This window comes from Papaver somniferum, unplaced genomic scaffold (assembly GCF_003573695.1).
Source record: "Papaver somniferum cultivar HN1 unplaced genomic scaffold, ASM357369v1 unplaced-scaffold_22, whole genome shotgun sequence".
Classification (NCBI taxonomy): Eukaryota; Viridiplantae; Streptophyta; class Magnoliopsida; order Ranunculales; family Papaveraceae; genus Papaver; species Papaver somniferum.
In genome coordinates this window covers 1,701,187-1,773,275 of record NW_020632152.1, presented here as the reverse complement: position 1 = coordinate 1,773,275, position 72,089 = coordinate 1,701,187, and the positions used below count along the sequence as shown (strand labels likewise).

General features: G+C 36.8%; 3 protein-coding genes and 1 long non-coding RNA gene across 6 annotated transcripts; 2 read left to right on the top strand and 2 right to left on the bottom strand.

Annotated features, from left to right (window-relative positions):
- Positions 1-29,964: 29,964 nt before the first annotated feature.
- LOC113340632 (protein DETOXIFICATION 21-like) lies at positions 29,965-33,048 on the top strand. The gene is made up of 8 exons (XM_026585756.1): positions 29,965-30,474; positions 30,949-31,490; positions 31,614-31,700; positions 31,785-31,841; positions 31,936-32,174; positions 32,270-32,388; positions 32,491-32,577; positions 32,676-33,048. Exons 1-8 carry the CDS (start codon positions 30,211-30,213, stop codon positions 32,760-32,762), a joined length of 1,482 nt encoding a protein of 493 aa, XP_026441541.1. The 5' UTR covers positions 29,965-30,210; the 3' UTR covers positions 32,763-33,048.
- A 14,073-nt stretch (positions 33,049-47,121) lies between these two features.
- LOC113340583 (transcription initiation factor TFIID subunit 15b-like) lies at positions 47,122-51,328 on the top strand. Of its 3 annotated transcripts, XR_003355567.1 has the most exons (8): positions 47,122-47,420; positions 47,546-47,705; positions 47,821-48,526; positions 48,999-49,149; positions 49,233-49,314; positions 50,467-50,682; positions 50,810-50,863; positions 51,004-51,328. XR_003355567.1 is itself a non-coding variant. In XM_026585707.1 (6 exons), the coding sequence occupies exons 1-6, from the start codon at positions 47,240-47,242 to the stop codon at positions 50,582-50,584; spliced, it is 1,398 nt and encodes a 465-aa protein (XP_026441492.1). In that variant the 5' UTR covers positions 47,122-47,239; the 3' UTR covers positions 50,585-50,964. The 3 variants fall into 3 exon arrangements, 1 of the variants encoding a protein (XP_026441492.1); XR_003355566.1 differs by having other exon boundaries at positions 50,467-50,863; XM_026585707.1 differs by lacking the exon at positions 51,004-51,328 and having other exon boundaries at positions 50,467-50,964.
- Positions 51,329-51,981: 653 nt separating this feature from the next.
- Positions 51,982-52,989, bottom strand: LOC113340673. The gene is made up of 2 exons (XR_003355598.1): positions 52,516-52,989; positions 51,982-52,209 (listed from the first exon to the last, which is right to left on the bottom strand). It is a non-coding gene; the product is annotated as an uncharacterized LOC113340673 (long non-coding RNA).
- Positions 52,990-54,015: 1,026 nt separating this feature from the next.
- Positions 54,016-55,777, bottom strand: LOC113340543 (protein FLC EXPRESSOR-like; the record flags this gene model as incomplete). The annotated part of the gene is made up of 4 exons (XM_026585676.1): positions 54,016-54,391; positions 54,799-54,890; positions 55,046-55,230; positions 55,380-55,777. Coding segments are annotated over 4 exons (756 nt in total), but the record flags the coding sequence as incomplete, so codon positions are not given.
- Between the last annotated feature and the right edge of the window lie 16,312 nt (positions 55,778-72,089).

The window sequence follows — 72,089 nt, the reverse complement described above, 5'->3', positions numbered from 1 at the left end:
TTGTTAGATATGCCCAAATGACTTAGGGGATTTACTGTAAAGATGAAAACCCTAATTATACATCATCTTGCAAATCTGACCGAGTCACCGCCTACCACCATTTGCACAACTATTATGACGCTACGATCACGAACCAATGCAAATTGTGGGTTAAGGATTAAGAACTGAAGGATTATATTATATGATTGGCGTTCATCGAAGTCTATGAGCCTAAATCACCGTAAAAACTGGCTTGTAAGGTTAGGGTGTCCTAATAAAGTGTATTAACTCGGGATCTTAAACTTTCTAAACCATGTGGGCATTTAATCGGGTGGCGTGGAGCAGAGGTGTGGTCAAATGACTGGTACAGATTGTCTGCTCTGATAACAGAAGTCCATGAGCCTAACTCAATTCGAAACCGTTTTGCAAGGTTAAGACTGTCCAAGACTTATTTACTGCATGAGCTAGCTTAAACTTTCCCATACTACGTGAAAATAATCTCAATATAAGAAAGTGTTTGAAGGGTTTTTTTTCGGTTGACATTGAGATTCCACTGATTATCATACAAATGAGGTAAAGTAGTAGGTAAGTGCACCCCATGTTCTTCAAATTTAGAGGAAATATAGAAGAAGAAGAATAGATTAAAGAGAGATATTGGTAGAGAAAGAAGTTCAAGCTAAAATCACAGTCCTGATAAAACAAAGAGAACTAAAATCACAGTCTACTATCTTTGGGTTGGTGCCTGATACTTGATGACCAGGAAAAAAAACACAAAATTGGTTAAAACGACCAAAATCAACAATTCCTGGGTGAAATGGACAGTTAGATTTTGATACTGTTTAAATGAACAAAAATGTAAAAATAGGCAGGATGTAACCAGTTTCATCGTGCCCATTTTCAAATATTTTTTCTTATTTTTAATTTACATAGGATGTATCCAGTTTCATCCTTGCTATTTTTTAAATTTAAGCTAGGATGAAACCAATTTCATCCTTACTATTTTTTTGGCCATTTCACCAAAACCAATTTTTACTCGTCCATTTGAACCATGATTTAAAAATATTTGGACAAATGACCCATTTTCCGGAAAAAAACGAAAATCACAGTCTTAATAAAACAAAGAGAACCGAAGCTTTCCTTCACGACACTTTTGCTTCTTTCGTTTCCCAAGTTTCTTTTCATGCTCTGAGTTTGGAATGATAAACGATTACCTTAACCAAGACTGAGATGCACACTAGAAGAGAAAAAAAATGTTACCATCCAAGATAAAAAACAACATAGTAAAGAAATAAGAGCATTTGAAGGGAATTTTTTTTCCTATTTCTTTCTATACCCACATTTGGAAGAAAGAGAGTGCAAAAACACCATATTTTGATTTTTATATCTTTATCTTCATTTCGTGTTTGCTTTATAGTTATTATTATATGCAATTGATTCTCATGATAACTATCTTGTTAGAGCAACCACAGTCACGACCAAATTAGGGGACTATACCCAAATTTGGTCCGAAAGTGAAGCACAATGGGATGGACTATAGTTATATTTGGTATGAATTTCAAGGGTTTGAGACTAAAAGTGGTCGTCAACCCAGACCAAACCCAAATATAGCGGGGCGTACGTATAGTGAACGTGTGAAGGTAGGCGTGGGTATAGTGAGCGTATAGATTTAGGCGTGAGTATAGTGAGCGTATAGATTTAGGCGTGAGTATAGTGAGCGTCAGAGTGTGGAGCGTTAATGAAAACAACGTATGAGTGGGGTGCTATTATAAACTCCGCAAGATAAAACAGTAATTATACCTGCGCATCGCACCAGGCGTTGATATAGTTTGCGCACAAATGGAGAGCTATTATATTAGTATATGTACACCAGAGGAGACGTACATTATACGTCTGCCTGCTGTTTGGGCATTACTTTTAAGCACGTCTCACATTAGACGAGCATTATAAGTGTGTTCCGCATCGAGCGTAGACAATACATGCGCCTATGTGTACACTATATCTGCTCTTTATCAGACGTTGTTATATTATTCGCCAGACTAAATTTTAGTCTTCCACCACTGCGCTTCAGCTAAAAAAAAAACTAATTTTTTTTTAGCTTTTGGTATAGTTTTTAGTATGTAGTCCCGTCTATGATTGTGGTTGCTCTTAATCTTTAAAAATGACTATATAAGATAATTTTGTTGACAATTAGTAATTTATTTCCAATCAAATAAATATTTAGTCATATTTAATACTAAACCAGAATTATATTCTAATTTTTGGTAGTTAGTCATTAGCCAATATGACAGTATGGATTTGGAAAGGATTGCTAACTATTTTTGGAAGCTAGGGAATGGCTTTAACATTGATATTTGGAGAGATTTTTGGATCCCAGACATCAAACCCCCTTATATTAAACCTGTCATCTAAACTGAAAAGTTTGTTAAAATAAGTGATCTACTTACGAAAACAAAACTGTGGGATGTAGACAAACTAAATAAATGTTTCGATAATCACATTATTGAAAAGATCAAAGAAATTAGAATCCCAAATGTGGACAGAGAGATACTCCACATTGGAATCTAAACATCACATGTATCTTCTTTGTGAAATCCCTTTATATTCATATCAACTCTTCAAGTAATCCAAACTAGAATTGGAACAATATTTGGAGAATGAATACTACTCCTTCAGTTAAACATTTCATTTGGAAAATAACTTTCGATACTGCCTAACAGTATGAGAGTTGCAGTTATTATCCCAAGCATAAATACTACTTGCAAGCTGTGTACGAACGACCAAGAAACTCTAACCCATTTATTTCTTGAGTGTAACTTTGCTGTCCAACTGTGGGTGTACTTCAATTTCGACATGCAGTTCATTTGGAATGACACAAATACTTTCATAAATGGCTGAGTAATTGCTTTGAAAATCCATACATGGGAGGATATGGAATACATTGGTTGGTTCTATGTAGTGTTGTTGTTTGGTATATTTGGAAAGTGAGATGGAACATCACTTTTAAGGAAAAAAAGGTCAAAATAGTGTCATCATAGCTAACAACATTGTAAAATACATAAACAGCTACATGACAGTGAATAATTCAGGGCACAACATAATGAAATCTCTATATTATAACCTGGTGGTTTTTAGTTTATGACGAAAACTGTAAAAGTCTCTACCTGACCTGGCATCAGAAGTAGTTGACCTTGATATGTCTATATTCCGCAAGGAATTTGAAGAATATATCAAAATATGATGAGTTCCTATGCCGTTCCTCATATTGTATTGAAACTCAAGCTCCTAGGTGAATTGTTCACTCGTATAAAATGAAAAGGCGAGGGTACCCAAATATACCTCAAGCTAAAACTTTTCCTACCTATAAGTCCTTTCTCTGAAAGTGATTGTTTATGGACTGAGTCGAGACGATGCAAATAATCGGTTCACAATTCGCGTGATTGTCTATGGATACGAGATCGGGACAATACACCAACTAAGTATGTTTACTTGAGAAAAAGGTTCGGACTTAACCAAACACAATAGGATTGCTTATCAAGTAAATATGAATTAACGTTTGTGTAATTTGCTTTAATTATAATAAAACAATTATAATGCGGAAAAAAAAAGTAATTGACACAGCAAGATTTTGTTAACGAGGAAACCACAAATGCAGAAAAAACCCCGGGATCTTGTCCGGAATTGAATTCTCTCACGATTAAGCCGCTACACAAAATTAAACCAACTTCGTATAGTTGATACCAAGCAACTAAACCTATAGTTTACCTAGCTACGTCTGTATTCCCACGCCTTCAACTTATGAATAAGTCACGTACTTGGAACAATTCCTTTGGTTCGTATTCCAAACAATAAAGGAACAACATATTTGTTTGGTAGCAACTCTTCAACCAAGTGATATGAGTTCGACAAAGGCTCTTCTGTTTATCTCAATAAACTCCTTCCTCAGGTTCTTAGATCTATCTTATGTTCAACTACCAAAGGTAAGTGTTAAGATTTTGCAATCAATACTTTTAATCACAAAGAATTGTATTTATGCCGATCAACACAACTAATTAATCCAATCTACCACAAGGATAAACCGATTATAGTTGGATCCTCTTATACCGAAACAAGTATTGTACACACCAAAGATTATGAACCCCAAATCAGAAATCTTCAATATCTTATTTGTCTTCAAATCTTCTTAGATCTTCAATAAACACCTGCACACAACAACTTGAATCTCTTGTGATCAATCACGCACAAAACTCTGTTAACAATGGATTATCACAAGATCGTCCTTAGAACTAAAAACAGTCTAAAGATCCTTGTCGAAACTTCGATCTAGTTTGAGTGAATCTTATATCAGAAGAGAAGATTCTCAAGCATAAACAAACTAGGTGCAATCAAAGTTCAACCACCGTTAGTCAATCAAATCAATGGAAAACACAAGATAAACTGCAATTATCTAGTTTCCCACCAACGGTACTAATAGAGCTTCTCAATCCCAAAAAAGACTTTAAACTGAGCGGTCGTAAGAGATTTAGCCTAATAAGGTTACTCTCCTCTCCGAATACGCGGCTACACCAGTAACAACACAACCGAGGAAGTTTGATGTTACGGAGGATTAGTTTGCTAGAAATCCAAACTTCAAGTATTTATAGACAAGGAAGTTTGGACACCAAGGAATTTCCAAAATCGAAAATATTCTCAAGATATGCAATATATTCCAAATTCGGTTTCCATAATTCCTGGAAATGCTCTGTCCAAAATAATGACCGAAAATCTCTTTGGAAAATCTTTAACTAGTAAATGCACATTACTAATTCTTATTTTCCTAAAATAAAATTAAAAACCTTAAACAAAATATTCTTAACTTATTTATATTCGATCCTGGGATTTTTCTTCCTTTAGATATTAAGGAATAACTTTGAATAATAAATATAAACATTACATCACATGTTCAAAGTATGCCGACATCCTTACTTTGTAAGTCCTCTTTTATACTTACAACCTTGAAACCGATTTTCCACAGTTCCAAACAAGTTTAGAATTGGTTCAACTGACTTTCAAGAACTATGTGATTGATCAAGAACACTCAATCACAAATCATGGGTTTAACGGTTCTACCAAAACAAGTTTCGGTTCTACCTCCATGTGAGTATTGTGCATAGTCACACAAGCTTTCCAAAATTCGGTTCACTAGGTACTAGTATCGGTTCCCCACATATATATGGTATCTAACTTATATGTGTTGCACATTTCCAAAGGATCGGTTCCCCTTTGCCTAAAAACGTGTTGCACATGTCCATAGGATCGGTTCCCTGTTCTACTAAAAACTTGTTGCACCTCATACAAGGATTGATTCCCTGTTGTGATGTGTTGCACCTCTTACTCGGATCGGTTCCCCTTTACCCAGAGTCGATCATACACAAATCACAAACTCGATCATACCATCTCAGGTGATTACTTAAGATCGGTTTCACTAATAAAAGTCATACCAATACATAAGTCAGGCCTTTGTGAATAGTTTTACCAAGAACACAAACAAGTCATGAGCGGTTATACTAAATCACACATACTGGTTGTTCATAAGATATGCAATGAATAACAATACCAATAACGGCTAGCGATTTCCTTTTCGATTCATAAACAAGTTTATGAATTTACTTCCTTAAAACACATGTAAAACATTATTTCCTAGGATGAAATCCTCAGCTCATACCCATACATAATCACAATAGCATTTAAACGATCATGTCGTTGTCTTATCTACAAAGTTTAATGGTTAAGCAATAAACCTCGTATTGTATTCCTTGATACCATGTCTATCTAGAGTGTTCATGCTTCACAGTTTTGTTTTCAATATGCACGAATTGAAAGATACGTTAGGGAATGAAACAGTTCAAGTCAAATATCACTAACCTCAAGTGGAAGGATGATGTTGTAGTTGTAGCTTCTTACTTCTTCAAGTCTTCGCAATACTTGCAATGTCTCATATCCTAATACTTTCAAGCTAACCTATACGAAGTTGACTCTAGTACATAATCAAGCGACTTTTAAAATTATTTTTGATTCACTAAAATATGACAACCAAACTTGACATACCAACGCTTGGTGGGTTCAACCGAGCTATGCTCTAACATAGAGCCTAATGAGTACTTAAGATCCTAGTTGCATTATTCACTAATGAAATGAAGTCATTTAAAAGTGATGAGAGCTTATGCTACTTTACTTACATATGTATTGAGCAATTCAGTATACTCATATATGAAATTTATCCAGAATAGTATTGGTGCATGTAGCAACAATCCCAAATATTCTGTAAATTTTATTAACATCTCACCTGCATTATTTACTAATGCATGGCTTGACGAGTATTTATTCTATGTTATGTTCCATAGCTGAACTCTTGATATTGAGATGACATGACAATTAATGTTCGCTCACAGGGAATAGCATAAATTTCCCGAAGTGTCAGAATTAAGATGTGCATGGAAGTACTCAATCAGAGGCACTCAAGTTATGCTGCCCTCTGACATAAACTTAGTGATTTTTGCATCAATGCGCAAAATTCACCAAAATTGATTGATTTTGTGACATCTCGCAAAATTCAATTTTCAAACTTAATTTTATTAAATATGCAAACATTAGATTTTTACGGCCTGCGCAATATCTCGAACCATGTTGGTCGAAACCAAACCTATGCAAACTAGAAAGTTGATACACCATGGAACTAGTAGGAGCAAATCCTACCAAAAGTTGAAAAACAAGAAACAAAAGGGAAACAACGACAAGTGAGGACATCATCTAAAGGGTCGCGGCCCCGCCACTTGGCCGGCCGGTTGCCCTAGTTTGCGCTGCTTATCACCAACCGTCCATGCCCCATGTTGTTGGCCGCCCGTCCCTCTATCCCATCGATCAATCAAATTGCTCCAAAACCGCAACATGCACTTTAATTAAAGATGGTTGTCTGTCGGCCCCTCTTTCCCATCAGACAATCAAATCGCTCCAAAGACGCAACCTACACTTTTAATTAAAGGTGGACTGCAACCCGTCTTTGGCTTTGACCAATCATATCTCTTCAACTTGGTCGGACGATATCCAAAAGGTCACCAAAGATTGGACGAACAGCGGGAGAATTTGGTGAACAATTTGAGTATGAGATACATTCCAAAAGTTTCGTATAAATGTCTAGTATAACATACTAAAATATCACATCAATCGGATTAATGAGCTAAAAGATACAACTTAAAAGGCGAGCTAGGTTATGGATGAAAACTGACAGAATTCCTTCTGAATTCTTCCTGAGTTTTTACCGTCGGGTTGTTTTCACCTCCTAAACGAGCGCAAAACCCAAATAATCCTGCGTAAAAGAGATAGGAAATTCTTTTCTGATAAGAATGGAAGGGAGGATCATCAAAATCCGAATTTTTATGAAAATTCTACGGCAGTTTTAGTGAGGGTCTCACATCTAAATTTGCACAACTAGAATCATAATGTAATGGTTCATAGAACCTCAAATTATGAACATTATGGTCCCTTTTTACTAATACTACGAGGGAAACCTCTTTTATTATAAAAAAGAAGTAAAAGAATAACTCATCATCATCAAAAGTTAGAATCTTAGACATAAGAGCCGCAATTTTATTTTTATTTTTATTTCATTTTATTTTATATCTTTTCTTCTTTTTTTTTTTGCTAAGAGTTGCAAGTTTGGGCCAGGGGACTGCTTCCAAGCCTAGTTAGTATAATTCGCGAATCCGTTCGTATCGACCGAATACGTACGTATCAGCTGTATTATTTAAATCCCGACTTAGATTCGCGAATTTCCATCTCAAAACGAATTATACGCGTATTTATGAATTACCGAATCATACAACCCGTATAATACTTTGCCACATCATCACTAAATTATCATTTTTTATTATGTTTTTGACTTTTAAAATTTTACATATACCAATCTGATTCCAATACCACCAACATATATGTTATTTGCTAATTGTAATTCATATATCATATATATTTTTTATGTCAACTATTAAATTACGTATGTATGTCGTTCCGTATTATTGTCGAATTACGAACCGTTGACCGGATTTTTGACCGAATTTCATTTTTACAAATCCGTATAATACTCGTACGTATTCCATTCCGAATGTTTCCCGCACCCCGAATTGCTAACTAGGCTTCCAAGTTCCAATACAACTACCATGATGGGTTGAATTGTTGATGGCATAAGTTCACAATGCCCCCAATGCTCAGAGTTGGGAAGAAAAAAAGGGATTCTCACCTCAACCGTGATATTTATGCCCCTCTATTTTTTCCTCTTCTGCATTCCGTCTCCCCTTTCCTTTTCCGTGTGTGTTTCTTTTCCCAGCTTTCTCGACAGACATACGTTGCCCTAGACGGAAAAAATGAAAAACCCGACACCCTGGTCTTTCTAAGGTACAAACATTTTTACTTACTGGTTAGTTACATAGTACATATTGATTATAGATTTTTGATGGGTTGTAGTAAATAGGATTCGTTTCAGACTTGTGAAGGAAATGGAATTTTTAGATTTAATAAAAATATATATACAAAAATATTAACAATGGGTGAGAGGTACTGGGACTAAGGATTTGGCTGAATTCACTACACAAGGTTCATTCATATATTCTTTGACAATTAAAACTCAATAAAATTAACATAGACTCTGATTTTGCCAAGATAGATTCTTAAAACATTGATTGTAAGTCCTAAGCATGATGTATCAAAACAACTAAGCTAAGCATACATCATCAAATTAAATAACAACCAATTAATTCAAATCATATTTCAATTTTAGATTAATGCAAAAGTCATAAAAAAAAATAAAATAAATTACCTCAAGGATGAAATTAAGCCTCCTCCGTCGTCCCAGTGTTGGGTTTTAGCTCCTCATGATGAAAACACGCTCAAAATATATTTTTATATCTCAAATGGTGTTTACAATGGAGAGAAAAGGAGAAAATGGTGTAAAATTGTAATCTGCAACGCACAAAAAGCGTCACAGAATGAACGATAAAACACAAGTGCTGCTGCTGTTTAGACTGCACTACGACCCACGGCTGTGAGTCTTAGACACTCTTGATAAACGACTGTCCTTGTGAGTCTGTTCTTCGTGTTCTTGGTGTTCTTCATCAGCAGCAGCAGCAGAAACAGAGTTTCATCAACTCTTGATTTCTGCTTCTCTGGACCTCCTCTCGACCCCTCTTCTAGGACACCCAGGGAACCTATTTATACCCAACAGTGACAAGAAATCACGCTCATTAACTCTCCATGATCCTCCATTACTCGGTGTTAAAAGAAAATATTTTCCGAATATTTTCTTCCCTGAAATGATTCTCCACGCGTAAACAGATTCTGATACTCCCTTATTTAGATTCTACACGCATCTTCAATGACTAAGTGTCATCCAAACACGAGCAACACACATCAAACTTGCTGAAAATCCGTGAATATCATTTTCAAACCCGTGTTGCTCTGATTTCTTCCACGTGATTATCTAGCCAAATTCAGTCGAAACAATCACCCATACCAGCTCTGTTATGATATATTACATCTTTCCACAAAGTTTCAGCGATTGAATCGCACAAAATCACGTCCAAATGCAATCGAGAAAATCTTCCAGTGAAGAGCAAATATTTTCCCGCGAAAATATTTTTTTGAATTTGTGAAGAAGGTCACCCCTTATCCAGTGGTCGCCCTCTTATCCGTTGCCGTAGTCCGAATAACACATATCCCTTGGGGTGCCTTTAGTAATTTTCCTGGGGTGTTTCCAACACTTTTTCTGGGTTCCTCCGGTGCATTTCTGGGGTGTCTTTAGTAATCTATCCTAGGGTGTAAAACACCACTTTTCGAGCCAATTTCGCTGCAAGAGCTTATTTTTCCAAAAAAATCTACAAAAACATAAAATAACACAATAAGTATTTAATCGAGTCTAACAATAAAGAACATTGAGAACAAAATAGACACATAAATGCGTCTATCAAATACCCCCAAACTTATTATTTGCTAGTCCTCGAGCAAAAATAATAAAAATAAAATCCTAACTCACTAGGTGTCCCTAGTGACCGAGTTAATCTCGGGAGGGTTTACCAGAGGTGTACCCACAAAACCAATACTCCAGACCCTAGCTATCTACGCAGAACCTTGGAAGTCACTAAAGAATCTCCTTGGTTGGCATACAATCATTGACAATAGGAGGAAGTACCCTGATGCGAAATTCCAATTGTTGTACACGAGTTTGCACTCAAGCATACTAAAATTCATATAAAGTGACAGAGCACTACTCAGATAGTTTCTGGACATCATAAACCGGAGTCAACCAATCACATGGATAGATTAAGAAGATGGATGTAGAGAAAAACGTAGATGATGTTAACTAAGGTGAACCTATCCTAATGGACTGAGATATTGGTCTGGACTAATATCAACACACTGGCATATACAAGGGAGCCAGTAGTCGATAATCCTAATTCTATGTCAACACAACTGGCATATACAAGGGTTCCAGTGGTTGACTTTATTGAATTTATTCCGGTTGGTATGATGGTCTGGTCTCAATTTTTTTTTTTGTGTATCTCAGTCACTCTATTTCACCCTAGTAATGGTAAAAAGGCAAAAAGAAAAAGAAGTGATCGGGATTCTTTCGATGTTTCCATCACGAGATATGGCGAAACTACCATGTTTTTTTAATTCTAACACCTGAGCTCTGTGCTTTTATGAATAGACTCTTTAGATGTTTCCATCTAATCAGATTGGTTCCTCAACTCCTATAACCAAGATGTTCCCATCCACTTAGATTGGTTAGTGAAAACCTTAATAGGCATAAATTTCTAGGCTCTAGAGTTTAATAATTGCAACTAAAAAGTTTCTCCCATACCCCCAAACTTAAATCTAACATTGTCCTCAATGTTCTAAAGATAATATTAAAAACATGAACAAGGAGAAACGGTTACCATTTGAAGCAAAAGAGTTAAGGAAAGATATTACCGTGTTGCATGAGCATGGGATACCTCCCAAGAAGTGCTAAGTTTAATGTCTTCAGCCAGACTTAGGAAAGGATCAGTCAACTGAACCGTATAACAGTAGCCGGAATAACTGTGGGTCTTCAAAACCAAATAGAGCTGACCAAAGGAAATTGCAGTAAACCAAGAAAATGAACAAGACTAGCATGCCCTTACCTAGTTTCCTGATAACTATCGCTAATTGTGGTTCAGGTTCAGGTTCTATGAAAGGGTCTAAATAAAATACTTTCCTCGGATGCATTTCCTCATAGGTGGGATCCAAATTATTAGGTCCTAGAGTCTGGAACAAATAAAAACTTAGAAGCACACAATAATAACCTAAATAATTGTGGATCCTCTAAGTCAATCAGATTTGACTTACATAACTGACCACAATGAGATTAGTGGTCATTCTTAAGAAAATGTGTAGATTCTATTAACGTAAAGTACTTAGGCTTAGTCTCACAACTTAATAAGTGACACATTTGAAATTTATACGTTCCCACAATTGGAAGAAAATTATTTGGTGGGAAAACAAATTCAATCTTGGTATTATTGCCTGGGCAAACCACATCAGCCAGAGGATGGGTTTCTAATGACTGAACTCCTTGACATCATTAGGTTCGGGAAAACGAGTATGAAGGTAATCTTGTAAAATGGTCGAGGAGAAGATATCAAGTCCTAAGTGAGGGGACTTTCTGAGACTTAAAGGTAAGGCACTAGGAAGGTGATAATCACCCCCAAACTTAGATTTTTCAGTGTGTCTAGATAGACTAGTCACAATTTCCCTAATTTCTAGATCATCAGGTTCTTGAAAATGGTCAATTGATTCTTCTAAGTTATTATCAGGTAGTGCATCTTTACTCATATCTACGGGTCTATGTTCTTCGTCTAATACTATTGTTTCTAAGTCGCTAGACTCTAAAACAGCATTTTCGGAATAAACCCATTCCTCTAAAGCACTATTGGCTTCGTAATCAAAAGGAAAAACTACATCGTCTAAAACGGTGGTATCCCTAATCAAATCCTCGTCCTTTTGAATAAGTGAATAATCATAAAAATTATTTGGATTTGAACTAGAAATAATATAATCATTATAAAGCTCAATTGGATTAATAGATTCATGATCACTATGCCTACATATTTCAGATTCTTCATTACTACTATCCTCATCATCATAATAGTACGGAGATGATTGAACCTTATCTAAATAAGTAGTGTTACCAATTTTAACCTCGTTATCTTGATTATGTGAAAAACTATATTCATTCTCAAGGGTATTATTGAATACACTATATTGGCAATTCAAGTTATTTCGAGCAATACTTTCGTTCGTCTCTAACTCAAGTCTACGTGTAGACTTAGCTATCCTCTCAAGGGTCTCTTCCAAAGAAAGTTTCCTTAGTGTTGGATCTAAGTTTTGAGTTAATCTATTGAGGATATCTTCTAAAGATTCAGTTGTTGTTGCAGTCCTTTCTTCCATAACTACGTTATCCACCTCAGCTAACTTATATGTCGATTCAGCTAACTTTCGTGTCGACTCAGCTAAATCCTTGAGGGATTCTTCTAAAGAAGGAATAGGAACAGAAGGATCATAAAAAGGACTACTTTTTAAAATTTTCATTGTATCCTCTAAAGACGAAGAACTAGTATTATAATCTTCTTGCTCGTATGACCGATGCGCGTGTGGATAGTAATTAGGCTCACCGTGGTATGACCCATATCCTTCAAAAGGATGGCGTTCCCAAACACTATTCACACTATGGTCATAATAAGAGCGATGTCCATATTGTTCAGTTGGATACTCATTGTATTGGCTTCTATCATACCAGTTCGACATTTTTAATTGCAAGGGAATTCTACACAATCACAAACAATGCTGACTCGACCAAATCAAACCTATAAAATCTAGCAAACAATAAGCATGATGGCTCCACTTAGATTGTTTCTAGACCAGCTTCTATTTCTTCGAAAGAGAATTCGTTACAATTTGAGCAAACCCCTCAGGAATCAATCTGAGCTAATGTAAGTGAAACAGAGGCGAGGGAAACTCAATGGAGCTTTGATACCCAAGGTCTCACCGGCATTACAAGGCGGCACGTTTCAACTTACATCAACCATCATGAACTTTAAAGTATTCTTAAAAGAGTAACCAATATCTTTCGAAATATTTTCCTACCAAGCTCGTTACCCTATCGGTCTCGTTCTAATCAAATTTTAAGCTTGGGTTCGCGTTAGGTTTCGTTTTTCTAAGGCGGGCAACAAGGGAACGGTGATGAAATTCGAACCCTTATCTTGTATTGGTCAGGCCTTTCCCTTTACTGGGAATTTAAAGCAGCCGGTTCAGTCCTCAACAAATAATCACCTTAAGGCATACAGTAAACCCGCTTGCAGGAGATTCGCGGGTGTTTTGAAAGACTTACCTCCCGTACCAGACGGGCGATGAACCGCTGTAGTCGACTCGGGCCACTGACTCTGGTGTCAGTGTGCGAACCCGAGGGGCCGAGAAGATATCGTAATCGTCGTCCTTCCCTGCATACAGTTTATAAAAAAAAAATTATATAACCCTTCCGTAGGTTTTAACATTAAAATAATTGTCCCGATTGTTCAAAGAAATAAAAATACAATAAAATAATAATAATTACAAAAAATAAAATAAAATGGAAAGTCTCTTTAAAAAAATAATTCTCTCTCTCTTTTTTTTTTTTTTGCTTTGTCTTTTTTCCTTCTCTTTTAGCTTTAAGCTTTGATTCCAAGGTCTTTAGTATCCAACTTCAAACCTGTAATACAAAGACACACCCAAAGATACGTAAAAAGAACAAATTGAATAATAAAAAAAATAATAAAAACCTAAAAATTACAGATTTTTGATGGGGTTGTATAAATAGGATTCGTTTCAGACTTGTGAAGGAAATGGAATTCTTAGATTTAATAAAAATATATATACAAAAATATTAACAATGGGTGAGAGGTACTGGGACTAAGGATTTGGCTGAATTCATTACACAAGGTTCATTCATATATTCTTTGACAATTAAAACTCAATAAAATTAACATAGACTCTGATTTTTCCAAGATAGATTCTTAAAACATTTATTGAAAGTCCTAAGCATGATGTACCAAAACAACTAAGCTAAGCATACATCATCAAATTAATAACAACCAATTAATTCAAATCATATTTCAATTTTAGATTAATGCAAAAGTCATAAAAAAGGAATAAAATAAATTACCCCAAGGATGAAATTCAGCCTCCTCCGTCGTCCCAGTGTTGGGTTTTAGCTCCCCATGATGAAAACACACTCAAAATATATTTTTATAGCTCAAATGGTGTTTACAATGGAAAAAAAATGAGAAAATGGTGTAAAACTTTAATCTGCGACGCACAAAAAGCGTCACAAAATGAACGATAAAACAAAAATGCTGCTGTTTAGACTGCACTGCGACCCACGGATGTGCGTCTTAGACACTGTTGATAAACGAATGTCCTTGCGAGCCTGTTCTTTGGGTTCTTGGTGTTCTTCATCATCAGCAGCAGCAGAAACAGAGTTTCATCAACTCTTGATTTCTGCTTCTCTGGACCTCCTCTCGACCCCCCTTCTAGGACACCCAGGGAACATATTTATACCCAACAGCGACAAGAAATCACGCTCATTAACTCTCCATGATCCTCCATTACTCGGTGTTAAAAGAAAATATTCGGAATATTTTCTTCCCTGAAATGATTCTCCACGCGTAAACAGCTTCTGATACTCCCTTATTTAGCTTCTACACGCATCTTCAATGACTAAGTGTCATCCAAACACGAGCAGCACAAATCAAACTTGCTGAAAATCGGTGAATATCATTTTCAAACCCGTGTTACCCTGATTTCTTCCACGTGATTATCTAGCCAAATTCAGTCGAAACAATCACCCATACCAGCTCTGTTATGATATATTACATCTTTCCACAAAGTTTCAGCGATTGAATCGCACAAAATCACGTCCAAATGCAATCGAGAAAATCTTCCAGTGAAGAGCAAATATTTTCCCGCCAAAATATTTTTTTGAATTTGTGAAGAAGGTCACCCCTTATCCAGTGGTCGCCCCCTTATTCGTTGCTGGAGTCGGAATAACACATTCCCTTGGGGTGCCTTTAGTAATTTTTATGGGGTGTTTCCAACACTTTTTCTGGGTTCCTCCGGTGCATTTCTGGGGTGTCTTTAGTACTCTATCCTAGGGTGTAAAACACCACTTTTCGAGCCAATTTCGCCGCAAGAGCTTATTTTTCCAAAAACATCTACAAAAACATAAAATAACACAATAAGTATTTAATGGAGTCTAACAATACAGAACATTGAGAACAAAATAGACACATAAATGCGTCTATCACATATTAATTTAGTATTTGATTTTTTGATTTTTTTTTTCTTCGTGCCTATATAATGTCAATAATCAGCAATACATTGTGATTCTCAATTGTATTCCGTTCATAATTTTCAATTTGATTTTTGGTGAACCATACATTCTACTAGTTTGTTTGAACTTTTGAGGTTTCTGGAGTACTAATCAAAAGTTGGAGTGGAATGTATATTTAACATAATGTTGATGTTGCCTGCGGGATATGTCTATCCTTTCATAAGCCCCAGCAATCGTCCTATTGATGTGTGACGCGAGGGTTGCAAAATTTTATGAATTGACTGCACTATGGTGAGGAACTTGCTCGCAATATGATGCGTTCGGGTTTCCAAGTTGGCGCAGGCCTTCCACCTGTTTCGACAATTTAGCAGTAGAATTTTTGATGTACGTACATTTATTGCAGTGGGTTGAGGGGAAACGGCTGCCGTTGAACCTATTGCAGTGGGGCTCATTGTCCGTAGATAGGCATCTCGTGAGAAGTTTTAGAGCCGTGCATTCGGCTGTTTTCAGGTCAGGTGACACGACGTATACAAGCTTTTACTGCTAATTAGGCTAAGTCCTATGGTGTACTAATCTAGCAGCTAGGTTACCCGTCCAGGTCAGTTAAGACTACCTCCTAAGTCTTGTGGGAAAAATATCGTTTGGTCCTTTTATAGGAGGTCCCAAGACTATTTGATCCAGTGGGAAAACACGCTTCCTATTTGGTCTATAATTATTTAAAAATATTAAATGGACCAACATACCCTCCGTGTTAATTAATTACTTACTTTTTGTAGCAATTCATTCTTTGTGATGAACTATCGGGCTTTTTTTTCTCTAGATTTGAGTTTATTCCGTCTCATGAAAACTATACACTTCATTATATTCTATGAACTTCATTACACTTCACTAAATTCTACAAAATTTTCGTTATTAAGAAGAAAAAAAATCAGAGTTCATGTTTTCAAATGAACGCACAACAAAAACTCCACTATTATGAATAAAAACAAGAGTTCATTCTTTCAAATGAACTCTTAATAAAACCTATATGAAAATCGAGTTCATTCTTTCAAATGAACTCCTAATAAAACCTATATGAAATCCGAGTTCATTCTTGCAAATGGACTCCTAACAAAACCTATATGAAAACCGAGTGCATCATATGGACTCTTAATAAACCTATATGAAAATGGACTTCATTCTTTCAAATGAACTCCTAATAAAACCTGAATGAAATCCGAGTTCATTCTTGCAAATGAACTACTAACAAAACCTATATCAAAACCGAGTTCATTCTTTCAAATGAACTCCTAATAAAACCCGTATGAAAACCGAGTTCATTCTTTCAAATGAACTCCTAAAGAAAACAAAGTTCATTTTTCAAAATGAACAGACAACAAAAAATCGTAAAAAATAGAGTTCATTCGTAAAAATGAACTACAACAACAACATCTTCATCTTCTTCGTCGTCTTCAACAGAAGCAGAACTTCATCTTTAACACGAGCAACAAACATCAAAAATCAAGATCTTCAACACGATGAAGATGACAAAAAAAATCAAGAATAGATTTCCGAGATGAAGATTGAAGATTATATTAGTTTTCTTCATCGCGGCAGCAACAATAATAGTGACGAAGAAACACAAAAATCTTCGTCGTCTTCATCATCTTCATCGTCATATTCAACAGCATCAATATCAACATAAAAAAAAAAGTTATCGTCGTTCTTCATCGTTTTCATGAGCTGCAACAGAAAAAAAAAAATAGAGAGGAGAGAAAATAGATCTGAAAACAAGAGGAGAGAGAAATTAAATTTGAAAATAAGATATTTAGAGATTTTTTCTATATATATATGGTCCCAAAAGGGTATTTCTGCTACTACTTAGCAACAATTACATCATCCATGACATCACCCTAGGACCAAACCATAATTTCTAGAACCAAACAATAACATATATTCTAAAAAAGGACCAAACAAAGAGTTCACTAGGTCAACTGGACCAAACTCACTCTAATATATTATTTCTAGGACTAAATGGCATTTCTAGCAGCTAGATTAGCAATCCACGTCAGCTAGGACTACCGTCCAGTGCCGTTTGGTTCAGCGCAACCAATCCCAACCGTCAGATCAAACATAAATCAATATGCGCTGAACCATTCAGCGAAAGGTAATTTTTGTAGCGTTGAACCATTCAGCGGTACTATCTCATTGCTAGTTCAACTGCGAGCAAATGCTAGGGGAGAGGACTAGTGTTAACAAATAAACAACACTTTTTTTTTGAGATGCAACACTTTTTGTCTAATCTAGCAGCTCAATCTAGCCCGTAGGACTTAGCCTTAATACCATTTGCTGTATATTTTTTAATGACTAAAACATCCTCGAAGATGTCACAAGAACAATAAGAGTTTAATCTAGCCGAAATTTGTCTAGGTTTTATTTATTTCAATAAAGTGAGACATGTATTAACTAGAAAATAAGACAAATTACCAAAAAAAAATTAAAAAAAGCTCATCAGAGACAATCGGTTGAGCGTCAAAATATATCATCAGAGATAATCGTTTTTTTTTTATTATTTTGATAAGAAGAAAGATTTATTTAAGAAAAATGAGGTTCAACCAGTGAATGCCTGGACATTACAGACTCAATCCAAGGATAGTAGTCCTTGTACTCCTCTACTACAAGTTTATCAAGTCTTACTTTTTTGGAAATGAAATCTGCTAGGGGATTTCCATCTCTTTTGACACGAGTTATTTTAAAATAACTAAAAACTGATAATAAAGATTTAATCTCTTGCAAGATTTTGTTATTTTCCTATCTGACATGAACACAGTCAGTGGAGATTTATCTAACTACTACTTCAGCATCAACAATTAGGTGAAAGTCGTTTATCTTTAAGCTTTTAATCCATTTAACCGTTTCAAGAATTGCCGTGCATCCACCTTCCTCAGCATCTATGATAATCGGTTGAGCGTCAAAATTCAACAACAATAGGCTATTGGCTAGACCATTAGAGCAGTTCCTATGAACTCAACAAACTTGTAGTTTGTTCATTTTTCTCCCCCTATGGACTCAAAAAACATGAAAAACGGATGGGAAAACCAACGAATTTGATGGTTTGTTGAGTGGGCAGAAGATTTCACATGCGCTTGATGTAGAACCGGGCGGATGAAGCGAAAACACTGGCGTGTGATCCAGAAATGCTGGCGTTTGGCCCTAAACCGCTAGTTTTTCCTTCACACGCCAACGTCTGAAATGAATCCTCTAGCGTGTGACACAAAACCGCCAACGACTAAATCTGGATGGCTGAAAAATCTTATCATCCATCGGCTAGAATTTTCAGAGAAATCTTTTGATGGGGGCATGGGGAAAAATAAGATGTTGACATGTGTATTTCCAATTAATTGCTTCTAACAAATTTTGTTTCCAAAAATATAAAAGAAATGTATATTTGGAGAAAATATTGTTTATCATAATTGTTTATATTTTATGTTTGGTATTTTTGAAAAACAAGATTTGTGAAAACAATTAATACGTAGGACGCATGTCAACATCTTATTTGTCCCCCATTCCCTCATCCAAAAACGCCTCCATCAAATTTTTTTTTTGAATTTTGAGTTCTATAAATACTCCTCATTTCAACTCCAAATTTCCACATTCTACACCTCTAGTCTTCTTTACTTTTCTTCTCCGAGCTTAAAAAAATTCTTCAATTCTTCAATTTTAACAAATTTGTTGAAAGAAGATGTCTCATCCCTTATTAGTTCGGCGAGCTCCATATACTGAAGAAGAAGATGAATCTATTTGTAGAAACTATGCTTTTTTATTTACTCAGCTTGCTTCAGCAAACTATCCATGGGTGAACTTCTGGGCGGTTATTCACGACGGGTTCTACAGTGACACCCGTTATCCGAGTCGTCGTACTATATGCGAAATAGAAAATCATTTTCGTACAATTAAGAAAGAAGTAAGTGTGTTTGTCGTTTTAACTCTGCAAGCCAATCGATATAGATTGAGAGGTGAAACTGATGTTGAGATGGTAACAAGATCTTTGGATGAATGGTGAAGTTGGAAAAATATGGGTTTTCGTTTCCGAAAATATTTCGAAATCCTTAAGGTGTTGAACAATTTCAACCCCTTCCTTGTAGTTGTTGTTCCACCTAGTACTTCTCACCAGTGAAGCTAATGTAAAACGCTTAATTTTAAACATATGTGATTAAGTGAAGCTAATGTAAAACGCTTAATTTTAAACATATATAATTTCATTTAAACAAACCTTCGTACTTTTAAGTGATTAAAACTAGAATTACAAATGTAGCAGAATTAAAAATTACACTCTCTCTAACGTCGCTCATCGTTGTCTTCGGGGCCTGGAGTCAGCCATTCTCCAACGCCTGTGATATCCCCACATGTCAACATATTTTCTTAATTTTCATAAGGGAAAAAAACTGTTTGAAGAACACTAAGTGATTGGAAAGTACTCGGTCCTCCAAAAATATAAGACGTTTGTTGTTGTGGTAGTGGTGTAACAGTGTAGCAAGCATCATTTGGGTTGTATGGCGAGAATGATGCTGAAATGCGCCTAGGATATGACTGAATTGCTTGAGGTTGAGATACAGGCACAGTTTATGGTGAAGTACTATGTCGTACTTGTGGTGAAGTATTCTGTCGTACTTTTATTTCTCCACTATTGTATCACTCTCGTGCCATGATCTTTTGTTCCTGTTAGAATCGGACTGTGAATCAGCATATACAGTTGGACTCTATGTAGTCAATTTCGGCCATCTCGGCCGAAATTCCGCCGAATTTTTCCTTTTCGGCTCATAGCATAGTGAAACAACGAATTTCGGCAAGACGGAAAGTTACCGAAATTCCACCGAAATTCTGCAGAGGTTACATGAATTTCCATCCAATTTCCATCTTGAATTGTACTAGCACAGTACATGACCGTTGTGAATTGCCAGCGACATTGCAGCTTGAAGGTGCTAAATTCACCCAATGTTCTGTTTTCACTTTGTTCCATCATTTACTAATTATAGATATGTCCCTCCTAAATATAGTGCTAGCTGATACAAAACGTGAGGATTTCCTCCAAAAATTGCTCCATCATTCAATAAAGCGGGGCATTACTTTCGTCTCTCGTACCTATTGATTTGTCTAAATTTAAAGATGGTTCAACCTAAATCAGAGTGTCAGACCTAGTAAGGCTGGACAGTTAATTCTCTGCCTCCATCTTGAAATCCAATGAAGATGAACTCGATGCCTTTGTTTTTTCTTAATGAATATTTGTTTCGTTTGGATATTATTTCATTATATCTTAACATATCTAGAAAGTATATATATAAAAGTTGGAACCGAAATTACACCGAAATTTGAAAACGGAATTTCCCCGAGACAACGTTGTACCAGTGTCTCGTTCGGGACCGAGATGAACCGGAATCCGAAATTAACTACCTTGGTTGGACTCAATCCAAACATTGTGTATGTTTTCCATTTTCGACACACACCCAAGTGTATAGCCTCCATTTGTCGATTCAGCCAATACATATCGTTAACTTGTCTCTTCAACTCTTCGTTACAATAATGGATATTCCAAACTCTAGTAATCCTTCTCAAAAATAAGAATAAATTCTCATAAAAAGTTTCCTAGGCATCAAGGCAAACTCGTAATGCACATACAAGATGATTTGTCCTCAGAGGGCAGAATCAATCTTTTTCGCCCGGATTTATACCAAAAATAGCTACCAAAGGCTTTTAAAAATATTTTCTTAACAAAGAGGAACATACAAAGTCATTAACGACCATGCACTACAGTTCACATAAGATGATTGTGAACATTCAAGAATCCCAAGTAATGCATACTACTGCCAGTTCTTGAACTTCCTTCTTTGTGATTCACCAACAACATTCTTGTAAAAGCTACAATGATCTTAGAAGAGTAGTACTCCAAGAATATAATTTCCCAAGTCCAAGAGAAGTGGAACAAGTGCAACGAAATGGAGCAAAACACTCAAAAACAAGAGACAGGACAAATACCAATCTTAACTCATCCAAATTCAGAAATTCTCATCTCCATTTTGAATAGAAATCAAAGAGGAAGAGAATGCAAAAATAATGAGTTCATTCCGAGTTCAGACGAACAAATTACTTCCAAAACAAGTTTACTGAATATCGACGTCTACAGGAAAGTATGGATACGGGTTTGCAAACAAATTTTCATGATTTGAAGCAGTTTGCAAACTGGGTATGCGAACTTAAACCCCTGGATTTTGATTTTGAATGATGGTATGCACACTTGGTATGTGTACCATGAAGTCCAAACATCCCGAACTACTATTTTCAAACCAAAACACAAAGGAACCTTAAACACATATCAAGTTAGGTAGAAATGAACGATAAGAGGTACATGGATCATTATAAGTACTCTAAGAAAATAAAAATATAAATATTGCTCAAGTTTATAGACATACCTTTCTAGAAGAATCCAATCAAATTCTGCAGCCTTACCGAACATAGTATGTGCGCAACAATTCTCGTGCTTCCCTCACCGTATACATAGCAGGGGATTCATTGGTGAGGATGCACTTACAACACAATCAAGTTGTGTTGAGGTGAACAATATCTTTCTCACCACAAGTGACTTTTGGATTATCATGAAAGACACCGCTTTTAGAACCTTTCACATCCAAATCCATCTTTCCAAAGAACTTGTTAAGTTCCAACATCATGGATACTGCCTTATCTCCATAGTCATGGAATTTTCTGGGAGATCATTCCTTTTCACACTCAAAACATCATTGACTTTCTTTGTTATCCACTTCTGAGTGCGTTTAGGAACAACCGGAACCTTCTTCCCGTTACTCTCTTCTAGAACTCGGAAGAGAATTGGATTGACTATTCTTTTGCAAGTTAGACTTTCTCCAATTGGGAGCATCAGATCTTTTGTTCGTCTTTACGAAGTTATCCTTTTGATAACCATTGCGATTGTGAAAATGATTCGTATGACATTTATAGGAAAATCTAGGTTTATCACAGCACTGATTCCTTTGCCTAAAGGTTGGACAATTACAACCTGTAACGTTAAGGGGATTAGTCTTAACATATGATCTTGGTTTCACAACTTCTTGTGATGCCCAAACAAGAACATCATGAAGTTTCTCATTCCTTATACGGAAATGACATCTCCTTTCCAGGTGACCTTTATTTCCGCAATAGTGACAAACATAAGGAGTGTTCTTACCTCGATTCGTGTGTGCCGACTTTGGAGGTTGATATACTTTTCTCTTTCGAACCTTAACTGCCGGTGAAGGTATTTCACTTTTTCCATCAGTGGAAACCTTTTGTTGAGAAACATCACTATCCTTGACAAAATTTACCTCTTTGCTAGTACTTTGAGCATCTATTCCCTTATAACCCAATCCTCGTGTATCACGATGATTTTTACTTGCTCCTAGCATAGTGGTTAATTTGCTTGAAATAGAATTGAACCTTTTGAAGTCATCTACCAACATCTTGATTTTATCAAGAGCAGCAGTTAAATCAGCCTCAAGGCGTTTTTCTCGAGCGAGACAAGCACTTTCTCTGTCACCAAAACTAATTTGTTGAGAGTTAAACCTTGCTTCAGATTCTGCAAGTTTCTCTTCCAACAAAAAGTACTTTTGACAAAGATTATCACATTCAAGTGACTTCATACGTAGGTTTTCCTCAGAATCCCTGAGGATCAATTCGTTAGAACAATTCGAAAAATAAACACCTGCGTAACATCTTCTCAATTTCTTGTTTTCTCGACAGAGAAGAGTCAAAAGAGGTGAGACATGAGAAGTTGTAATCTTCTTCATATTCCACGAATCCAAAAACTTAACATACTCTGAGACTTCCTCATCAACATCTCTATCAATATCTGAATCACCTTCATCAGAAAGTTCATCCGACTATTCTTCTAGGAGAGTTTCCCAATCAAGAGTTTTTACATCAAGAGAATGTTTAAATATTGACTTAGATGTGACAGTTCCCTCAGGTGAATCCAAGCTTTTAGAATCATCTGGTGATTTCTGAACTGGTACGTTATTAGAGATAGACTCGTCCATAATCAGATCGCTAAAAACACATACTTATAAGGTCTTTAACGTGTTTGCCTGCTCTGATACCAATTGAAAAAGCGGGGGTCTAACAATACCACCAAATATTTCTCTTAGAAATCTGTATGGACAAACTCGAGTATACTTTTAAGAGAATCAACAAGACTCAATCAACTAAAAGTATATCAACGAGTTTATATCTCTCTCTTGATTTGATCTACTCAAGAAGGAACTGCAAGTTCTAATCAAATACAAGGAATAACTCGGATGGTACCAAAGACCAATATCTGAGGATAAATCAATGACAATCAACAACCGAAGGTTGGGTTACTCTAATTGATGATCTAACGCACAACCTGTACTATTTCAATTATAAAGATAAAACAATATAATGCGGAAATTGAAATAACACAGACACCAGAAATTTTGTTAACGAGGAAACCACAAATGCAAAAAAAAAACCGGGACCTAGTCCAGATTGAACACACACTGTATTAAGCCGCTACAGACACTAGCCTACTCCAATCTAACTTCGGACTGGACTGTAGTTGAACCCCAATCAGTCTCCCACTGATCCAAGGTACAGTTGTACTCCCTACGCCTCTGATCCCAGCAGGATACTGCGCACTTGATTCCCTTAGCTGATCTCACCCACAACTAAGAGTTGCTACGACCCAAAGTCGAAGACTTGATGATAAACAAATATTTCTCACACAGACAAGTTTATCGAAGGATTAATCTGTCTCCCACATATAAACCCTAAAATATTTTGTTCCGTCTTTTGATAGTAATCAAGGTGAACAGGAACCAATTGATAATGCGGTCTTATATTCCCGAAGAACAACCTAAAGTTATCAATCACCTCACAACAATCTTAATTGTATGGTAGCGAAACAAGATGTTGCGGAATCACAAACAACGAGACGAAGATGTTTGTGATTACTTTTAATATCTTTCCTATCGGAGATATCAATCTCAAGCCAATCAATATGATTGTACTCGTACGATAGAAGATGCAAGATCAGATCACACAACTACGATAAAAGTAGTATCGGTCTGGCTTCACAATCCCAATGAAGTCTTCAAGTCGTTTAGCCTGGTTTTAGAAGAAGAAAGCCAAAGGTTAAAGGAGAAACGACTCTAGCACGCAAACTAGTAGCACACGTAAGGTGTGGGGATTAGTTTTGCAGAGTTGCTAGATGTCCCCTTATATAGTCTTTCAAATCAGGGTTTTTCCTTGGTAACAAAGCAATCAATATCCACCGTTAGATGAAAACTTTATTTAGATTCAAGCTAATATTTCTCAACCGTTAGAACGAAAACTTAGATTGTTATACACAAATGAAATGCACGCTTCTAGGTTTGTTAACCGTACCCAAACGTGTACATTGTTGGTTCAATAATAGTCAACCAAAAGGTTATCCATATGAGCATTTCATATCAACCATGTTCTTCTTCACCATAACTAGTTCAAATGACTCAATTGAACTAGTTAGAGAGTTGTTCAATTGCAAGAAAATCTTATGTAACTACACAAGACACAATTGAAGCAAAGATGATTCGATTCACTTGAATCGGTTCATGAACTTTTATATCCACGGTTTGCAAATAGCATTCCTTAGTCTTTTTAAGTTTAAGTTCAGAAATCATCTTCAGATATATAACCTTCTCAAGTTCGCACACTAGGTTCGCGGACTTAAGCACCCGGGCAGAGTTTACAAACTCCAGCAGAAAATCTCGGCAAAGCCTTTCCGCCGGTTCGCGGACTGGGTTCGCGGAATGGTACTCACGCAACTAGTTTTTCAACTCCAGCAGAATTTCTCGGTATGAGAATTTCGGGAGTTCGCGGACTTGGCAACAAGCCATTCTTCCGGTTTCTCTTGATCAACCAAGTTCGCAAACTTTGGTTCAAGGAATAGGACTTACACATAAATGTGTTTCCACAACAATGTCTATGTACACCATTGGTTATGTAATCTAAACTCTCATTCCAATCATTGAAACATTCTTAGAGGACGTTATATAGTTGTTACACTATTTCTCGTCAAAGCAATTTTCAAAGTGATTAAAACATATCATGACTTTCGTCACTAGGTAAAGATAAACTTGGTCGAAGCGAAAAGCTTACCAACACATATTTCGAGATATAGATAGGCGAGGTATACTCGACTCGATATACCAAATGTGTATAATCATAGTCTATATATATAGCATACAACTTTTTGTCTCAAAGAGTAGGAGATAGAATAAATAGACTTTTGAGTGACAGATAAGTTCAAGTCTCCATATACCTTTTTGTCGAGAAGTTCCACCGGTTCCTTGAGTAGATCTTCGTCTTGTATGAAGAATCGCCATGGAGCCCTTGAGCTCAACTACACTTATTATCCTAGTCCGAGACTTAGCTATAGTAGACTAGAAATCAAGACTTATAGTTTTGATCACTAACATTGACAAACATACTTGAGATAGCAACGCATGCGAGTTCGACCGAGCAATGCTCTAACGGATGGAGCAGCAACGACACTCGGCGAAGAAAACTCTGCTTCCCGATTTTGAGTAAAATCTACATTTGTGGAAGGCTGCGATACCGGTTCATGTCTTCGATCTATTTTTTGCTTTATAGTATTGAACGCTTTTCTTATGAAGTTGCTCATATTATATCAAGAAAATTTTGGTTTGAAGAGTTTTAGAAGGAGGAATTTTACAAGAAGAGATGGTAGTGGTGTGAGTGAAAGTGAATTCAGTTGAAAGAATTTACAGGTTTTGAAAATTATAGCCGTTGGGAATGTGGACATTGGATATTTGACCGTTGGCGTTTTTGCGTCTCACGCCCGCGTTTGGGAATCAAACGTCGAGTCTAACCTTCACACGCCGAGTTTAACCTACACATATGGACATATGTTCTTAGTCCTGGCGCTTGAAGATCAACCGCCCACTTCTTTTCCCATAGTGGAGAAACCTATTTGGCCATCCACCTGGCTCAATAAAAAATTTGATTTGTACGTTCCCATAGGAATTGCCCTTACAATTTTACTAGTCATAAACCTAGCCTACTGTGGATAGTATTTTTCAATAACCAAGAAAGGATTCATAACCGATAAAGTTTTGATCATAAAACTAGTTGCTTTTAATTAAAATTTTAATACGAGAGTAACAAAATCGGCTTTGCCACAAATAAACTCCCCCTGTTGAATTGATAAACAAAATGCGCATAATAAAAGGTAGTTCAGACAATTCGAAGGGAAATTTAATTTTGGATGGTTATGGCCACATTTTTTTCTTTATCACCCCTAATTATCCTATTTAACACTCGTAAAAATTTTCATATCCCCTAGATACCCAACAACTAACTTAAATAACTCGAAGTTCCAAAATCAAAAATAATTCTTCTTCTTCTCCATCAGCCGACCACCACCTCCTCTACTTCGTCTCCACCAACCCGCCACCACCTTCAACCACCATTTTTTTTATTCCTATTTCTTGATCTTGTTTAAATGGATGTAGCATGTGTTTATAAGAGAAAAGACATACCAACTGGATTTAGTTTATTTTTTTTGAAGCATAACTCGATTTAGTTGATAACTGTTTGTAGATTATGTCGTTTGTTAATTTTCTTTAATCCGATAATTAGAAACATTAAAGGAGTCAGATTTCTGAAAAATTGAAGGGTATTTTTTTTTAAATACTGGATGATGTATGGAACGAGGATTCCAGGGATTGGGGAGAACTGATGAAGTACCTTGTCTTTACTGGTGTCAAGAACATCAAAATATCAGTTACGACATTAATCATTACGTGCAGTGTAAAAGTTGTGTATGTTGTTAGGGTTAAGATTTATCATCTACCAAGATTAACAAACGATGTGTGTTCGTCGATTAGGGAGAATATCATCCATTTTGAGAAGACCATGTACTTACTGACTCAAGAAACAATATGGGAAAAGATTCGTTGGATATGATCTAAAGGACAACAATTTCACTGTGACATGTACAATTATATGTTAGCACTTCAATGTTGTTTTTGTTTCTTGTTTGATTTTTCACGTCTAGATAATGTGATTTTTTTTATATAGAAAAACTTAGGCCGAAGGCTTAAAAAGAGAACACAGTGGAGTTGGTGGTCAAAGTGCCACCACCACTCCTGTATATCGAGTTTTTACAATGCATAGCTGGCTGAAAAGAGCTTAAATTATGATGTATGTGGATATAAGTAAGGCCTACTAAAACAAAAGAAATAAGCTGTTGTTGAATATCTATTTCAGCATTTAGTTGATTTCTAATTAATAGTTTTATGGTAATTAATTTAGATGATATCTTCCTTGGACAACATTGTGATATAGCATCTTGAAGCGATCTAGAGTTTCTCTGGATTCAGCTTGAATTTCTACATTGATGTATTGCATTCCTCTGACCCAGTTAAAAGCTATATCAACTCCTCTTGTTGCTCCCAATTCTCTATTGTATCCTGGATATCTTCCAGTCCCAATGGTGTTTCCTGCAAAATCTTTAGTTGTGAGTTCAGTGAAGTAATATAAATTTTTAGGATCTTGCAAAGTACAAATTTGTATTTGGATTCCATAATCTCCCCTTTGATCAGTATCAAGGGAGTAGTTTGTATCATCTGATATAATAGTGCTACTATTACTTGAATGTTGACTCTGACTGAGAATATGATGTGTCAGATGGTGCACTTTATTATAGGTGCATAAGTGTTGTTGGATGCTGATAGTAGTATTTATGGCATTAGGTTTAATGTGCCTGAAGATATAGTCACATCTAGCCTTCCAAATGAACCAGCAGACAGTTGCATAGATTCTGCTGCTCTTACTAGTTGTTTCAGAGTGAAACAAGTGTTCAACCAATCCAAGAAGTTTGTATTGCATCAAACTTTCCGTGAGAGGTGCCAATCATTAATTGCCATACTGATGTAGCAGCGGGACAATTCATAAACAGATGTGTCATAGTTTCCTCTCCGCAGTTGCATAACTTTCATATTGGATCAATATATTGCAGAATGCTTGCAGTTTTAGCATTAGTGGGTAGGATCCCATGAGCACATTTCCAAAGAAAAATTTGGATAACTGGAGCAATGTTCATTTTCCACAGAGTCTTCCAATTGCTACTCTGAGTATCATTTCCGTAGAGATGATCCATTTTAGCTTTGTATAATGACTTTACTGTGAAATTTCCAGTATTAGTTACATTCCACACAATTGTATCTTCATCTTCAAGATGAGTGATAATGGTGTGGATTAATACATCAACGCCAGTAGTAAACCAAGTGGTAATGAGATTTGTGTTCCAATCACCAGAAGGTAAGAGGAGATGTTCAACCAAATTTATCTGTTCAAGGAAAGCAGCAGGTTTAGGAATTGAAGAAGAGATTGAAGGGATCCAGATGTCCTCCCTAATTCTAATCTTTTTACCATTGCTAATCCTCCAGGAACTATGTTGGTGGATATTATTTATACCTTCTAGAATACCTTTCCAAATCAAGAAGTCTCCATCTTTTGATTTAGTGTCCATATTGAGGACATTTCTACCAATGAGAAACTTGACATCCATAAGTTGAAACCAGAGAGAGTCCTTGTCCTTTTTCCAGTCTCCATCCTATTTTTGTTATCATGGAACTGCTGAAAAGCTCCATATTCTAACATGCCATATCCTTGGACTTGCAGACAGCTGTTTAGACTTTTGGATAGTAACCTTTTGGGTTATCTAAATTTTTAGACCAGAAAAAATGGCATCGTAGCTTGTTGAGATCTTGGCAGGTTTGCTTTAGCAACTTAAAGTAGTTCATCTGATTAATCAGCAACGTATCGTGATTTCTATATTGAATTATTACGTCTACTTTCTTGTTTGTTTGAATTTTTGAGGCTTTTGGAGAACTAGACAAAGACTGTCGTTGACGCTGTTGTGGTTGTGGAGGAAACAGTGGAGTTTTGATATGCGTACATTTATTGCAGTGGATAGAGAGAGGGCAGCACGCGCATTTATTGCAGTGGGGCTCTCATTATCCGTAGATAGGGGCAACTCGTGAGGATTTTCAGAGCCATGCATGCATTCAGCTGATTTCAGGGATCAGGTGACACGGCGTATGCAAGTTTATTGCTAACTAGGAATCCTAGTAGTACCCCTTAGCACCACAAAAATCGGCTATGTCACGTCCCTTGTTGCACTTACAAACAAAATGAGCAAAACCAAAGGTAATTCGGTAAATTAGAAGGAAATCAAATTTTGTATAACTCAAAGATCAAAAACGAAATAAAGAGTCTTGAAAAATGAGAAAGACAAGTGAATGATTAGTTTTGGAGCAGGGACCAAAGCCAAACATACGTCTCCAAATTGCTAACCACTTGACTTGATATACCTAACACGGCAATCACTTTATTAAATCATCAACGTGGCCGCTTTGCCTCCAAAGAGAAGTAATTTTCGAGTCAAAACTTGAATATGACCAGACCAACATGGCCAAAAGGTTCTTCTTCTTTTCACTACTTTTATAGACAAAAACACAAAACATCTAGTCATAATAATGCAAGCGACTACTTCTTCTCTGCAGAGCAGTCATTTATTTCCATAACCATTGATATACATAGTATATACTTAGTATACTCATTCATTGTTCACCAAACCTTATCTCTTCTTCTTCCTCCTATCTTCTGCTACTTCTCACGGGTTCTGCAACTTTTTCTTCTCATGATTTAATTAATATATGCTTCTTGTTCTATATTATTCAGGCAATTTTTTTTTGTTCGGGTAATTCATCATGGAGGAGAACAACAACATCAACAAGAAGCTTTTGAGTAATGGAGATACTGAAATACAAAAGGAGGATGAGAATTTGAGAACCAAGGTAGTTGTGGAGTCGAAGAAGTTATGGGTTGTCGCCGGACCAGCCATTTTCACGAGGTTTTCGACATTTGGGATATCGATCATCACCCAGATTTTTATAGGACACATGGGTGCTGTTGAACTTGCAGCTTATTCTCTCGTTTTCACTGTTCTCTTAAGATTCGCTAATGGCATCCTGGTAAGTACTTTCTTGATCCGGTCGTTTAATTAGTAAATTTTCTCCTGTTGAATAGCACGGATTGGCATGAACTTAAATCATTGTTGTGGAAATGCCTCTTAGCAGATTTTTACCATTATGCGGCCATATAACAGTTTTAATTTCTCGAGCATTTGTAACGGCGCTGTATGTCAGGTGCCACAGTCGCCGTTGTCCACCGGTAGTACAAGCAAGCGACAAGTTAATTATGGGTAGTTGCGCTAAGCAAATGGCGACTTATTAGAAGGAGCATTGGTTGTTTTTTCTAGTGTAACTCCCAAATCGCGAAAGATTTTAGTACTATTTTTTGCTAGAGAGACACCAAAATTAAAACGAACTAGCTCCAGATCGCCCTTTCTAGAATTCCAGGGCCATCAATCTGAGTATATATCACTACTCGCAGCTTAAATCATTGACATATGCAATGACTTGTGCATAATTTTAATTTGCTTGCAGTTGGGAATGGCAAGTGCATTAGAAACTCTATGTGGGCAAGCATATGGAGCGAAGCAATACAACATGCTAGGAATATATCTTCAAAGATCTTGGATCGTTTTGTTCATTACTGCACTTTTTCTTCTTCCCGTCTTCCTCCTCACTGCACCTATACTTAAGCTTCTAGGACAAGAAGAAGAAATCGCTGACGTAGCCGGTTTCATCTCAATGTGGACAATTCCTGTTATCTTCTCGTTCATATTTTCCTTCACTTGTCAAATGTATCTCTCTGCTCAAAGTAAGAACATCATCATCGCTTACGTGGCTGCTGCTGCGATTGTTGTCCATATCGCTCTCTCATGGCTCTTATGTATTACGTACGATATGGGTATTAGTGGTGCATTGATATCCACCGTTATCGCATATTGGATCCCAAATGTGGGACAGATTTTGTTTATTACATGTGGTGGGTGTCCTGATACATGGAGTGGCTTCTCGATGCTTGCTTTTCAAGATCTTTGGCCAGTTATAAAGCTGTCTCTGTCATCTGGTGCCATGCTTTGGTAATTTTATCACCCTGCCTACTATTATTAAAAGTTCTATTGATTTTGCCATAGAAGTGTTAATTCATAGTATGTGAACTAATTTGTTGAATGTCTTTTGGTTTGGTTGTTCGACAAGTGCAGTTTGGAACTGTGGTACAACTCTGTATTGGTTCTCTTAACTGGAAACATGATAAATGCTAAAGTTGCCATTGATGCTCTTGCAATCTGGTATGCCCATAACTTTCGTTTTGATTTCTTCTGAAGCATTCCAAGTTCAGACGAACTTAAAGGTTTCTATATCTTCATGTGCAGCCTAAACATTAACGGGTGGGAGATGATGATATCTCTTGGTTTCTTGGCAGCAGCAAGGTGCCAATCATATCTCCGAGGCCTTCATAATTGTCGTCGTTCAACAATCAGTAGGTTTTGGCACATATTAACCAACTCTCTCTCTTTTCTGCAGTGTGAGGGTGTCCAATGAACTCGGTGGAGGGAGCTCGAAAGGAGCCAAATTTGCAATAATGGTGTCCACACTTACATCACTGACAATTGGGGTTGTGCTGTTTGTGTTTTTCCTGTTTTACAGAGGACAATTGGCGTACATATTTACGACGGATGAAGCAGTAGCAGCAGCAGTTGATAAGCTATCACCGCTTCTTGCTATCTCTATACTTCTTAACAGTGTTCAACCTGTCCTCTCAGGTCATCATGACATTCTCTAGTTCCCATTTTCAGTTTGCTACATTCATAACACACTCCAGTGAAATTGATTTGATATTTCGGGAACTCGCTTGCAGGGGTTGCTGTTGGTGCTGGATGGCAAAGTATCGTAGCTTATGTGAACTTAGCCTGCTATTACTTGGTCGGAATTCCACTTGGAATGGTCCTCGGTTACCTTATCAATTTCCAAGTTACAGTAAGTTAATTACCAGAAACTATTCTATACGAAACCTTGTAGAAATGTCTCATTTCCTCTCGGGTTTCATTTTTACTGATCTCCTTGAGCATTCTTCTGTAGGGGATTTGGATGGGAATGTTAGTTGGAACAGCAGTTCAAACAGTTGTACTTGTTATTATTACCTGGAGAACGGACTGGGATAATCAGGTACGTTAACCACCTATAGCTTGGCTGTTTTGGTCCTATAAGGAAATGGCATGAAGCCGTTGATGGTATGTACCTAATGAAAACATTTATGCGTGTAGGTTGTTGTGGCTAGAAATCGTGTGAGGAAATGGTCTACACCTGCAATAGGAGAAAGATCTCAAACAAAAGGTGCACCGCGTGTTTAGAATTACATCTAATGACGGAATGCAAGATTTTGCAGCGGTTGACTGCTCTGAGGATTTTATCCTCGGTTTTGAGTCGTTAATGTTAGGATGTAATCAAAACATCAAATCTAATCAATTCGTCATTCGTTGTATTTTGAGTTCGAATAGTTTAACCTGACAAATCTATCCAATTGTGGAATATTAGTTTTGATACCATTTTCGCACCCATGTACAAAATCAATCCAACTGTTTGTACATTATTGCATATTTGGAGTTTGAATGCCAAAACGGTGCTCCCATTTATTAACGGCCAGCCATGAATTCATTCCTTGTGTTCGATACAGCAGGAGGGCCAAAACACTCTGCCGTGCCAATAAAATTTGCGTGTGAGCAGGCTCAGCCTTGTGCTTAGTTAGAACCCGATTTTGTTTTGCTTTTTCATATGAGGGCCTACTGATCGCCCAAAGCGAGTCGCCTTCTTTTCAGTTGAAACTTCAGATGTCCCACTACTTTTGACCAAGTGAGGAACTTCGCCTCTCTGGATGTTCACATGCTACCAGATGTACTTTCAATCCCTTTGTCTCTGAATTGGAACGATTTTTTGGGACCATGGTTTTGTTGGGATCATGATTCTATTTTTAGTAAGACATGTAGAAGTAAATTTAGGTCATCCCTTATTTATATATTTATATTAGTACCTAAACTATCCTCCTGATTAATTTTGGGTAATGATTAGCTAGTGTTAATATTAGTTAGTATAATCATTAGTGAAATGATTAAATTAAAGATAATTAGTTAGATTAAAAAATCAGATGGATTTTCTTAAAAAGAAGCAGAATTATTGAGTAAAGTTAAAGAAGATGAACAAGAAAAACATGGAAAAAAAATTGAGTTCACTAAGCTTGAGTATTCAAGTGATGATTCAATTGATGGCTCATCTGAATCATGTAACCGAACAAAACTGGAGGAAGAGTATTTGGGTACCCAGGTATGCTTCAAACTTAGATAATGTTGGTTGAATTGCTCCAAATTTTCAAAAAAATGAAAAATTTTGAAGTAGATTTGGCCTTGTTTGGTTACTTTATGTGAAGAACATGTAACCGAACACATCTGAAAGTGCAGTTCGATTACTTTTTCCAAACACACAGGTTACCGAACTCGCTCGTTAATGGAGGTTTTTAGTCGTTCGGTTAACAGACATGTTACCGAACTTTGTTTATATGATTTACAGAGTAATGTTCTGTTGGTTCGCAATGTTACAAAACTTTAGGGTCTAGAAGTTCGGTTGGTTCGCAAACAATATCTAACCGAACTTTACGTGAACATAAGATTTTACAAAGTGTACATAGTTCGGTTGGTTCGCAAACTTCATACCAACCAACTATCTAACCGAACTTTACGTAAAAAAAATTTTATACCAAGTGTAAGAAGTTTGGTTGGTTCGCAAACTTTTACCCAACATCATATCTAACCGAACTCAATATCTGAGTGAAGTTCGGTTAAAGTAAAAACTTAACATTTTTGCGAACGAACCGAACGTTGGACTTCTCATTATTTTCGTAAACTAAAGTTCGGTGATATCCTTATTTTGCGAAGGAACCGAACTTATGGACTTGTGTTGTTCTAATATAAGGAGTTCGGTCAAAAGTATTTTTTGTGAATCAACCGAACTCTGAGTTCGGTTAAGAAAAATTAATTCGTGATAACCGAACTTTTTGCGACAAAACCGAACGTTTTGCGACGTAACCGAACTAAAAGTTCGGCTGAGACATGTTTTTTGCGACGTAACCGAACCTTTCTTTGAAAAAAAAACCTCCATTAAACCTCTTTGCAACTTCCATTTTCAACTCATTTTGATGATTACTTCTCTTTTTTCAACCAAAAGCAAATGACAAGTAATGGGTTTGTGATAATATCTTTGTTAATGATTTAAATTAAGTTATATATATAGAGGTGGTGGTAGTAATCGGTGGTTGGTGGTGGTGATAATCGGAGGTGGTGGTGGTGGTAATCGGCGGTGGTGGGCAGTGGTGGTAATCGGTGGTTGGTGGTGGTGATAATCGGAGGTGGTGGTGGTGGTAATCGGTAATGGTGGGCAGTGGTGGTGGGAGAAGGTGGTGGTTATATATATATAGATGGTTATTAGGTTGATTTTAAATTAAATTAGGTTGAGGGTAGGTTAGTCATTTCAACGCTTTAGGACACCCCTTATAACTATAGGGAAGGTGGCCTAATAAAACCATGGTCCCCTAAAAAAACCATGATCCCTAAAAAATCGTTCCTGAATTGATCCTTGCTTCGGCATCATGCCAGGGTCGAAACAAGGAAGCCAACAGAGTCGAAGAATCTTTTTTTCTTTTCTTTCGGATAATAGTGGGTCCACAAGAAAGCAAATAACCAATACGCAAACGCCACATATTCTTGGGGCACATACTGGGAAATAGTGTTTTCACTAAAGCTGGGCTTGGGGAAATTCAACTTATACGCTGTATTTGAACAAGAGTGATCCTATTCTTGTGCACATGGTACGTCAAGTGGTTGCCACATTTTGCATCCATTATGAGTATGATAGAGTGGCACATATAAGACCATTTCCGATAGAAGGTGGAATATTTATTTTTTAATAACACGTAGGATTTAGACATTTATTTAAAACAAATGCATCTCCAGCAGTAGGTCCTAAAAAACAGGAGGGATGAAATATTGATTTTGAAGGTTTTAAAGAAAGTCTTATTTAGACCTTCACAATGACCTCCATGTCATATTTTTTATTTTTAATAATTAATTAAAATATAATTAAACGGTTAAGATTTCATCATGTAAGATTTTTTAAGTGTTAAACCTCTATACTATTGGAGATGGTTTATTAGTTACGGGGTCCTACATTTTCTCTATGTGTAAATCCTCCTAAATAAGGGTCTTAATAAAAACTCCACGTAGGATTTTTAACACCCACTATTGAAGATGCTCAAAGTGACTAAGTGGCAAATATACCATTTAGGCATGCTCGCAAGAGTACTCCATCGTTCGTTAGTCTTAATAACACTCGATGCTCATAATTACTCCAGCGACAGTCTTTCTATCGCTCGCTGCTATGAACATCGCTCAATTATTTTTCATCCAACAGTCAAGGATTCCCACCCCTATAAATACTCAACTTCAAATACATTTCAACTCACAATAGGATTTCTAAATCTCTCTATAATTTCTCAAACTCACACATCTGCGATACCATACTTTTCATCACTCTTCCAATTTTTCAACTATGAACATAGCCTAGCTCATAGAATACCAACATGCGGACGAAAACCAAAGAGCTGTGTTGATCGAGCCAATGTGCAAAATCAAATAAGAAGACGGAGTCCAAAAATTATTATTGTGAAAGATGAATGTATTTGATAGAAATGTTTTTTTTTTAACTTATCGTCCTGTCATTGGTGGTACATTCTAAGACCAACCATTTTGGAAAAACATATTTGTGAAATTGAAATAAGAAAAAACGAACCTCAACAATCGCGATGCGCACGGGTTGTATCATCGCTTTACTGTAATCGATAAGGAAATTATTAAGTATGTTGCTTTAATAAGCAAGCGCTTTGAAACATGAGGAGGTGAAACCATAATGGACATTGAACAAAGATGTCGGGGGAGTGGTGCCACATTAACGGAAAAGACTTTCAATATGGAAGTTGTTTTGAGATCTTAAGAGTGTTTCCCAAATATAATACAATATTTATGTTTTAGTTTCTTAATTGTCAACTTAAGCCTAAATGTAAGTTTTAATAGTTATCTTACTTTATTAGTTAAAATTAAAATATAAGACTGAATTAAGAATATAAACTTAATTTTCAACAATACGAGTCAAATTTTTAAATTCATAAAAATAAGTGCGCTTTTACAAGACATTTTGGGAATACAAACTTCGAATTAATCATTAGTAGTCATTTTACAATACATAAAACTAGACAATATAGTAATTTAAAATATAAACTTTAAAAATAAAAATCTGGGACAATGTTCTTCATCTTGTTTAATTATCTTCTTCATTTCACATAACTTCCAATCAATGTGCTCAAGAATGGAGCTTCCTTTGTTTTTGTGACTGGTACTCTTATTTGCCTTCAAAGTTGCTTTGCCTTGATTTTCCTTGTCTTAAACTCTTCTTTGCCTTTTCTTAGCTGCAGGTTTGAGTTGGTTAATATCCAAAACTTGAGGACTTTTTTGGTTTTTACCTATTTCTTTATAACTATCACATATCTTCTTAACAAGACATTCAGGTACTGCTCCAGAAAAATCAAGCAGCGTTACCGAACAAGTTAGGTTTGAAATTCTTCCATTTGAGAAAGAGAGAAACAGAAGAAAACATCGTGTGAATTTTGGTATAAATATTTAGTTTGAGAATTACCTATTTATAAGCGACAAAGAACTAGCGTCTGGCGTTAGACATTCCATCGAGCGATATTCACAAAATAGTTAACAATATAGTGTAAATTTGTGCACCCTCCGAAACAAGGGTGCACATTCCTCCCCTCCTTATTGGAGGGTATTTGCTAAGAGAAAATTTATACTGGTTTTACCTTTTGTTCTTTATTTCACACTATTTTTTAGGTTATTCGTCAAATTTGTTTTTTCTCTCTCTAGGTGTTTAAACCTCATACGAATCGGAAACTGATCTCTTTATATTTTCTCATCTCAATCAATAAACTGTAGTTGTTACCTTACTTTTTATGAACTTTGGGACGTAACAAGATTAAGAAATTTTTGTTTGTTTTTGAACTTCTTATCTTTGGGAGATCTAGAAGAGGGACTTATCTAATGGTTTTCTGAATTTGGAAAGTGAGGAATTGTATCTCTTAATACTCTATGAGTTGTATCTCTTAATACTTAGTGAATCAGAATATAAGTTTGGATCATCTGGGATAATCGTGAAAAATAAACGAACCTAAATTAATGATTTTTGATTCTCGGTATAATGTTAATACAAGATTATTTTTTTAATGGCTAATTAGGGTTACATCATCAAGATACAAAAGAGAAACAAAAACTACAGTAAAAGATACAAACCAAAAGTTCCATCTAAAAAAAGATACAACATTATTAATATCAATAATATCACGTCGGAAATAAAGTAATTGTTAATTAATGGATTTGCAAAAAGCTTAAATTTCTGATCAATGTAAATGTTTTCATGTTATATTAATATTAATGTGATTGCAAAACTATTAAATAATCAGTGTCATCAGATCCAATCGATAAATGTTAATATGATTGCACCAATTTTAGATAATCAACAACATTGATATGTCTATCTCGATCAAAAACAACACTTGGTTGGTAAGGCTTTCACGAACCTGGTTTAAGAACTAAAGGGGCACAATCACTTGATGCGGGACACTCAAAGGACAACCCTTCATCCTGGTTCACTAGACTTCTGATCATGCTTTCGGGAAGTGAGAAAAGCAAGGGCTTTCTAACTATGATGTCTTCACAAAGCAAGTCTCAAATCACTGCATGGATAATAGGGGTCTAGTACCGTACTCTATGAAGAAGTCTGCAACTAATAGAAAAAGGACTACATCGATGATTAGAATCTATCCCATATATACAATGGTTAAATCAAGTGGCAAAAAAACTTCATCTACAAAAAAAAAAAAAAGAAAGAGTAGTAAAAGAAAAAATAGAGACCGAAGATATTCATATCTCCTTGTCATTTAGTAAAATAAAAAAAGTGATTCAATGTAGATATAAAAAGAAAGTAATGAAATTAATAGGAAGAAAGAGGAAATACGATTAAAACTTGAAACGGTAAAACCACTATCCAGTTTTGCTTGATTGATCCCACTAATCAAGAGGGGAGGAGTGTGCACCCCGGTTTAAGAGGGGGTGCACAAATTTTACATTCCTAACAGTAAAGTCTTTACCGCTGGCGCTATTAACAATGCCGTTCGCTAGAAACATTGTCTTTCATCTGTTTTCCCATAGTAGCGCGACTGATTTGCCCTTCCACCTGGTACGGCGGATGGGTCCTTTTTAACATGATGCATATGAATAAGTCTTAGAAGTAGTTTCAAGAAACAACCACACACACGTCTCTAATTAATTACTAGAAAAGTTAGTAGGTACAAAAATACTGATAGTTGTTGAGACTCATGTATGTTAAATGATTCATGAAAAATGAGTATTAAAAGATAACAGATGATGAAGTATGAACCATGAATATTAGGTGAATATTTACCTCACGTAGCCGATATATACAAGGTGGGTATTGATGAAAATTTTAATTATACAAAAAAGTTCAAGATTGCATAGGTTAAAAAGAAGTCCAATATTGAAATTTTTATTAAAATAATATAAATAAAATTCTAGGATGTTGGAATAAGCTAAAAAAACAACCTGAGTAAAATCGAAGATGGTGACATTAGTGAAGATGAGAAACCTCGATTTTTCGAAGGTGGATTGGTTGTATCATTCTCGTTGTAGTTAATGAGACATGACGACATTGTCTACTACCATATTTATTTTGTTGTTCACTAATTTTAGTTTTGGTTTCTTGGTAGTTTAAAGTCTGATATGCTTACCTAGTTGGACATGTATGCACTGTATGTGCTCCATTTATAAAAGGTAGTCGGATTTCTTGACTAGTAGTATAAAAAGGTGTTAATAGCTAATGGATGATGCTATTACTTAATCCACGCTATTACTCAATCTTGTAATCGTTCAATAAAACATAAAAGTTACTTGATTCCTATGTCAGTCGACTTTCTCGATATCTTTCATCTCATCTCCCAACCATGGTTTACAGTATCTCCTAAGAAATATGCAAATGTTTTCTTTTATTTTTCTATTCTGTTTTTGATTTCTCTTTCTACCATATCGTAAATTTGATCACCCACCTTATCATTGAATAACTATTTATTCATAGACGACATGAGAATAAAGGGTGACGGTACCATATATTCACCATCGTCTGCTAGTAAGCAGTTAGATTATACTTTGTCTTTAAAGAATAATGGTATTATTGGGAACTTATAGTGTCTATAGTATTTTTCTCGGGTTTATCAAGGCATGATGGAAATTAAGTTATAGTTGGCCAACGCCAAAGGATTAGTACTAATATTGGATTCGGTCTTGTACATGGAGAGATTTGCACCTTACTACAAACTAAGTCGTATAATTAGTGTGGTGTTTTTTTGTATCATTGCCTACCATCATCGACCAATTTTAACATCCCCGTTCCTTAAATCTTCTAGAGTGAATGTGGATCAATTTCAAATTGACGTTGTCAATATTAACATTTACTTATGTTATTTCCTGTTGTGTTTTTCGGTTGTTTAGTGCTTACTTCCTGTAAGCTTTTGAATATATCACTTTTTTGCCGAGGAAAAAAAACATTTACTTATCTTACTAATTTTGTTTACCTTTTGGAATGTTAAATTCATAAAAATTAGTTTGGTGTATAATTTTGGAACCTGGAAGAATAATTGATTAAACACACACAACCATTTTTTTTGTTTTTGCTTATATAGTTTTTTAGATTCTCGGATCATCAGATATCCGTTAAACTTAACGGATTCGGGTACAAAAATGAATTTATATTATCTATCTGATATCTGTTTAAAACCAACGGATCAGGATATGAATATTCATTACCTGTTTCGTTAAATACCATGACAGCCTTAGATTCTGAACCCAGATCTAGTATTATTTTCATAGAAGCGCCTACTCATCACCCAAAGTGAGTCATTTGTTTCTTTATATAAAACTTTGGAGTTCCTATTTTTGATGAATACGAAAGAGGAACTCAGTAATGCTTCCCTAGATGCGACTCAAAAAGGCTTTTTCAATCCCTTTATCCGTAAGTTGACCGTTCCTCCCACAACCTAGGTCGAGACAAGCAAGCGAACGTCATTTTCCATCTTATAAAAAATAAAAATATTCATCTTTTCACGTGGGACCCATCATTTTTCCAAATTTTTTCACTTGGCTTCTCTTTAAGACATCAGTAATGCTAGACACTGCACAATTGTGGCCGCAATTTATACAAACAGGGAATCTGACATACGAGCGCAAACCCTCTGACATTGGGGTATGCAGCGGCAGAAGTGAGTCCCTTCATCTTTGTTTGTCGATAATTTCAGAATTTCCGAAATAAACTTAGAATTACTTTTAGGAAATACTATTTGGCGGCAGTTTAAACTTTTGATATGAAACTTGAGAGGTCTTACTTTTAATGAACATGAGAGAGAAACTATGGCTCCGCTTTTCTAGATGCTGTAAAAAATACCCGAAAATATTCAATCTGCCTGTACCTGCCTGAGACTTTCTGTACCCGGGGATCCCAAAGCTTGTTACAGTCCGCTATGGGCCTCCTGGCATGGATTGGGTATCTTAAATGGGCGGATTTGGGCTTTTCCTAAATTTATTATCCTAGTCTGTCACCTGCCAAAACAATCCGACCTGATACCCGATTGAATTATCATAAGAGTCTTAGTATTACGTTGAAGTAAATTATTACATGTTTTGGCTTATTTTGGTTTAAAATTATTTTATGTTTTGGCTTATTTTGGTTTAAAATTCTTATCTTCGGCTCTCTTCTATATTTAGAAGACTAATTGCATACAGTAATTTCGAACTATAGCTCATCCAGTCTCCAAGTTCCAAACAGGAATTCCAAAGAAGATTAAATCAATTATTACAAAATTCTAGATGTATAAAAAGCCGTAGCCTATGCCTGACCTGGTCTGGTTAATAAAAGGGACTTTGGGCGGTTTTTGGGCCACAAAATTACTGTCTTTACCTTGCCTGCCCGACTTGACGGATTTTCTGGGTAGCTAAATATAAAGCTAGCCAGACCTGGCCCAGATTAAGCCTAGTTACCCCGCCTGGCCAATTTAAATCCTGGATGCCACTCGCTACCAGAGGCAATTTCAATTCCTTTGTATTCCTACTTGCTCTTTCTCACATACCCTGTCAAGCAAACGTTATCTTCAAATTTTGGCGGAAAACTTAAGGATTCATCAAAATTGATGTACCAATTTTGGACCATCAAAATATAGTCGTTGAATGTTAATTTAGGGTCACACATTGGTAGGGCTGAACATGGTGTCGGTTAACCGTTGGAAACCGACCGAACCAGACCAATAAGCAAGAAACCGAACCAAACCATTTAGATTTGGATTGGTTTGGTAAAAAATTTTGAAAAACCGACAGTATTGGTTTGGTTTTGGTTTGGCCTGAAAACCGAACCAAAAACCATTGGAAAACCGATAAATATAGACCGTTGATTAATATCAGATAGATTCAATCCACACCCTTCATATTTCTTAAGTTATAACCCAAGTATACATTCGTCGACCTAATTTTCACTTCACATCTTCGCCTCCTTCTTCACTCTTCAGTTCATAGAACAGAAAGTTGAGATGTCATGGTTGCGATTCTCTAAACTCTAGTAGAATCTAATCATCCCCTCCCCTCATTCTTCTTCTTCTTCTCCTTCTCCTCCTCCTTCTTTTCAGGCGAAATCTGTTCATATGAGTTTGTAATTGTAACCTGTCAGTGTTATCTAGGGTTCACTAGTAGAAGGTATCATCTTCATTCTTCAGACGAAATAAACAAGTGAACATCTAATTTCTTTTAAGAGGTATCATATTTATCATTTATGTAACTTGGGTTACTTGATTTACATGATTTATATTTAATCTAGGGTTTACTAAAATGATTTGATTTTGCATGTTTTGTTTTTTTGCAGGATTAAGTTGATTTCTTTGATTCAACTATGGAGGAATCAGGATCAACACCAGTAAGATATTTTTCCTCAAGAATTAGAAAAATAGGATTCTAAAATTTGCAGTCTTCTTTTACTAATTCGTTCAAGTGATTGGTACCACTGTGTCAATTCGTTCTTTTAGCTCTAGCTGAGAGGACATCCAGTGAATTTATCTACTCCTTAATTAATTATAACATTAATTTTGTGCTTATGCAACAACAAAAAAGAAAAAAAAAGGATGAATTAGGGAAAGTTGGCAAAATCTAATCATGTTATTGTATAAGTCAATTAGGGATTTTTTTTTGTGTAAAATCATGTTCACGTTCAACTTCAGTTCTGTATCAATGTTAATGTTAATGTTAAGTCAATTAGTCAAATAGAATCGTCAACAATCTCTCAGAGAAGGAGTAGAAAGAAATGATTTTTTTTTCTTTTCCTAGTAGGTCTATATCTAATGTATGCAGTGGAAGAAGATCTCTTCATTTTCTTCCTTCAGAAATCTATGACCAGCTTACTGTGCGTCTGTGCCCACGAAGGATTTTTTTTTCTTGTTTTTTTGAAACACACGAAGGATTAATAAACAAGAAACTTATCTTTTTAATAAGTAGTATTTGAATGCACTTTGATATGCTTTTTTTACATGTTATCTGATTTGAATTTTTGCCTTGTTTATATTCAGGCTTCCGTTAACTCAAATGCATTGTTGCCACCACTACATCCTCCTCCAAGATCTTCTAACGCCTCTACTGAAGTTAGTTCAGTTGCAAAAGTACCAACTGCTGGTGAAGCTCCATCTGCACCAGCTGCCAATGTTTCCGATGCTGGTACCATCACTGTCACTGCACCAGCTTCTAAGAAGCGGAAGAAAACTTCATGGGTTTGGGATCACGTTGATATGGACCCTCCTCCTTCGATAATGGTAACTTGCAAGAAATGTAAACAGAGAATGAAAGCTGACTCTTCTACACATGGGACCGGCTCCTTGAATAACCATTTAAGAAAGTGTCTGAATCTTATTCCTAAGGATTCTGGTCAGTCGACTCTTTCTTTTGAACCTGCTAGGCTGGGAGAAGATGAAAAGTTAGTTGCTGTAACTTTTTGTCAGGATTCGTGTAGAAAAGCATTGATTATATTCATCATAGTGGATGAGCAGCCTTTTAGAATAGTTGAGGGGGAAGGTTTCCGAGAATTTTGCAAGGTACTTGAGAGTAGATTCAAGATACCATCTCGTATCACTGTACGGAGAGATGTTATGGAACTGTTTGAGTACGAGAAAGTGAGATTGAAGAATTATTTCAAGGTTAATAAAGTCAGAGTTTGCCTCACCACTGACACATGGAGCTCACTTCAGAAGTTGGGATATATGGTTATTACAGCACATTGGATAGATGCTAGCTGGAAGTTGCACAAGAAGATCATTAGTTTCATCCAAATTGTAGGTCATAGCGGTGAGACTATTGGTAGGATGATAGGAACATGCTTGTTAGATTGGGAGATCGAAAATGTGTTTACTATAACTTTAGATAACGTTTTTGCCAACGATGTAGCTATAACATATCTGCAAAACCAAGTACTCAGAAAGAATTCAGATTTAGTGAAGGGTTTCTTACAAGTGAGATGCGCTGCTCACGTCCTTGCCCTTGTTGTAAAGCATGGAATGAAGGAGTATGACATCTCAATTAAGAGAATAAGGGCAGTAGTGAAGTATTGTATGAGTTCTCCTGCAAGATTGAAAAAATTTATGGACTGTGTCACTTACGAGAAGATTGAATGCAAGAAGGGTTTGGTCCTAGATGTAGACACCCGTTGGAATTCGACATTTACTATGTTAGACTCAGCTGAGAAGTATCAGCCAGCTTTTGAGAGGTTAGAGTATGAGGACAAGGCATTCAAGAAGAAGTTCTGTTTTGTTGAAAGTCAAATTCCTTTAGTTTCTTCTACTTCTAGTACTTCCACCGTTGATAACCAACCTGACTGGGATGTGGATGAAAACCAAGATGCAGACTTAAGTTCTGATGAAGAAGTTATTGCTACTGCAAAGAGAGGAAAGAAACGCAAGAGAACAAGTTCTGATAAGGCCCCATCAGCACCTCCTTTGCATGCGCCATACCCATCAGATTGGTCGTATGCTAGAGCCTTCGCGAAGTTTTTGAAGGTATTTTTTGATTTTACTGTCAAGTTCTCTGCTTCTACTCATGTTACTGCACACGAATTCTTGTTTCATGTGAGTGTTATTCATCGAACTTTAAACACATGGGCAAATCACAAAGATACATTTCTTTCTAGCATGGGTCTTAAAATGCAAAGTAAATATAACGAGTATTGGGGACGTTATGAAAAGATGAACAATCTTATGTTTATTGTTGTATTATTGAATCCACAAGATAAAGAATTAGGATTGAAGTTTCTTCTTGGCCAGTTAGGAATTGGTGGTGGTTATTTGAGAACAGAACTAATGGATCTTGTAATGAGGGACTTTAAGGCACTTTTTGAAGAATACTGGGATGTCCAAATGAGTGCTGGAAACTCAACAGTTGTAACAGATAGTAGTGGTGGTAATACTGTTGGCGCTGAACCAGATGATGAAGGAGATTGTGCTGCAGCCGCCCTTATGGCAGAGAGAGCAAGAGAAGAAGAGGAAAGTTTTGATGATGAAGGAAAAAATGAGCTGGAGACTTATTTGAGAGAGAAACGAGAACCGCGGAAAGAGAAAGTTTCTTTTGATATCTTAGGTTGGTGGAAGACGAACTCGACTAGGTATCCTACTTTGGCACTAATCGCAAGAGATATATTGGCTATACCCATCTCTTCAGTGGCATCTGAATCTGCCTTTAGCACTGGGAGGCGTATTCTCGATCCATATCGAAGTTCTTTACTTCCCACAACAGTTGAGGCATTGATTTGTGCTCAAAATTGGTTGAAGACGCCGATTGATCTTGATACTTCTTCCTTGGGACCAGAAGAGGAAGTTAGTTCAGGTATTATTTCATTTGTTAATTTGTTTGTAGTATAGCAGTTTAGCTTATTGATGACATACCACAAAATGTTCAGATTATCTAGTTCATGTATGTCAGCTTATGGGTGACTCATAAAACTTCATATAATTAGCTCATAAGTCACATATAGGAATTATAGATCATTCGCTTTATTTTGTGAGTTGTAAGGTCAAAGATCAAGCTTTATCATTTCAAATCATTAGTTTAGAGTTTGTGATACTTATCTTTTGGAGGTAAAGCAACAATTCCAGTGCTTGCTGTAACTCTCTGGATTTTGCAAGTGGACTGGATTTCACCATTTTGAAATGTCTATCATGCTCCTGAGATTTAGAGGCTGGATCTAAACAGTCAAAATTGGGTTGGGGGATTTAAGTTGCAAGAACTGTAACTCTGTTGTATGCTATTGAGAGATAAATCTTCTACTTCTGAATTAGTTCTAGCCAAACAATTGAATTCAGTTTCTCTTTTACTTTGATTAAATTTAACAATCATCTCAGCATCATCATTAATTTCTTCCCTAATTGAATTTCAGAAAATCCTAAACAATCTTCAATTTTTTCTCTTTCAACTCACTGTATACTACTGATCGTGCATTTGTTCATTGCAGAATTTTTGGACTCTCTCTCTAAATCCATGTTCGTAAACATAACAGATGATGATGTTGAGGACTAAGGAGTACCAAGGTAATTCATCTCACCAATTGGAAGCATGTTTTCTTTGGATTTAATTTAAAGTCTTAATGTGCTAATTTAGTGCCTCTTAAACCTGTTAAGTTATTACCTGTTCAGTTAGCAAAGAAAGATACATTGTCCTCCTGATGGTGTGTTTACATGTCACGTCTTTTCACTGTTAGCATTTTCATGTATTGTTTGCCATCATGATTAGTGGAAATATACGTGAATTAGATTCTAACTACCAGTTGCTTGCCATTTTCATATACATGCAGTCAGCAACCCTGGAAAGTCTGAAGCTATCAGTTGATTTTGTGGATGCATAGCTGGAAAGTGTCGATGTTGTTCAGATGTTATGGAGACTGTGGATCTTTTGAATTACTAATCTTTATCTTTTGAATTGTGTTTAAGAATGTTATGAATTTGGATTATGTATGGAATGGGAATGTATGTAGCCTGTAGGTAGGTTTGAAAATCTTTAAACCATGTTTTTTTTTTCTTAGATTTGAACTGTCAGTTTCCTGAAACTGACATAGCAGCCGGTTAACCGATAAACCGCTGGAATAAACCGAAACCGGCTAGAACCATTAAGAAACCGAACCAATGGTTAATGGATTGGTTTGGTTCATATTTTAAGAAACCGATAGTATTGGTTTCGGTTTTGGTTTGGCTAAAAACCGAACCAAAACCGACCATGAACAGCCCTACACATTGGTCTTAAAAATCCCTTCCCTACTAAATCCTGTGGTGAAGGGGTGGACCAAATTTGGCAATCCCTTTTCTCGGCCAAATATAAAGGATCCCACACAGAAACCATTAACCAATATAAGAGTGCTACGTAGACCTTTGAAGTTGGGCAACTTGGGCTTGGGGCAAATTCTCTGGTCCAATCCAACTTATACGGTGTATTTGAACAAGATTAGAAGTAGTTTCAAGAAACGGCCACACACGCACGGTCTCGAGTTAACTAGTAGAAAAGTAAGAGCTCGAAAAGAAATATCTTGAAACACACAGCGAAGAAGACACACACAAAACGAAACCCTAGCTAGAGAAAAACCCTAGATCATGTCCGGTATGTACGGTGACGAATCTGGTCATCCCAGAGGTGGCGGAGGAGGTTATGGTAATAGCGGTGGTGGTGGAGGCTATGGAGGTAGTAGCGGCGGCGGAGGTGGATATGGTGGTGGTAGGAGAGAAGGAAGTAGTGGAGGAGGCGGTGGATATGGTGGAAATTCACAGAGTCGAGGTTAGTATTGTTATCCTTAATTGATTGATCTGTTTATTGATTCCATTGATTGATGAACTGTTTCTTCGATTTATGAATTGTTTCGAATTTTTAGGGTTTTTACTGTTCTTGGATTTTATTGGCAGGTGGTGGTGGCGGCGGATACCAAGGTGGAGGAGATCGGGGAGGTGGTCGTGGTGGTGGTTACCAAGGTGGAGGAGATCGTGGTGGACGCGGAGGCGGTGGTGGAGGACGCGGAGGTGGTGGTAGTGGAAGAGATGGTGATTGGATGTGCCCTAATTCAAGGTATGTTGATTTTATCTTCCTAATTTGTGTATATATATTTTTTTAAATATTATGTAGTGCGTTCTTTGAATTAGAAGTTGAAATTGGTCTTGGATTTCTGTGTTTTGTGTTCAAGTTGTGGGAATTCGAACTTTGCTAGAAGAACTGAGTGTAATAAATGTGGTACTCCAAATACTACTGGAGGAGGTGGTGGTGGAGGAGGCGGTGGTTACAACAGAGGTGAGAGTGGTGGGGGATATGGTGGAGATCGTGGTGGTGGCCGTGGAGGTGGAGGAAGAGGCGGTTCTTACGGAAGAGAAGATAGTTATGGACAGGCCCCTCCTGCAACAGCATCTTATGGTGGAGCTGGTGGAAATTATCCTCCTCCTAGTAGTTATGGTGGTGGTGGGAATAGTAATTATGGAACTGATGCAGTTCCTCCACCTACTAGCTACACTGGTGGTCCGAATGCATATCCTCCATCATATGGTGGTGGTGCTCCAAGTTACGGAGATGATAAACGAGGTGGTAGAGGATGTTCATATGGAGGCTCCAACGATAGAGGCAGTGGTGGTCGGGGAGGTTCTTATAATGGTTCTAGTGATACAAGAGGAAGTGGTAGAGGAGGTTCACAAGGTGGGTATGATGGTGGTAATTCTGGTGCTCGAAACTCTGGAGGAGGTGGTTATGGTGGTGGATCTGCTGAACCCGAAGTAGAAGTGAAGCAATGTGAAGAAGGGAAATGTGGTGACAATTGTGATAATTCGAGGATCTACATATCAAATCTGCCCTTGGATGTGACTACTGATGAGCTAAGAGAGCTTTTTGGAGGGATTGGTCAGGTGTGTAAAGATATCTTCCTTATCTGTTCTCCAAGTATGTTGCGTTTATACCATGAGTACCTTTACCCGAAATTCGATCGTATTCATGTTACTGTTGATTTCCCCACGTAATATGCTGTGTTAGTAGTTTAGATTGTTGCAAATTTCAAGCCTTTATGCGATCCTATGCTTACTGTTTGGCAGTGACAGAATCATCTAATACCCACAACTAGAAATACTAGAAATTATTAGTGATATGCGTTTTTCTTGATTTGAACTAGCTATTCTGCTTCTGATGTAATGTTGTTATTTCGATAGAAGTCTTGTATCATCCCGCAGTGATATTTTCATTGTGTAAATATGATGCATCGACTAGTATACTCGTTTCTTTGCTGTACCTGCGTTCTAGCGATGAGAATAGATTATGTCATGCACTAGGCAACTTTTATCCAGTGATTTTTTATTTTATGCTAATATTGCTTCCGCTGTGTAGATTGCAAGGATAAAACAAAAGAGAGGATACAAGGATCAATGGCCCTGGAACATTAAGCTTTACACAGATGATTCTGGAAAACCCAAAGGAGATGGAGTTCTGTCCTATGAAGATCCTTCCGCCGCACATGCTGCTGGAGGGTTTTACAACAGTAAGTTTTTTCAAGGGAAATATCTGAATTGATCTGTGCTCATATCAGACTAGTATTAACACATGCTTTCTCCTACCTGTTAGATCACGAGTTGCGGGGTAATAAAATCAGTGTTACGATGGCGGCAAAATCTGCACCCAGACCTGCACCTGCTTTTGGACAAGGGTACCTTTCTCCTTCTCACTATATTTCTAGGCCCTGTTTTTAAAGTACAGGTTAGACTGTTAACCATGCTGACTTATGTATCATCATGGACTATACACTGCCTTTCTTGCTCAATAACGAATTAGCATGTCAAATATGTCGAGAAAGTTGTTCTAATATAATTGTATTCCTAAATGCAATGGTTGACATTAATTGCTTCTCGGTAAGATTGCTACCAGCTTGAAATATCATTTGAGTAGAAACGCTGTGATACATACTTATAAGGGTTGCATATCATCACTAGGAATTCTGATTTTATAAGTTTGCTCAAGTCTATGTTGTTCTGGGTCGCAGCTGTTAACATATTACTTGGCATGGCAACTTAATAGATTTTTCTAGTTTTAAGAATTCAGGATAGATGCGAGCCTACTTTCTATGTAGTTTGTCCATTCCGGCTATATGCAGACTTCAGATCCATCTTTTTTTTAAAGTCCGATAGAATAGAAACAAAAACAAAAAGGCGGTGGAGGTTAATGTATGAATTGGTAATTCTTGAAGGATGGTATCCTACTTTGTGGGGACAAACAAGAGATTAAAGGGCAGTTTTTAGGGGAGCAAAATTTAACTTTAGGCTTGGAGAAGCTTTGGAGCCAGTTGGCAGGTGGGGTCTGTTGACACCACTTGTCCCTATTTGGCTCCGTCTCGATTATTACGCAGCAAAAGTGGCTATGTTCTGTAATTCGTAGATCATATTCATGCGTTTACATAATTCATAGATTGCTACAAGGACGGAGCCAAGTAAGGGCAAGTGGGGTCAATTGCTCCCACTTGCCAATTGTCTACAAAGCTTCCCCAAGTTTAAACTCATGATTATCTCGTTAAACTTACCTTTCTATCTATTGTTTTCTCCCACAAAGCAGAATATTTAGTTTTTGCTCCACACCTAATTTAAATTGTCAATAAAGCTAGATGTTTCTCTTTGAAGTTGTTGGCATAGTGCTATGGCACCAGAGGTTCAGTATGGCGTCTTCTGTTATAAACTATATATTGTGAAAATTTGATGTGTAAAGCAGTCCAGAAGCGAAAACTGTCGCAGAATTCTTTGTTATTCATGTAGTTACAAATTCTAATGGCCAAATTTTGTTCTCTTCTCTTCTTTTTTGGTTATTACAGTGGTGGTGGCGGTGGTAGAGGTGGTGGTTATGGTGGTGGACGTAGAGACAACTACAGAGATGGAGGCTCTGGGCCTGATAGACATCAACATGGGGGAAACCGTTCACGGCCGTACTGATGGAATGGGTGTACTTTTCACGGATAAGCTCATGTACTAAGATATGTGAAATCTAGATCACCTTATTTGTCAGAGTTGTTCCAAGAGGAGACAAAGAGGTAGGTGGTCTCACATTGTCTAAGCAAACGTCCCCTCTCTTTGCTCCTTCTCCCCTATTACAAGTTGAAGGGATTTTGTTATTTTTAAGCTTAGGAATAATTTCAAGTTATGTTAATCTTTTTATAGAGGAATGTGGATAACCTCCAAATTGCTGCTACTATGGTAGGTTGAGATTTACAGGTGAGTGACTGCTCCCTTAATATGTTATAAAGAAGTTAGTGATTGCTTTTAAACCTGAATTTTCTTGTATTGAGACTTGAAGCACATGTTCACTTGCTTTCCTTTTTGTGTTTCTTATTTTTTTGCATGTTCACTTAAAGTTATCACATTGATGAAGAGAAAATGAAGTTGCTCATCAATGGCAAGTTTAGAACTGGTGGATCTGACTCGTTGAACTAGTGTACCTACTGAAATTCTTGTTAACTACCGTTGCATTTGTTGCATGGGTATAAGTTTGTACTGAATGTAAACAGAAGAGGGTAGCAGCAGCACTTATAGATATGCCCTGTTGTAGGGATAGATGTGTCCCAGTTTGGTTAACCCAAACTCTGCCTTTGTGACTCGATGCCATTCAGTGAAAACCTGACAATTGTAACCCAAACTCTGCCTTGTGAATTAATCCATAACATCACCTCCTGATCCATATATGTATGTTCAGTGATCTAAATATCGCCTCAAGGCCCGCAATTGTGGTGCAAACACCAAAATCGAGTCAGATTTGTATATGGAATGCTAATGCGGGTAGAATCTTGCCGAACAGAAGAATTTGCAACATCCTTGTGGGATCAATTAAGCTCTATTTATGATTCGACTCCTGCATTACCGGAGTCGAGCATAACATTGGGTTGCTCCTGAATTGTATTAGCAACATTAGAACCCTTGGTACACCCCATAACTGACCTGGTTCCTCAGTTTGATGATATACAAATGCTCCGTGGCAACATGGTTGGACCTAATCAAAGCATCAACGTCATACCTATTTTACGGTTACCTATTGCAATTTGGGCGATGCCGATGAATTACTGACGGGGTAGTATTGGGTAGGCTTTGCAATCTGGTTGTGGTCTAGGTAGGTTTATTTTTGAGTGTTGCTATTCAAAAAAGGAGTTGGTGCCCAGCTTGTTGCTAAAAACCCCGTTGTTTAACTATAATTTAATAAAATTAGAAAAAAAAATAGCATAATAAAATATAAAGGGGGATTTTTGTGTTTTCCCACAAAAAAAGATGGCTACTTTGCATTACCCCCTTTATATATTGATAATAGGTGAAACTCCCTTTCGTTATAACTACCGTGACGATGCTGTTAAATTTGCACGTGCAATGCAGGTGCATGAAATAATAAATATTTAATGTTGAAAACCCAAAATTACCCTTTAAACAAATTAAAAACGAGACACATGTCATAATAGTATTACGGTTTGATCTTTGAATCAGAAACGATTCACATTTCCTCTCCCAGAACTCTGTTCTTCCCCATCGAGAAATGTATCCGCCATTAAAACTTCCCACAAGCATATGGCTCTCTACTGTGAAATGAAGATAAACACAACGATTGCTAAATATCAGTGGATAAAAACCAATAAAATCCCCATTTATCTGATACTACACATGTGATATTTCTCAAAGATCAAAACCTCTAAAATTTCATTTTATATGAGACCCTTATCAACCATCGATACACTGTCAATCTCCCCATCCTCTGTTACTACAAAGACTTCCAATTATGAATAATCCAAACCCACAAGATTAATTTTTGAAATTGATTTAATATCAATCAACATCAAATATCAAACTGAAATTCTAAAATTGATTCATAGGATTCCCATTATTACCTGTTGGGTGAAATGGGTTTCTTCCCAAATCCTTCATTACCTCTTCACTGGTACCTCTTGTTTACATAGGGGTTATCGAAGAAATTTCAAACCTACATTGATTAAGAGAGAACATTTTCCCAACCCAATTCCAAGTGTGAATACGACGATGATGATAATAAATACTGAATACGGATGTAGCAGCAGAAACAATATAGGTTTGTATCACTGAATTATTGAGATTTTGATGGAGAAAATTTAAGAAATTAGGGCTTTTTTTTTTTGCTTTCCCCTGTGAAGATCCGCACGGCGATCTAACCAAATTGATAGTAACAAAATATGATGCGACTTCACTGGTTTCTAATTGGTAATGCCAAAACTGATGATGACATGGTGCCATTGGAAACTAGGGATTTTGTTGCAGAGAAGTTGGACGGAGGAGACAACGAAACGATGAACGATAGCTGGAACCCATTCTCTCTCTATTTTTATGAAGCTAAAGGGTATTTTGGGATTTTTAACGTTTATTATTTTTTTTATCACACACCTGCAAATGTAAGAGATAGTCACGGCAGTTATAACGTAAGAGCAACTGCAATGGACGAGTAAACCCAAATTTTCAGTGGAGTGGGCTGGCGTAGTGGGACGGACCATCGATCAAAATTTGATCAAAGAGTAAAATCCAGACCAAATTTGATCTGCGATCAGGACCAAATTCAAATATAGTCGGGCGTTGATATAATCTCCGCTGCACATCGGGCGTTGATATAATCTCTGCCATTCATCGGGCGTTGATATAATGTACGCATGAAACGGGGCGTTGATATAATGTACGCATGAAACGGGGCGTTGATATAATGTACGCCTGAAACGGGACGTTGATATAATGTACGCCCCACTTTCACAAATTTTCAAAACTTACATGGGGCAGGCTTTATACCTCCGCCCCATTTTTTTTTTTTTTTTTTTTTTTTCTGAAGCGTATACTATACCAACGCCCCACTCGCGCGTTATCTTTAACAACGCCCCATTCGGGCGTTATCTTTACCAATGCCTGATCCCAGGCGTAATATTTATCAACGCGCGACCAAATATACTCTTTTCCCACTACGCCACATGACGGACTAAACCCAAATTTGATTTTTTTTTTTTAGTCTTTGGTCTTTGGTTATACTCGCACCACTGTGGACGCTCTAAGGGGTTTTTACCTATTATTGATTTATAAAGGGGGTTTCGCAAAAAAGCCATCTTTTTTGAGGGGAAAACGCAAAGTCCCCCAAATATAAAATCATTTGTTTACATTAGGATGCAGATGCATGATGATGTATTCTAATTTGTTTTTTTTTTTTTTAAGAAAAATCCAAATAAAATTTATGGTAATCCGTCCAACAACCCAAATTTTTGAAAATAATAAATTGGATGCTAATCATTTTTTTCTGCCTTTTGATTCTCCACAAGAACCGGTGGAGTATGCCACATCTCTATAACCAAACCTAAACCAACATTCCCAAATCAACAAGCTAGAGTGAACCTTAGAAATTTATACCACCAGAACAGTGCAAAAACGACAAGATCAGAGTCTCCAGTTGTAAATACAATGCTCGTTTATGATTGAGAACTGAGAATATATTCACAAGTGGCAATATGACCAAAATATGTAGCCTGTATTTGGTTGAAGAAGACTTCTGACAACAGTATAACATTTGAGACGCCCTGCAGAGGTCTAGCAAGCTCTAATTCCTGGGGCAACCCGAAACAAATTCTGCCTTCTCTCATATTGTGCACGGCATGAATAAGAATCCTGGTGGTTCAATGTCTAACGGCATTCATCTATATATGGAGCATATGCAATTGCTTCTGATCCATACTGAAACCGGGCATCAACATTGGGTTGCACCTGAATTGAACAACTTTGTTAGTATTGAAAAATTAGTACATAATATAACTGATCTTTAGGGGTGGAGAGTTAGGACGGCAAGTATAGAACATTTGTATGTTCCCAGATCAGTCACTACTACCCCGAATGTTGAAGTTTCAGAATATCAGGAGGCATCGCAAGTTGATAGGTGTGGAACATTGAGATACATGAGCACACGTAAATGTCTAAAAGGTTAACCTAATATCTAGGCAACAGCTACAATTCTGCGGGCATAGTGAATAGATAGCCATTAATGGCTTTACATATATGTCAAGCTTGCTTCTCCATACCATATAAACAAGATAAAAGGAGTTCGTAATTGATTCACACGACGGAAACATCGTGAAACTATAAACTTCAGTCCAAACAGAAAAATAATAACATACCATCTGATGCATGCTGTAAGGATCAACATATGAAGGTCCGACTCCCACATATCCCATCTGAGGATGCCCATAGCTTTCAGCATATACAGGACCTGAAAAGATTCAACATATAATTTGCTCTCAACATTTCGGATAAAAATAAATGGATGTGATCCACCGAAGTCCTAGTGTGAACAGTCAACATCTGCAAAACAACAAAAGCGAACAACTTTTAGCTCAGAGCCTCAGACTTCAAAGCATCTAATACCTGGGATTGGAGCAATAATAACAGAAGCACTAGCTGCATTTGCCGCTTGATCTCTCTTCTCTGCATCAGCAAGCTCCGAATGTAGTTTCTCAATAGCTTGAGTCAATTCATTCATGTTTTTCTCTAATAGTTGCTTATGCTCAAGGTTTTCAGCATGAGCCTTTTTCTCAAACTCAATAGCAGCCCTACCCATTTTCCAACAAGACCAAATCCCTTAATCAGTTTATCAAAACACTCCCTTAATCCTTTACAAGTAAGGGCCAATGGGGGCAGTTGCAAACTATACGTATTTCTACACAAAATCCATAAATTTGTTCAAATGCATTTTTTATACCTTCCCTTTTGAACCTCAATTCGCATGGAGTCAATGTCAGACTCAATTGATTTAGCTTCTTCCCTTTCCTGACGAACCCGAATGAGATCACCATTAATAGTCTGCAACTTCGAAGTTAACTCCAATTTGTTGGCATTCAATTTCTGTATATCAACCTTAGCTTGAGCTAATTCAGCACTAAACTTCCCAATTGTTTCCGATTCCAATTTCAGTGACTGGTCATATAATGATCTGATTTCAATATCTCTATCTGCTTTCACTTGAGAAGCAACTGTAGAGATGTGACGGATTTCTTCGTTGGAAGCTGAGAGTTCTTGTTTGAGTGCTACGTGTCTAGCTGCTAATCTTTGATTGTCTGTTTTGCATTTCACGGTGTTGGTGGTGGAGTTGTTCTTCAATTAGGGCTTGATGTGGGTGGAAATCTGGTTGTTGGAGGTGGAGGTGGTGGTGGTGGTGGTGGTGAGGGTCATCGATTGGATGAAGAGGGATTTGTGGTGATCTTCCTCCTCCTCCGCCTAATTGCATCTCTCTGAGATGAATTCTGTTTCGCCCATCCATTTCTCTCTCAATTTCTTCTTCCGGTTCCTCTTCTCTGTAGAAGTCTGAAAATGGTGGCGCTCAATGTTATGGGCTTCACAACCACGCCCATAAACTAGGCGGGTCAGTTGAATGGATGGTGGCATCCAACCCGTCGACCAGTGGACTAGGAAAAAAGTTGCTAGGGCTGTCAATGGGTACCATTACCCGCAAGATTCGGTCCGGTTCTGGGTCTTAAAGTTGGACCTATTAGCAACTTAGAACCTGATGGGTAAACTCGAATGTTAACGGGGCCAAACGGGTAATATCCGTCGGGTACCAGTGGGTAATTGATACCCGGTTATTTATCCTTTTATTCATCTTTTTAGCAAAATTATACGTATTTTGTTAGTTTCAGTTTTGATTTTTTTCCATTTTTCATTTTTCTCTTACATCTAATCTTTATTTAGTGCATTATTAAAGAAATAATAATGAATTTTTATAAAAATAATTTAGATTCAAGTTAAAAATAGAAAGAAATTAAGTTTTTACTATAGTTTTTTAATACCCAACGAATTTCCAGAACCGACAGGTACTCCGGACTTTAAACTGGTTCGGATCTAGGTCCACAAATTTAGGAATCGGACCGGAACCGTTAGGAACCGGATCCGAACTTTATAAGTAGAATTCGGTCTAGTGATACCCGGGAGGACCCAGACCCATTAACAGCCCTAGAAAAAACCCATCCACGTCATTAGGTGTCCACCCACCAAAATGCTGATTATGTGATTCCGTAGATCTTCTGCCTTCTTCTCAGCTCTTACAATGTCTAACTTGATCACTGACCCTTGGGAGACTATAATTTCTACTCTTTGTTGGTTTATCAATAAAGCCACATCACATCTGACTTTCCAGAAGATGCAACCAAATCATAAAGCCACAGCTACTCTTATAATTAACCACCTAAACTTATCGGAGAAAATCTCCACTATGGCCAATGACACTAGAGAAAGTAGAACAACTAGAAATGATGATAACAGTTTTCCTAGCCTTAATGTTATCTTTGCTTATATGTCTAATCTTAATTGTCTTACGGGACTAATAGGTGTTGGTGGTACTATTACAGGGCGCTCAGGAGACACAATTGGAAGATCTACGAGAGGAGTTAGAGTTCAAAGCAAAGAGGAAGGCGACTGCATAGCAGCCCAGGACGCTCTCCAGTAGGCGTCAAGGCTGAGCTGCAGAACTTTTAATTTATTAGGCAACAACAGAAACCTCAATAACACCCTACAAGGTGGCCAAAGAATGACAACCTCGAAGACGAACTCCATAGTAGACAATCTGAACTGTTTTAAGTTCTTTTGAAAATGTCAATTGTAAGGATTTCCAATCTAAACACTTCCCTGACCTTCGACAATTCTCTTTAATTTGGGGTAAAATCAAAGTCCTCAAATCTGTGAGACACCAAATATCTGTATGATTGGCTCCAACTAGTTCTCTTCTTTTCATTTATTAAAAAAAATCACTGACCATGAAAGTAAAAATCACTATCGGGAAATTTTAAATAATACTCCACCGGGTTCATGAAAATTTGTACTTTCAATTTTTTCTATTTAGCTTATTCTCAAACATAATTGAAAGTATGAAAATTCCTGAAAGAAAGGTAGTATTATTATGGTTGGTGGTTATTCCGAAAGGAAGCTATTCATCCTAGGCATGTTTTTTTCTGTTTATTTTTATTCGGGAGAATAAACTCATAAAAGATTTTCTTTCTTTTTCACCGCGGCAATAACTTCATTAAGAAAAAGTTCTTATGGTGATAACTCTTTGATTGGGGTATTCAAACCAATTGAGATATGTAGAGATTTAAGTGAGACTTAGAAGCAAGGCTAGAAGGTGCCAATATTAGGTAAAGTTACAAAACTATCCTTGGCAATTCTAATTAAAACTAACCCATTGGTAATATCAATTTCATTTAATCATTCATTCTACTCCTTCCAACCTAAAGACCAATACTACTCATTCTCCATTGTTTTTTTCTCCTTCATTTCGTTATTTGGAAACTTGTTAATCAATTCTTTGTAATCGTCGATAAAACTCCAAATATGTAGAAGCGTACAAAACAAACTACGAGAAAATCTAATCGTGATGACCCTAAATATTGGAAAGACTATGCAACAATTCAGTTGGAAAAAAAATTAGTGGGTGAAGAAGAAATCTCTAAAAATGAAGAAACCGAAGAAAAGATGAGATTGAGAAAGTAAGTGATTGTATGAACTCTATAAGTTCTTTATTTTGTTGTTTGAATGTCAAATTAGGTCAGTAAAATCTAAACTGTTATTGCAGTTATGTGACTTTAGGATATCTCTTCGTCTACCTTGACGACTTTTCATGTTTACTTTTAGTCGTCATTTTCATGGGATGAATAGCATGACGACCTTTCATCTCTGAAAGTAACATTCACAGAGCCATCACGACATTCATCGCTAACCCTTGAAAACGACTTGATGGTTATGATTAGCTGGCAGGTTATAAAATTCAAAATCATGTCGATTAATGACCGGAAAAAAATTGTTTTCCGGTATCCAATTTTTTAATTATTTGTCAAGGTTTTGAAAACCTAACTTGGTGACTAAGTTACGATCTGTCACTTTGATATATTTTCGACCCTAACGACCAACAACCGTCGAAATCATCATTACTACCATGCGGACCTTGTTTAGTTGGCATGTTACCAATTTACTACCATGCGGACCAGTAAGGGATTTTCACACCATTTTCTGTATACAGAATTTCATATAGTCGTCATGGTATGAAATTCGACAACATGATCACGTTTGGTAATATTTAGTCGGCAGGGTTTGAATAAATACAACATGACGACATCTGTTGTCACCATTTGAAGTCGCCAGTATGTCTGGTAATACGATCACGACGACTAAGTTTGGCCGACATGTATTTGTGCAATTGAGCATGACAACTTTTCATGACGCGAGTTCTGAATTTGTAATTATTATTTTTTTAATTTGAAGAATTAAATCAGCAAAACCAAGCTCGATTCGATTTTGAGAAGTGTTTGACTTTGACTAGAGTAATTTATTTTTTTCACAAAATTCTCAAAAATCAAAATCTATTCAAATTTTTTCCTTACATGATTCATAAGTTGAATCCAACAAAAACAATAGTCATAATGTTTACTTAAGAAATATAATCTAACAATATTAACGTAATTAATTCAACAAATTAGTGCTAATTAATCAGGGATAAATTTACCATTTCAAACTATGTCCCAATTAGTTTGGGTATACCCTAATCCGACGAGTTTTATTTTCTGTCTGAATAATATTTTTATCTACTGTTTTTGGTTTGTTCACTCAAAAACTTAACATCTTCTTGTAGTTGCGCACATACTAGACAAATTTGGCATAGAAGGTGAAACCATATATTTAGTTTCTGATTTTAATTTATATCAGTACAATACCTCTTAATATCACATCATTTCCTTGCATTAAAAAAAAAATAAGAAAAGAAAAACTATTTCATTTCAGGTGATGTTGAGGATTCTGTTAATGCGTTCATTAGCCCACTCCCTACCTTTCTTCCAAAAATATTGAGGTCCAATTACCATGCTCGCACCCACAACAAATCCCAAAAATGTCATCACGAATAGAACCCAATCAAATTCACTCACAGAAATAGTTCCACCCTTAGAATTCGACGCATTTGACGGTGATTCAGCATTAGTACTGTTACAGTTTTTGGACAGGGGATAACATTGCCTTTGAAGGAACTTGGTTCGAAATTTTCAAACTGATTGCCCTTTGGGATTTTCCCCTCTAGTTTGTTGAAAGATAGATTTAAATACCAAAGGAATGACAACCGCGCCAATTCAAATGGAATCTCTCCTGTCAACTTATTATGCGAGAGGTCTAATGACTCGAGATGTGTAAGATTCCCGAAAGCGGTGGGGATTGGGCCTGTGAGAGCGTTTCTTGAGAAATTGAGAGTGTAAAGAAATGTGAAATTTCCAATGATTTCCGGAATCTCTCCATCAAATTCATTATTTGACAAGTCTATATATGCTTTTAATAATTCTTCGGATTTTATCCAGTTCCATGTCTTGTCCTTTGCTTGTAATTTCCACTCTTTGTTGGTAATAGTAACTGAAAATAGCATTATTAACTCCTAATATCGGATCCTGGTCCTTCCATCCTGTTTCTACTTGGTTTACCATCATGGATTTCCAACTTGAAAAGCACTCTTTGGGTAGACTACCTGAAAATCTGTTAGAGGAGATATCAATAATTTGGAACAATGTGAAGTTACACTTGGTTTCTTGATTCCCCCAAGGACCATAAAATCTGTTAGACCGTAATATGACAACCCGCAAGTTGTACATAGAACCCAACCAAGAAGGAAGATTGCCATGTAATCGATTGTTTCCAACGTTTAGAACCTCTAGGTCTGTGCAATTTGATAAAGATTTCGGTAGCTCCCTTCTAATTTATTTCCGTTGAGCTCAAGTACTCGCAGAACAGAAGAATCTGCTGAGAAGTCAGGTATAGTTCCTTCGAAGTTGTTCCCTCCTAGATTTAGAATCCGGACTGCACTCAAACCAAATAAACATGCGGGTAATGGTCCTCTCAAGTTGTTGTTTGATAGATCAAGAACATCAAGAGAATGAGCTTCACATATCCACATTGGGAATTCTCCATTGATTTGGTTATCCGAAAGTGATAAAAAGTCTATATAATCAAGATGGGAAGAATCAGGAGGTGAAATCATGGTGGTGAAGTTGTTTAATGAGTAATCCAGAACAGAGGCAAATGGCGGTAAGATTAGGTTCTTTCCTTTGAGGTAGTTTGAGCGAAGGTCGAGGGTAAAAGAGCGAAGTTCGAGGGTAAAAGGTCTAGATATGATAGTAAAACTATTGCTTGGTAAAGGTTGGGCGGGATCTTCCAAAAAATTGTAAGAAAAATTTTACATCTTGTTTGTTTGCAGCTGACTCGGCGTCTGGATCTGAGTCAAACTCTGATTCGGGCCGAGTCAGCAGTCAAACCGTTTGTTTTGCATTTTGAGTCAGTCCTGACTCGACCTATGACTCAGATATAACTCCTGACTCGACCCATTTGAGTCAGGTAACAAAATACCCCTGACTCATGGGACCAAACCACTGACTCACGTTTTTTGAATCAGATGAGTCTGATCTGACTCAAAATAAACATATTGAGTCAGATCCAGATGAGTCGGGTGATTTCACTCAGATCCAGATGACTCAGATCCAGACGACTCAGATCCAGACAACTCAGATGAGTCAGGAGTAAACAAACATAGTCTTAGGGTTTTGAAGTTACCATTGCCTATCTTCCAAATCCATTTGGGTATGGATTTGATTGTACGAAAGTTCTAAGCCTTCCAGTTTGGACTGATTTCTCAAGAAAATAGGGATTTCTGTTAGGCTACAAGAACTCAGTGACAACCAGCGAAGTTGAGGATATAGTGCAAAATTTGCACTAGTAGTACTGACCAAAAATCTGTTATGCGAAAGATAGAGTTCACTAAGTTTTCCCATCTTATGAAAAAGCATATCAAGATTTATTGTACCGTTGAAGCTGTTTGATTGAAGTCCGAGATAATGCAGCTTGGAGAATTCAAAAATTATCGGGGGAACACGTCCTTGCAATTGATTGTGACCCAAGTCAAGGAACTCCAATGGAGATGGAGAGCCGATGAAAGTGAAGCTATTCGACGAAAGGTCGAAATGTTGAAGTTGGTTTAGCTTTGAAATGGAAGCGGGAATTGATCCATTGAACTCGCAGTTGTGGAGATCTAAGGTGGATAACAGTCGAAGATTACCAATAGTATTCGGTAGTATTTTCAAAAACTTTCGTCAGGCGCATTTTATACTTACGCCCCACTCCCGACGAACTTTTAATCTCCGCTCGACCAAATTTGGTTTTGGTCTTGGTCCCAGACCAAATATAGTCTGAAATTTGGGTTTTGGTCCAGATTTTAGTCTTTAGTCCGTACCACTGTGTCTCGTTCCTCGACCAAATAAATGGGTTTGATCGCCCACTGTGATGCTCTAATTGGATATAAAGATGAAGAACTGGTTAAGTGTGAACTTTAAAGGGGAAGGGTACCTACTAGTTAGATTAAGAGGGAAATATAAAGAGGAAGGTTACCGTAGCCTTTGCTTTTGTGGATATGAAGTGGTCGTTTTTCTCACTCAAGGTGAATCAAATAACTCCAAAACAATACCGGCCCATAGTCCTACTCAAGTAAAGACTAGGTTTAAATAAATTTCATGTCGATCCATTATGTTGTTTGTCTTTTCTTTCAACAACATTCAACAGAAGTAAAGACTGGTGCGTTTTATAAACCCTGATTGCTCCTGTATATATCGACCTGGCCACAAACGACTGACTTACATGAGAAACTCTCCTTCTCTTACTCTCATCTCATGGATGACCATGATTGAAGAAGGTATCGTGTATCCAACACACAATTAACCGACTTAATCTTAACAGATGACTGAATCCCGTGAGATGTACCCCTTCTCTCACGCACTCTCATGGACCATGTTGATAGTAACAGATGACTGAATTCCGAGAGATGTACCCCTTCGCTCACGCAGTCTAATGCACCAAACAAATGATATCCATGGGGAGAGGGATCTAAGAAGTACTGCATACAAGAGTATCGAGAAAAATCTCAACGAGGAGGAAAGTGATGGATCAAGCTCTCCACGCTAACTGTTGTATATTGAGCCCATTAGGTTTGATTGTCAATAGGCCCATTAGCCCATTAACTTAACTCTTGCAGTTTACCATTTGCATTTTTCAAATTTTTTTTTTCTTTTTTATATTCAAGTTCCGCATTTGAAAAAAAAAAAAAACCGTTAAGATTGGAGATTTATCAAAAGAAAAACCATTAACTGAGATATCCTCTTGGTTGCTGCACAAAAAAATGAACGGTTGACGAGAAATCATCAAACTCACCCAACATGTTCAATATCGCCCCTGAAGTGAATGCTGTTCTTTCTGATGGACATGTCGCATGACCGTTGGAATGATAACAAGAAGAAGAGTGGTCCTAATTCCCACCACCCGAAAGGAAAGAAACAAATTCGGCAATATAGCAAAAATTTAAAATCAAAAAGCTATTCAATTTTCCAAATAACGAATCAGCATATCATCAATAAGGTATGCCGAAGTATTGAACACATATGGTGTAATGTTGGACATCTCCAGCTCTTCAAACAAAATACGTATATGCTTTCTTTCCAAGCTAATGCAATGCTGGCATGGCATATATTTACTGACTCCAAACTAATCACTGGATCTCGCTAATACATGGCATTTCTGTCAAAGAACCTATTTTAGGGCACACTGAAGCACCTTAATGATCTTTACAAGGTTTTCATTCAGGCGATAAGAAAATAATGCTAAAACAATTGCTCAACAATGCAATTGTTTATCCAAACAATGAAAATAATGCACACTGAACCTATTTTGGGATAATACACTATTTATCCCAAACAATGCAAACCAATAGAACTGGAAAACAAAAAGAAATTGACTATCATTGGACCTTCCTACTGCTACTAATGTATCGTTCGAGCAAAAGCAGTGACTAGGACGCAAGGTTAGTTGCCACTTGCCATGCACCAAACCCCACCCTACTAAACCAACATTATTCCCCATGTTACTTGGGATTATGGGACATGCTATTCAAAATTCAAAAAGCAAGACACTTCTACTGCTGGAAACTTAGAGTTAACTAGAGAGAAAAACCATGTATGCTTTCTCGAGGAGAAGAAGAATCTTGCACTCCACAAACCTATATAGCTCATTTAATGCATATGTTTTGCGTTGGATAATCAATCCATTAAAAAGTTGTTATAAGAAATGGGACCCAACTATTTGAATCGTTCAAAAAATTTCAAGGGTACCACTGTAAATTTATCGTTATATATCATTAATTGATTCTTTATTAATTAGTTGGTTCTTTATTAATGGTTATATTGAGATTTGAATAGGAAAGTGGGAAAAACAAGGTAAATACGAGTTATTAATGGCTCCATAACATTATACTGGTATATAAGTTAAGAGGACCCAATATAATATTTGACAATCATGAAAAGAGAGCTGTCTTCCTCGGAAGAGAAGATGTTGCTGTTAAGATAATTAGATATCATGTGAAGTGCATTTAATGCAAAATGTGAGATTAACTAAGAAGACCATCTTGGGTTCTACGACCATTACCATTACAATCTAGCTACTGCTCTGCTCTCTAGAAATATTGGTTAGACCTTAGTTTTGTTAAGATATGGCCAAGATATGATATATTTTGATATTATTGTGTTTGTTATTTGGTTGTAACTGCATATATATTCTTTCTGTATATATCCTACATATTGTTAGGCGTATCTTTTATTTGCCTTATCTAGTTGTTAGGTGTATCTTTTATTTGCCTTATCTAGTTGTGTAAACATGTATAAATAAGGCTTTTGCCTATCAATGAAGATACAGAGAATTATTCTCACAACTACATTAGAATCTCTATGCTCATGTTCATCATGGCATCAGAGCTAGGAAAGATCTGAGAACCAGTTTGCGCTGCAATACAATCCAGAGAAAACATAGTAATCATGTCAAGAGAAGATTCTCAACCTATCACTGTCCGTTTTGATGGAACCAATTACAATCACTGGTCATTCCTCATGAGGAGTTTTCTTAAAGGAAAGAGTATGTGGAAGTATGTCGATGGTATAGAAAATAAACCTACAACAAGCAGTTCTGTTGAAAAAGGGAAAGAAAATGAAACACAGAAAAAGGATCCAAATGAAGAATGAGAGATTAACAATCACAGGATTCTCACTTGGATTGGAAACACAATCATTCCTTCCATAAGCATGCAACTCACAAATTTTGAGGTAGCCAAAGATGCATGGGATTTTCTTTCGAAAAGGTACACCCAAATCAACTTTGCTCAGAAGTATAAACTTGAACAAGATATTAGATCTACGAAACAATCGCATGATCAGTCTATTTATGTTTTTCATTCTGAGATGTCTTTAATCTGGAATCAATTAGCACTCATGGAACCAATATGGACCGTAGATTTGGAATTGTGGCAGAAGTATAAAGAGGAAACACGTCTAGTTCAGTTTCTAATGGCTTTGCGTGATGAGTTTGAGTATGTTAGGGCATCAGTCCTTCATCGTTCACCTCTTCCCACGGTGGAAGTTGCTTTGTCTGAACTTATTATAGAAGAAACAAGGAAAAGAATCACACCGGAGATATCAGGAGTATTTGTTGTGCCCTCACGATCCAGCCCTAACAATTTTCCAAGAAACTCAAATGCTCAAGGGCAACGCGATATGTCTCAAGTACAGTGTCATAACTGCAATACCTTTGGACACTTGGCAAGGAACCGCAATCTCCCATCAGCCAATATATCACATGATGCCACAATACCTGACACACCCACAACACAGTGTGGGTATTGTAAGGAGTTTGGTCACTCATCTAGATTCTGCACCTCACCAACCTCAAGAAACATGAGAAGGATCAATGCTAATGGAGGAAACAAATTCAATACACCTATCAGATTTACGGCAGCTCCAGTTTCATCTGCAACAGATCCATATGCAACATCGACAACCTCATCTGCATTAGTTGTACCTGGTGGTGGTTCAGCACCAAACCTTGCTGATATTCAAGAGATGATTAAACAAGCACTCTCAATTGGTAACAACCCTACAGCTGCATCTTCCTTCTCTATCTCCTCAGGTATTTATTCAACAGAATGGTTTCTCGACTCAGGAGCATCAAACCATATGACTTTTAATCAAATTTTTTTTGAAAGTCTTCATCCTGTCATCACCCCTAAGATTCATACTGCTGATGGATCAACAGTAACTGTAAGTCATATAGGCTTGGTCAACAATTCAAATAACTTCTATGTACCAGATGTGCTTCTTTTTCCAAATATTACAATGAATCTTATTTCAGTTGGTAAACTGTGTGATCAAGGTTATAACACATATTGTTTTCCTTTTGGTTGTGCTATACAGGATCTCAAAACCGGGAAGCTAGTTGGGATAGGCCGTAGAGTTGGTCGGTTGTAGCTCCTTCAATCTCTTGCTCTCTCAGCGTAATCTAAAAGTCATGTCGTAGCTGCTACTCCCACTGCACCTGTGTCAATATCTCCCTTCATGTCTTGGCATTATAGGTTAGGTCATGCTTCCTTTTATCGTCTTTCATAGAATGCCAAGACATGAAGGGAGATATTGATCAATAAGGGTTTACTAGGAGATACTCGGTTATATAAAGAACCAAATTGCATCTCTTGTAAACTGGCAAAACAACCAGCTCTTTCTTTTAATCTTAGCACTTCTGTCTCAACAGAACCTTTTGCTCTTATACATTCTGATGTCTGGGGTAAATCTCCAATTATGTCAAAGGGAGGTGCTTTGTAATATGTCAGTTTTATTGATGATTATTCGCGTTATACATGGGTATATCTATTCAGCTCTAGAGAAGATTTTCTTAAGTTATATGTTGATTTCTCAACCATGATAAAAACTCAGTTTGGTAAAGTGATCAAAGTTTTTCGTGCTGATCAAGGAGGGGAATATATTTCCAATCCATTTAAAGAATTTCTTAAAACCCAAGGCACCATTCTTCAACTATCATGTACTGAAACTCCAGAACAAAATGGAGTTGCACAACGTAAACAACGTCATATTATAGAGACAGCTAGAACTCAGTTAATTTCCGGCTCAGTTCCTTCAAATTTCTGAGGAGAATCAGTCCTTACTGTAGTCTACACCACCATCAATAGAGTCCCAACAACTGTCATAGGAGGAATGTCACCTTATGAGCGTCTCTATGGTAAGAAACCAAACTATTCTGAGCTTCGAGTCTTTGGTTCAACTTGTTTTGTACTCCTTCCAGAACGTGAACGTCATAAACTTGGTCAAAAGAATGTCTTGTGTGTCTTCCTTGGTTATGGTATTGAACAAAAAGCGCACCGTTGTTATGATCCAGTTAATAGAAAGCTTCGTGTCTCTCGTCATGTCACATTCTGGGAGAACGTTCCATTCTGGTCACTTCCAAGCAGCAAATCATCATCTTTTGAGTCTTTCACTTATTCTGATCCATTTCCTAGTGAATCCAATCCTAACACTTTTCCTATATCTACTCCTGAAAGTCCATCTCCTCTAGTTGTTGATCCACCAAATACGGATGACCAAGACCACTCTACGACTCAACCTAACAGTGCAACTCAGGAATGAGATCCTGATTCTGAAGAAAATTCTTTTCCACCTGCAATCGAAGACCACCAGCTAAGTATGCATACTATCACTGTTCCTTGTCTTCTATTTTGTCATTTTATGAACCAAAAACATACAGAGAAGCTGCATCCATTCCAGAATGGCAAGATTCAATAGATGATGAATTGGAAGCACATGCAGAGGCAGGCACATGGGAAATGGTGGACCTTCCTCCTGGAAAATCAGTTGTTGGAAGCATATGGGTCTATAAAGTTAAGACCAAGTCAGATGGTGAGTTTGAAAGATGTAAATCACGAGTTGCTGCAAAAGGTTATACACAAGAGTATGGTGTTGACTATGAAGAAACATATGAAGAAACATTCACACCAGTGGCCAGAATGGTTACAATTCGTACATTATTTGTTTTTGTTGCAGCACGACAATGGGGGCTTCATCAAATGGACGTGAAAAACGCGTTTCTTCATGGTGAGTTACAAGAAGAGGTTTACATACAACCTCCTCCTGGTTTGCCTCATGAAACTAATCAAGTATGTAAGCTTCGACGGGCATTATATGGACTCAAACAAGCACCTCGTGCTTGGTTTGAGAAGTTTAGCAATGTAATTCTCCAGTATGGCTTTACACAAAGCTTCTGTGATTCAACTATGTTTGTCAGATTGTCAGAAAAAGAAATTGTCATTCTTCTCTTGTATGTTGACGACATGGTTATTACTGACAGTGATCTATAAGGTATTACTGAACTCAAATCATATCTCAGTGATTGTTTTAAGATGAAATATCTTGGATCTTTAAGTTACTTTCTTGGCATTGAAGTTGGCATGTCACCCACTGGTTATTTCATATCACAAGTCAAATATGCATCTGAGATTCTACAGCGTGCAGGGCTATCTGACAATAAGGTAACTGACACAACTCTTGAATTGAATGTAAAATACAGTCCTACAGATGGGACTCTATTGTCTAATCCAACACTGTATCGTCAACTAGTAGGGAGTCTAAATTACTTGATGATTACGAGACCAGACATAAGTCATGCAGTTCACATAGTCAGTCAATTTATGTCTGCTCCAAGATCTACTCATTATGCAGTTGTTCTCAGAATTCTAAGATATATCAAGGGGTCTCTTCATCAAGGTCCGTGTTTCTCATCAAAGTCTGATCTCACTCTTCAAGCTTACTCAGATTCCGATTGGGCTGGGGATATTACAGATAGAAAATCTATTACAGGCTATTGTGTGTTCTTGGGAGACTCGTTGATTTCATGGAGAAGTAAGAAACAAAGTGTGGTTTCTCGTTCAAGTGTTGAAGCAGAGTATAGAGCACTTGCTCACACCACATCTGAACTCATTTGGTTACTGTGGCTACTTCGTGATATGGGAGTTCTAATTTTTGCTCCTACACCACTGTATTGTGATAACAAGGCTGCTATTCAAATTACACATAATGATGTCTTTCATGAGCATACAAAACATATAGAGATAGATTGTCATTTTACTCGTCATCATTTCAAGAAAGGTACGATCACTCTTCCACATGTTAAATCAGAATTTCAAGTGGTTGATCTTTTCACCAAGACTCACTCTGCAGCTCGTCTTCGATTCTTAATTTCCAGACTCAAGATGTGTACTCCACCGCCTTGAGTCTGAGGGAGGGTGTTAAGATATGGTCAAGATATGATATATCTTGACACTATTGTGTTTGTTATTTGGTTGTAACTGCATATATATATTCTTTCTGTATATATCCTAGATATTGTTAGGTGTATCTTTTATTTTCCTTATCTAGTTGTTAGGTGTATCTTTTATTTGCCTTATCTAGTTGTGTAAACATGTATAAATCAGGCTTTTGCTTATCAATGAAGATACAGAGAATTATTCTCACAACTACATTAGAATCTCTACGCTCATGTTCATCAAATTTCATATCGGATCTCAATTAATGAACCTTGGATGTTGTTTTCTTTGGAGCTGTTGCAGTATTTGTTTGTCTATGAAAAATTGAAAATCACTCCCCTCTTTTTGATCTCATGGGCTTAATTAATTAGCTATGGCACCTACCATACTCTTGAGTTTATGAAAAGAAATTTGGGGTATGGGGTGGCGAAGGTATTTTGAAAACTAGCTACGGGGCAGGCAACCTTGATGCTATGCATATCAACTATCAAGCTTGTAATTGTTACGAGCTATGTGTTCCACTCGACACTCAAAATGTGAATTTTACAACCCTTTTAAGGCTCCAACTTTCTGAGAGAAATTCCATGTATAACTAGCAAGTCCTTGTGACTATTTGCCATGCATGTACTGTTTTGAGGTGACTTTTTTTTTTCAAGACAGTAAGAGCCTGTTTGGTAGCATTTTCAAAAACAGTTTTCTACTGTTTTTAAAACACACCCTTTTCATTGTTTTCATTTTCTAAAAGCTGTTTGGTATGGCTGTTTTCAAAAACATATTTTTCAAAATTAGTTGTATGTTAAAATTAACAATTCAAAAAGTAGTTATGAGCTTGCACAAATGTTTTACACATAACAACAAATTTACATATTTGTATAAGCTAAAGGCGTTGGTGGTGATGTCGGCGTTGATGATAAATCCACATTGTCCCTGCTATGTCATCTCTAACATTATTCATCAGCTCAATATTCGTTGTGCTAACATCAATGTCAATTGTTGTGCTTTCTTGACCAGTACTTGAACTTTCTTCATCTGCCACTAGAAGATCTTTTGCCATCAATTGACGAAACAGTTCGTCATTCCTTGAATTTAAGCGAATGAAGTTGTGTAAAGTACAACATGCAACGGGAATGAGTCTTTGTCTGCGAAGTGGATAATTTGGCATGCATTTCAATATTGGAAACCTACTTTTCCACACTCCAAAACAACGTTCAATAACATTACGTAAAGAGGAGTGCCTATGATTGAATAATTCCATAGGACCCTTTGCTTGTCGACTTCTTCCCCTAAAATCACGCAAGTGATACTGTTCTCCAGGATAAGGTGTCAAAAACCCAGGCATGTTTGTGTAAGCGGAGTCAACAACATAATACTTTCCTACATTCAAATTACCAGTTGCTAACTTCATCAATTCAACGGACAGTTGGAAAATTTATCATCTTAAACACTATCTCAAGGGACAACAATTCAGATATTGCATGGACAGATTGATCTATTGAAGTATTAAATGTAAGATAACAAGAATTAAAGTAATATGTATTCAATACCTTCTCTGGGCATTGGGAATTTGTTTTCTTCGTTCGATATGGCATCCATGAGTACTCTTGCATCATTGGCAGTTCCTTCCCATCCCTTATATACAAATGTGAACAACATATCGAACGAGCAAGCACACATAATGTTCTACGTGATTTGAGCTTTTCTGCCTCGAAATGGAATTTGTTTAGAAGCAGGTACACAGGCACTAATATGAGTTCCATCAATAGCACCAACACAATCATGTTTTGAATTATCAACTGTAAAGGCGAAGCTAATGATGCTAAAACCAAGATAAATATCAACTGTAAAGAAACAAACATGCATATAAGATACATTAACAAGTAATATGGGAATCAGAGTCATACCACAAACCATGGATAGAATTTAGTATTTGTCATAATCTCTGGAGGTATCTCATCCATATTGGGAGGTTTAATTATAAGGCATACAAGGCGACATAATGCTTTTAAAACCTTCTTAAAGTGCCTGTATACGGTCTCATTCGAATGTTGAAACATCTCTGCAACCACTCTATTGCGCGTTGATTGACTAACAGTAGCCAAAAATATTCCAACCGCCTCTTCGACACTTACTGATCTATCATCTTGTAAGAAGTCATTGGTCCTTAAAGTTGAACACAACATCATAAATGTAGAAGGATTCATTCTCATCAAGTTGTACATTCGTATTGGATGTCCATTCAGTAACTCCAAAATAAACTCTCGCCCACTAAGCACTGATGTCATCATTGGTATCTTAATATAACGCTTATGAAACTCCTTAACCATAAGCAATTCCATGAACGAGTCTTCCGAGTCTGAGGATGAGTCACTTGATGAACTTGTATCCCTGGATTCCATTTTAATACTCTGGTAAAACACAAGAGTATTACTGCCTGATGCAAAATATAAATGATTATAAGAAGAAAGGTCGATGCATCATGACAAGCCTAAAAATACTAACAGGAAACAGATAAGTACTAATAAGAAGACAACTAAAACTATTAGTAATGCTAGTGTCTTTCTCTGATATTCTTATGATTTTCACCTTGGTTTTATGGTTTTTGGTCTCTACTAGTATTATTACTGATGATATTTTGTTTACAAACAAAAACACAGTAGGGAGAAGCTGATGGAAATACTCGACAAACACTGCATAGAAGAGAACAAGAATGCAATAATGTCAAATCGAGTTCAAGTGATGCTTTGGACGACTAATCTTTCAACAAAAAGAGCTTCACTTTAAATTTATTACATCAATCCAAGGGTCAATGGTCTGAGACTCATACCACTATGTATACACTGTGGCTGTTATAAAAACATATGGATACCAATGATTGATTAACCAGCTGGTATAGTCAATTCCTAACAGTTTTATGGTGGATCAGAATAACTTAATAATTTCTGCAGGTTTCACTATGTGGCACATCTAGAAATCCAGATGCGAAATGGCTTTTGCCATTATTCAGATACAGGTAGATAGCCTAGTCAGATTTATTAACTAGGAAAGGTCTGATTGGATTAATACTAGAAAATCCAGCAATGGGAACAGTCACGGCATCCAAACTTCAAGGGATTTAATGCCATGGAAACCACCAATTAGCACTTATAAAAAATACATATTTGATGCTTCTTACATTAAAGCTAATAGGTTCTGGGATAATTACGTCTAGTTTTCTGC

What these genes read in the sequence shown, in the direction of transcription:
- LOC113340583 (XM_026585707.1), top strand. Translation starts at nt 47,240, where the DNA reads ATGTCCGGTATGTACGGTGACGAATCTGGTCATCCCAGAGGTGGCGGA. An exon ending in TTTTTGGAGGGATTGGTCAG is followed by an intron (nt 48,527 to 48,998) that starts GTGTGTAAAGAT and finishes TCCGCTGTGTAG; the next exon opens with ATTGCAAGGATAAAACAAAA. An exon ending in TGCTGGAGGGTTTTACAACA is followed by an intron (nt 49,150 to 49,232) that starts GTAAGTTTTTTC and finishes CCTACCTGTTAG; the next exon opens with ATCACGAGTTGCGGGGTAAT.
- LOC113340632 (XM_026585756.1), top strand. Translation starts at nt 30,211, where the DNA reads ATGGAGGAGAACAACAACATCAACAAGAAGCTTTTGAGTAATGGAGAT. An exon ending in GATTCGCTAATGGCATCCTG is followed by an intron (nt 30,475 to 30,948) that starts GTAAGTACTTTC and finishes ATTTGCTTGCAG; the next exon opens with TTGGGAATGGCAAGTGCATT. An exon ending in TTATCAATTTCCAAGTTACA is followed by an intron (nt 32,389 to 32,490) that starts GTAAGTTAATTA and finishes ATTCTTCTGTAG; the next exon opens with GGGATTTGGATGGGAATGTT.